Source organism: Artemia sp. Qi Xiang Cuo, chromosome 7 (assembly GCF_049724085.1).
Source record: "Artemia sp. Qi Xiang Cuo chromosome 7, ASM4972408v1, whole genome shotgun sequence".
In the NCBI taxonomy this organism is placed as follows: Eukaryota; Metazoa; Arthropoda; class Branchiopoda; order Anostraca; family Artemiidae; genus Artemia; species Artemia sp. Qi Xiang Cuo.
The window spans coordinates 15,672,988-15,745,076 of NC_142800.1; the positions used below are offsets into that span (position 1 = coordinate 15,672,988).

At 33.5% G+C, this 72,089-nt stretch overlaps 1 protein-coding gene and 1 pseudogene across 1 annotated transcript; both read right to left on the reverse strand.

The window, feature by feature from the left end:
- Positions 1 to 22,997: 22,997 nt before the first annotated feature.
- Positions 22,998 to 23,918, reverse strand: LOC148949997 (small glutamine-rich tetratricopeptide repeat-containing protein alpha-like). Its single transcript, XM_089091760.1, has one exon. It carries the CDS (start codon positions 23,916 to 23,918, stop codon positions 22,998 to 23,000), a length of 921 nt encoding a protein of 306 aa, XP_088947886.1.
- A 693-nt stretch (positions 23,919 to 24,611) lies between these two features.
- Positions 24,612 to 24,992, reverse strand: LOC148949998 (profilin pseudogene; annotated as a pseudogene).
- Between the last annotated feature and the right edge of the window lie 47,097 nt (positions 24,993 to 72,089).

A 72,089-nucleotide genomic window follows, 5' to 3' on the forward strand; every position in this document is an offset into this window, starting at 1 on the left:
CCGAAACCCCTGTATAGGAAACTTTCTGTCATTTGGCTTGAACAGCAAGGGAAACATATTGGCTTGAAAATCAAGAAAATTGACTTTAACCACGATATTCTCCGCAAACGGCATATTTTTTTATTTTTTTAATGAGAAAACCCATAGTTCCTAAAAAAAGGAGTCAGATCAAAACAAAAAGTACACCATTAGAACCGCCTTGTCCGAAACCCCTGTATAGGAAACTTTCTTACCATTGGCTTGAACAGCAAGGGAAATATATTGGCTTTAAAATCAAGAAAATTGACTTTAACCACGTTATTCTCCCCAAACGGGATATTTTTTTCTTTCTTTCTTTTGTTTCCAGAGATAGCTTGGCACTGGAACATCGTAGAGGGTTGTTCAATTGCTCATCCTAAAGGAAATTTATTTGGTTAAAAACCTTTTTTAACTAAAATAAATTATTTCTAAAAGAGAATAATTTTACATTAAAGAGTCAGATCAAAACAAAAAGTACACCATTAGAACTGCCTTTTCCGAAACCCCTGTATAGTAAACTTTCTGTTATTTGGTTTGAAGATGACGCTCCCTCCACAGTCAATGCAAGGGTTTTAAGTGATTGTAGTTTTTATTATGGGGACGCGATCGTCCCTTACTATATTACTACCACCAAAACTGAGGTTTCTCATTTAAAATCCTTGCAACTTCCATTTCAAACAGTTTCATGCTGTTTCATTTTCCTTTCAGATTTCTATGCTTAAATTGCTTTTTCAATACCCACTTTTAGATAAATAATTACCATAATTTTCCACTGTAATTGCAGCTTCAGTTGGTGGGCAGTTTATCACATCATACAGAGCTATAATATACAATTGTTTCAGCTTCATTGCATGAAAGCCATTTTGTCCCTTTTTTGCCCGTACAACACCATGATCCCTTGAAAGGTAAAAATACTTCATTCCTCCCATCATAAAACCGTTTTCGGAAAATTCATCTGAATCATATTTTCATACAATCGCTTTCAATTCAGCTGCTGTGGCAGAAAATTCCCTAGACTTTGCCCAAACTGACCCATCAACACCAATAATAGCAGCTTCCGAAATACCTTTTGATAGCAATTGACTTTTAATATGATCAATCCAAGAATTCATCTTAATAATTATAAAATTCAATTATATTTTCACCCCATAAACTGACGTAACGAGTCACTTGAAGCAAAACGAAAAGTATACTAATTTAAAAAATTTTAGGTATTTTTCTGGTTTGAATTAGAAAATTAAAATTATTCCTCAGACACCATAAAAATTTTTGCAGTTTGCAGTTAAATAAAATCATTTTGTTTAAAATTTTTAGATATTATTTTAGTTTCAAATGACGAATTAGATTTTGTTTATGTTAAGTAGTTAGAAACTAACAAAAAACAAAATTAATTTTAATTTTTTAATTTTTTTGTTTGAATTAAAAAATAAAAACTATTCCTCAGACATCATAAATAATTTTGTAGTTAGCAGCTAAATAAAATTATTTTATTTAAAATTTTCAGGAATTAATAAAATTTCAGTTGGCGAATCGGATTTTTTGTTAAAACCCTAAAACAAGCAGGTTTTTTTCAAACCCTAAAAGAATTGTATTTTTTTTACAACCCTAAAAGAAATACTGCATTTTACATAAAGATATCTACATACGTTTTATAATGTTAAAAATAATATTTTTATTTTCGCATGCAATAGGATGTTAATAACAATAGCTACTATAGCTATATCTGATGACTCGATGAATAAGATGATTCCTGATGTTATTTTAATTACAAAAGACACTAATACCGTTTAAAATTAACCATTATTCAGCTCTCTATAATTTTCCAGTGACCAGCTAGCTGAGGAGAAAAAAAAACGGAAAGAAATTACATTCCTCTTGTGGAGAATATTGTGGTTACAGTAAAGAACAATCTCTGGCCCATAGTAACTGATATATGGTGGTTGCAGGGGTAGCTGCAAGCTATCCGGATTGGAGCGATACCTGGGTTTTAGCGGTAGCTGCAAACAAAATTCAAAGAAAATATGTCGGCTTCTAATTAATTAAAAATCATCCCTGGTAATTACAAAAGCTGGACCTATCCGGGACTTGAAGGTGGGACCTCTTTCACCCAAAGTTTACATTAAATTACATAAAATATCGATATAGTTCATCATAAATGGAATTATCCAGGTAGTTACTAATAAAAATTTTGTTTAGACTTTAACTTGACAATTTTGTAAACATTGTCTGTGGCATAAATTGAACCTGTGACCTTTGGAGTTGAACCCATACCTCCCATGTTGCACGCAGGTATTCTTACCATTGTACCACCAGAAAATTACAAGATATAAATTTTATACAAAATTATAAGAAGGAACTTATGTTCCCGACGCCAGATTTAATCTGTATTTCCATACAAAACAAATTGAATTTTTCACTTTTATAGTAAAGAGCGATAACTAGCCTTTGGTTACGTAAAGGAATATAAATGGGGACAGCAGTGTTAAGGATATTACAATAAAGAACGAACTCTAGCCCATATGTACTGAAATGTCACTATATGACATATTGTGGTTGCAGCAGTATCCGGATTGCAGCAGTATCCAGGTTGTAGCGGTAGCTATCAACCTAGTAAAAAACAATTACGTCCACTACTAAGAAATATAATAGCCCGTAACTCCTTAAAATAGAGTCAGATCAAACCAATATCCGGGTTGCAGCCGTAGCTAGCAACCTAGTATGAGACGATCACTTCCAATGTTAAGAAATATAAAAACCCATAGCTCCTAAAAGAAATAGTTATATAAAAAAAAAGTACACCATTAGAATCGCCGTGTCCGAAACCCCCATATAGAAAACTTTCTGTTCCTTTGCTTGAGCAGCATGGGAGATATATTGGCTTAAAAATTAAGAAAAGTGGTAGCTACTGCAACATTCTGCCTAAAAGGGATATTTTTTTCTTGTTTTCTTTTCCACAGATAGCTTGGCACTGGACAATCGTAGAGAATTGTTCAGTGGCTCAGTTCAAAGGTAATTAATTGGTTTAAAAATATTACGTAACTAAAATAAATTATTTCTAAAAGAGAATAAATTGTTCCACTAAAAAGTGAGTTTTTGATGTCTTTTCATACTGCAGTCTTTTCGAAGATATCTGGGTTGCAGCGGTAGCTAGCAACCTAGTAAGAGACGATCACGTTCAATGTTAAGAAATATAAAAACCCATAACTCCTAAAAAAAAGAATCTGATCAAAACAAAACGTACACCATTAGAACCGCTTTGTCCGAAACCTCTACAAAGGAAACTTACCGCCCTTTGGCTTGAAAAACAAAGAAAATATATTGGCTTGAAGATCAAGAAAATTGACTTTAACCACGTTATTCTCCACAAATGGGATATTTTTTCTTTCTTCTTCTCTTCCACAGAAAGCTTGGCACTGGAACATCGTAGAGAGTTGTTCAATGGCTCATTTAAAAGGACATCTCTAGATCTAGTGCCATTTGTACTTAATTTTTTTTAAATTAATTATTTTTACGAAAAGCTTAATTTTTTATATACAATATTGATCAATAACGTCATAGTCGTTGGATGTAGTTAGTACATAAAGGCTCGATCATCGAATTTAAGCTGAAACTAAGTAAAGGACAATTATGCCTCCATATATTTACAGTGATGTATAAGATTTCCCATTACATCTGTCAACTGTTCCAGAGTTGCCGGTCCATACCTTGGAAGCTTTTCACTAAACATGCAATATTCTTTTGGATATTACTATGAAGTTTTGCGATATCATCTCTAGCTGACTTTTCAAAAAAATCCATTCTTTCAGAGATAATTTTAATCTTTAATTTTGAATATTTTTTGTAATCCCGGTACAAAATTCGTAAAATTTTTCTCAATTTACAAAGATCAGCCTGCATTGTTGCCATCTTTTTGGACTTCTGAATATAATTTTTAATTTTGTCTATATGCGTTCTTTGCAGCTTGTGTAAACTGCCAAAATATCCATGGTATCCGAGCAATAGTTTGAATATTTCAATTCAAGCTAGTAAAATACCTTAAAATGTTAAAATTAGTTTTATTTTTGGTTAGGTTCTAACTACCCGATGTGGGATTTAATATGTATTTTCAGACTAAAAAATTCAATTTTTTAATATATTTTATTTTTCAGTTTAGAATCGCTAAAGTTATTATGTAAAGTGCAAAAATATTTTTGATATCTGAGCAATAATTTTAATCTTTTCTTTCAAACTAACAAAATACCTGAAAATTTAAAATTTAGTTTTATTTTTTGTTAGGTTATGGGTACTCGATACGAGTCTTAAGAAGTGTTAATTAGATAAGAATATTATTTCTTGTTTTGTAAGAAGATGCCTTCTAAGCGAGTTATACGTAATTTAAAAAAACAGTACTATACAAAAAACAGAGATAGCATCTTGGAAAAAAAAGCAAAGGTATTCAACCGACCAGGCGTATCGAGATGCAAAAATTGATGGGCACAAACAGCGTTATTATAATGATGAAGTTCATAGACATGCAAAAATTGATAGTGACAAACAGCGTTATTATAATGATGAAGTTTATAGACATGCAAAAATTGAGACAGCCAAACAAAAGCGCAAGGAACGGTATGATAATGATAAAGATTACCGAAACAAACATAAGAAAAAAATTGCTACCAGAATAATGGGTAGATACTGGGGTGACAAAAGTTATAATGAAAAAATTAAATTCTCTGTGAGGTTGTACCATAAGGACAAAGGGAAAAATTACATTCAGAAATACAAGAAGATGGCAAAAATGAAAGCTAATCTTCGTAAATTGAGAAACATTTTACGCATTTTTAACCAGGATCATAAGAAGCATTCAAAATTACAAATTAAAATTCTCTTTGAAAGAGCGGATGCTGTTGAAAAGTCGGCTAGAAATGCTCTGGCAAAACTTCATAGTAATATCCAAAAAGAAATGTTGTCATTTTATAATAAAGAAAGACCTCTTGCCTATATTAAATTTTATACGCCAATTAATTATAGTATAGGTTAGTAATTCAACAGATAGCATGACACTGGAACATCGTAGAGAGTTGTTCAATGGCTCATTTTAATCCGGGTTGCAGCGGTAGTTACAATAAAGAATGACACCTAGCCCTTGTTAACTGAAACATAAATAGGGATTATGTAATTTCCATCAGTATCATGGCTGTAGAGATGGCTGAAACCTAGTAAATAACAATCCGGGTTGCAGCCGTAGCAAGCAACCTATTAAGAGACGATCACGTCCAATGTTAAGAATTAGAAAAACTTATAACTCCTAAAAAGGTCAGATCAAAACAAAAAGTATCCGTGATGTAGCGGTAGCTAGCAACCTAATAAGGGACGACCAATAGACACATCAAAGCAAACAATTCGTGATAACGAACTGTATGTTGTATAGTAAGAGCTACTCGTCTGAATAGTAACTTGCTGCATCTAGTTTCCTCTGTAATTAAAGATATAATATTTTTTAATAGTTCCAAATTGCAGTGGTAGCTAGCAACCTAATTAAATGACGATCATTCGAAGAATATACCATTGCATATATTGGACTTAGTTAGCTGCTCTATTCATTGAAAAAAAATCGTAATTGTCAACTGAAACTAGAGTAATTCCTGAAAATTTTAAATAAAATAATTCTATTTAGCTGCAAAGTGCAAAAATATTTATTTCGTCTGAACAATAATTTCCATTTTTTAATTCAAACCAGAAGAAAACCTGAAAATTTTAAAATTCGTTTGGTTTTACTTTTGCTTCAATTGACTCGCTAGTATAAGTAAGCTTCAAGCTATAGTAAGGTTCTACCAAAACTTGAACTTGGATCTTAGGATTTGAAGTCCTGAGTGCTAAACATCACACCAAGGAACCTCAATGTAGCAAATTATTCTAACAATAGGTGATATTTTAAAAAGACATTGCTTATACTCATAACTTATGAAATTTGGTAAAAATGTTTCTCTAACAATGATTTCGAATAAGCTTCAAACTTTTGGTTTTCTTTTTTGGTCTATTGCATTGTTACGATCCCTTTTTAAAATATATGCATATGTTTTTGTAGATATTACTTAAGGGATCAATACTGTAAACGGGAATTTTTTAAATATCATCGATATAATGGTTTTATTGATATCTGAATTTCAAACAGAAATTACTAAAAGAAATCAACCCTTGGTTATATAATAAAAACATCCATGCGTCGAGTAGATAGAACATAACAAAAAAAACTAATTAAAAAATTTTCAGGTATCTCTCTGGTTTGAATTAAAAAATAAAAATTATTGTTCAGGTATCTCTCTGGTCTGAATTAAAAAATTAAAATTTTTGCTGAGACACCAAAAATAATTTTACAGTTTGCTTACATTAAGGAAAGACCTGTAGCCCACACTAACTGAAGTAATAATAGGCATCATTATATAGATGATTATTTTAATTATATCCCTTAATTATCTTCCTTAAGAAGTCATTATAAGTGAAATTTTTCCCTACCGCGAATCGAACTCGATCCAACTGGGTGAGAGCCAGCTATCCTAACAAATAGACCATGTGGAATATATCAAAATATCTGATTAATGAAGTTTATGTTAAAGAAAAAACTACAGACTTAGTTAGCCACCTGAGTCCTTGAGGATTGTCTCTTACTATTCCAAAGAAGGAAATACCGTAGGCTTTTTCCTGTTTATAATAAGGTTTCTGTATCAGTGATACATGGTTGTCTTTTTTTTTTATTTACAAACGGGTTACAATAAATAAATAAACAAACTTCACCTTTAAAAAAAACAATCCAATGCATTACTGCATACCGGAGAAAAACCCGAAAAAAAAGAAAAGCACTTTAAAAAAAATATAATATTTTATTTTATTATCTTTTATTTCTTCAGACTCTAATATAACCCAACCCAATAACAAATAAATATCTTCTCTTGCCTCACTCTCCCACCCCTCCAACAAAAAAGTGGGAACTTGAGAATCATCCACGCAAACAACCCAACACAACTCAAAACATTCACAAAAAGAGAAGAGAAAAAAAAAGGAAATAAATCACTCATCCATTCAAAACCCAAACAATCCTCTCACCAACAACATTCAACCAATCCTTCTCTCTACACACAACCACTAAAATCTTAAATATTGAGAAAAACAGCTTACTCTGAGGGAATTTCGAAATTCATCCAGATCTGTCTTGTTTTTTACCACCTCGGGAAGTTTATTCCAGATAGCCGGCCCAAAACACAGATAGAAAATGTAGACCTTGTTGTTACAGGGAACGGGGTCGTATTGAATGGGCATTTCTTGTCTCTTACCTGTGTTGAGCTTCAGTAAATCCAATCGAGAAACATGCAGGTAGCAGGTTATTAAAACTTTTAAACAGGAATATTGCCGTGTAAAACTTAACTAGGCCGAACACTGGCAGAATCATGATACCGTCGTATTGCCTTCGAACCGAGTCAGAGCCTCGCATTCCAGATAAAACACGAACAGCTTTCTTTTGTAGAACCCTCAGTGGCAGTAGATAAGCATTAAATGTCGCTGACCTTACACTTACACAATATAACAAATACGGATGAACTAGCGAGAAATACAGCATTCTTAAAATTTTAGGAGGGAAAAAATGTCTCAGTTCCCACAGCATTCCGACATTCCTGGGGATTTTTGTACACGATGATTCAATATAAGGTTTAAACATAAGATACTCGTCAACTTTTACACCAAGATATTGGACTATGTCTCTGGAGATATCCACTTTCTAGTTGAATACCATGGTTCTAAGGATAATAATTAGCACTTCTTCCATATAGAATAGATTTACTTTTACTATGATTCAAACATAATTTATTTACACGCATCCATCTTTCAATACAACTCATTCCTGCATTTAATAGCAGAAATAAAGCTGCCTCAGTCACAGCTGCCACTGAATACTGTTTGTCATCAGCGAAGCTAGGAAATATTAACTTTGACGGTCTAGCTGCAGGTCCCATGTGACTCAATATCCTTTTAAGACAGGCATTCAAATCATTAATATAGATTAAAAACAACGAGGGTACAAGCACAGAACCCTATGGTACTCCACATCTCACATTCATATAATCAGAATGAACACTCCCAACCCCAAGACACTGTTTCATTCCACTCAAAAAAGACAAAAACAAACTTTGAAAATTTCCACGAATACCGGCATGGTCTAGTTTTTAAAATAATATACTATGGTCAACAGAGTCTAATGCTTTCATAATATTCTGAATTATAGACGCAACTCAAATAGCGAAGAAGACCACACTGCCTTTCCATCATAAACAAATAAGTAGAACAACAGGGAGATTTTTATACAAGACAGTGAAACGCAACTTTAAATGAATATTTCGACCCTATATCCAAGGGCCGTCCTCAGCAAAACAGACGAAGAGAATAAAAAAACTATAAAAGAAACTTATATTAAAATTCAATCATTAAAACTCTTTAAAAAAAATTTAAAACAGCCCTAATATCATTAATATCATTATAATAACTAAAGCAGACAAGGGAAATTCACTTGTAGTCATGGATACCTTAGATTACGACAATAAAATTTATTCACACTTAAATGACACAAATACATATACTTCCATGACTCACGACCATACTGATATTTTTACGAATAAAAATCTAGTCGAATCATTGAATCTAAAACAAAACAGCAAAATCACCCCACAACTTTACAATAAAATTTTTCCCTGAGGTAACTTTTGCCAAAAGTTTTATAGTTTTCCAAAACTGAATAAACAATGTAGTTCCCTAATGAAAATTGTAGCGAGTACGAAAGCCCCTGCTTCCAATATTGGAAAGTGGTTATGTACAGCCTTCAAACCGTTACTTTATTCCCAAAAATCGTACATATGTAATTCGATAGATTTAGTAGAAAAACTTAAAAGTGCAAGCATTTCAGAAAGTACAATAGTAAGTAGTTTCGACATAGTTTCTATGTACACAAATATTGATGTAGCAATTTCTGAGCAGTTACTAAAAAATAAAATACAAAAAAAACTATCATTTAATTGAAGATTCAACAACAGGAATAGATTGCGAGGTTTTAATGTCCCTAGTCTAAATTTTTACTAAGTATTCAATGTATTTTCAGTTCCGTAATTCTTTTTATCAACAAAAAAATGGTCTCCCTATGGGGGCGCCGCTATCCGGGCTATTAGCGAACATTTATGTAGAACACCTCGAAAATTTGGCCTTAAATTCATATTTTATAAGACATGTATATTGGGGGGCGTTATATGGATGATGTAATATCGCTCTGGAACTATGGGGAAAATGAACTTAGGGGCTCTCTAGATCACCTTAATACATATGACCGAAATTTACAATTTACCTTGGAAATTGAAAATGCAAATAAATTACCGTTTCTGGATGTTTTAATTATTTGTGACATTTATAAACTGGATTTTACAACTTACAGAAAACCCAAACAAAATAACAGATATCTACATTTTATATCCAATCTCCCCCCACAAGTTAAAAGAGGTGTTGCTACATCTCTTGTTGACCGTGCCCTAAACATTAGCTCAGAATCTCACATCACAGATGAACTAAATTTTATTAGAGACATACTTTTTGGTAACGGTTATCCTATTGTCTTTATTAACAATACAATTAGCCAAAGATTGGCAAGACACTCCCGTAAAATTAAGGGTCTTTTGTAATGTGAAGTTCCCGTCAATCCCTCAAATATAATTTACCTTCCATATATTCCAAAAGTCACTACAAGTTTAAAAAAAGCTTGCACACAAAATAATTTTTATGTCGTATTTACAAATAATTTTAAAATCATGAATTTCTTAAATTCTGGTAAAGATATAACCCCAGTTACTCGCCAGAGAGGGTTTTATCAAATACCATGTGACTTTGGCCATTTTTATTTTGGTAGAACCAATCAAAATTTATAAACACGCCTGCAACAACACAAAGATGACATAACTAAAGCTTTAAATTCTAATAATCCGAATATTTCTTTTGATTCTGCTTTAAGCTGTCGCATATATGATAACCCTAGTCATAAAATGCTTTTGGAAGAAACTTCACTTAGTAGCAATGATTTAGGTATAAAACACGTTGTTCGAGAGGCAATTGAAATTAAAATCAAAATAAATAGTAATATTTCTTTAAATAGAGATTTTGGGGAATATTCGCTTAATGCCCTATACACAAATTTAATTAAAAATTATTTGACTAATTATATTAAAAAACCAGTAAATAACTCCACTCAACTTATTACGAATAGACCTTCTAGGCTGGCTGCCAAGAACGCGAGACTAGCTTTAAAAGCTTGTCTGTAAATATTTTAATTCCATCTGAATGAATTGTTCTCTGTCCATTTCGTTTGGAGTACCAGTCCTGGTTGAACTTCCTTGAAGTAATGATATTAGGGCTGTTTTAAAATTATTTTAAACAGTTTTAATGATTGAATTTTAATGTAAGTTTCTTTTATAGTGTTTTTATTCTTTTCGTTTGTTTTGCTGAGGACGGCCCTTGGATATAGGGTCGAAATATTCATTTAAAGTTGGCATTCCACTGTCCTTATAGAAAACAATTCCTTATTGTTCTACATTGTATTTTTTTGCTTATGATGGAAAGGCAGTGTGGTCTTTGTCGCTATTTGCGTCTATCTTACGGGGAGCAGTTGACGTATGATATCTTTTATTTTATTAGTTTAGGAAAAAAACATAAATATATTATTCATAAGTCTTTAAGATATAAATTGAATTTAAATACCCGGAAAGACGTAAAATGCGCCCAAAAATTAAATTAAAAAACTATAGACAAAATAATAAAGGAAAAAAAAAAAACGCGAAATATTATTTCCTCAGAAAGAAAATCTCTTGAAAAATTTTTGTGTGAAAATCTGTCCACGGTTGATTATTCTCAGGTTGTACGATTGGAAAAGAATTTATTTAGTCACGATTTTCTTTTGTCTAAAGAACGTCCTTATAAGAAATTGGATTGTCTGAATTATGAATCTTCGACGAATCATAGTGTTTATACCCCGAGGTTTACTCCAGGACCCGCTATTGTTAATCTCTCCTCTAGAGCTCTTGAACCTAAGGAAATCCAAACTCTTGAAGAAGGTCCAAAATTTTCGTTTCCACCAAAACAAGTTCCTGTGGCAGATATTGTTTCCTCCTTAGAATCTTCTTTGCACAAACACTACACATCCATTTCTAACCCAGATGAAGTAAGGTCTTGTTTTTTTAATACACTTTACGGAAGCCAAAAAAATGTTACATCTCATACTAATTTGACACCAGAAATTTCGCACGACATGAAAATCTTGTCTAGTCTTCGCAAAGACCCTTCAATTATAATAACTAAAGCAGACAAGGGAAATTCACCTGTAGTCATGGATACCTTAGATTACGACAATAAAATTTATTCACACTTAAATGACACAAATACATATACTTCCATGACTCACGACCATACTGATAAGTTTGCGAATAGAATTATATCCGAATTAAAGAATTTAAAACAACATTGCAAAATCACCCCACAATTGTGTAATAAATTTCTCACTCGGGATAGCTTTTGCCCAAAGTTTTACGTTTTACCAAAAATTCATAAACAAGGTATTCCATTAAGGCCAATTGTAGCCTCTACGAAAGCCCCATGCTTCCAATATTGGACGGGGGTTATGTATACCCTTCGAACCGTTACTTTATTCGCAAAAATCGTACATATGTAATTCGGTCGATTTAGTTCAAAAACATAAAAGTGCAAGCATCTTAGAAAATACAATAGTAAGTAGTTTCACCATAGTTTCTATGTACACAAATATTGATGTAGCAATATCTGAGCAGTTACTTAAAAATAAAATATAAGAAAACTATCATTTAATTGAAGATTCAATAACAGGAACGGATTACGAGGTTTTAATGTTCCTATTCCAAACTTGTATTTATTATTCAATGTATTTTCAATTCCGTAATTCTTTTTATCAACAAAAAAATGGTGTCCCTATGGGGGTGCCACTATCCGGGTTATTAGCGAACATTTACGTAGAACACCTCGAAAATTGGGCCTTAAATTCATATTTTTTAAAACATGTATACTGGGGGCATTATATGGATGATGTAATATCGCTCTGGAGTTATGGGGAAAATGAACTTAGGGGCTTTCTAGATCACCTTAATACATATGACTAAAATTTACAATTTACCTTAGAAATTGAAAATGCAAATAAATTACCGTTTCTGGACGTTTTAATTATTCGTAATATGATAAACTGGATTTTACAATTTACAGAGAACCCACACAAAATAACAGATATTTACATTTTAAATCCAATCATCACCCCCCACAAGTTAAAAGAGGTGTTGTTATATCTCTTGTCGATCGTGCCCTAAACATTTGCTCTGAATCTTACATCACAGATGAACTAAATTTTATTAGAGACATACTTTTTGGAAACAGTTATCCTATTGTCTTTATTAACAATACTATTAGCCGAAGATTGGCAAGACACTCCCGTAAAATTAATGGTCTTTTGCAATGTGAAGTTCCCGTCAAGCCCTCAAATATAATTTACCTTCCATATATTCCAAAATTCACAACCAGTTTAATAAAAGTTTGCACACAAAATAATTTTTATGTCGTATTTACAAATGATTTTAAAATCATGAATTTCTTAAATTCTGGTAAAGATATAACCCCAGTTACTCGCCAGAGAGGGGTTTATCAAATACCATTTTACTGTGGCCATTTTATGTTGTTAGAACCAATCGAAATTTATAAAAACGCCTGCAACACGACAAAGATGACATAACTAAAGCTTCAAATTCTAATAATACAAATATGTCCTTTGTTTCTGCTTTAAGCAGCCACATATATGATAACCCTAGTAATAAAATGCTTATTGAAGAAACTTGTCTTATTAGCAATGATTTAGGCATAAATTAGGTTATTTGAGATGTAATTGAAATTAAAATCAAAATAAATAGTAATATTTCTTTAAATAGAGATTTGGGGGAATATTCGCTTAATGCCCTATACACAAATTTAATTAAAAAGGATTTGACTAATTATATTAAAAAACCAGTCAATAACTCCACTCAACCTATTACGAATAGACCTTCTAGGCTGGCAGCCAAGAAGGCGAGACTAGCTTTAAAAGCTTGTCTGTAAATATTTTAATTCCATCTGAATGAATTGTTCTCTGTCCATTTCGTTTGGAGTACCAGTCCTGGTTGAACTTCATTGAATTAATGATATTATGGCTGTTTTAATAAATATTTAAACAGTTTTAATGGTTGAATTTTAATGTAATTTTATTTTATAGTGTTTTTATTCTCTTCGTCTGTTTTGCTGAGGACGGCCCTTGGATATAGGGTCAAAATATTCATTTAAAGTGGCGTTCCACTGTCTTGTATAAAAATTTCCCTGTTGTTCTACTTATTTGTTTATAGACGCAACTTTCAACCCAGCATTCAACGAATCATTGACAAATAGTTTTAAAAAAGCAAAGCTTGCTCTGTTGACATCCCATGACAAAATCCAAACTAGGTAGGTTGAAAATAGGAATTTCTATTTAAAAAGTCCACCATTCATACATAAATCAGTTTTTCAAACAGGCACGATATTATTGGGAGCATTCACGACGGACCGCCGATTTACGACGGACCGCCGATTGCAGTTGGTAAGTGATGACTCTTTTTTCAGCTTCATCCTCGAGAGGTATCAGAGATTTTTATATAGATAGAATAAAGAATTTAGAAGAGTCTTATTTAAATCTCAAGCTTATTTTTGATCAAGAAATTGGTCAAGAAAATTTATTTCCATTTGTTTGATGATAATAATTTCCCTAGAAGTAATTATGTAATTTCTAATTTAATTACTGGGAGGTCTTCCGATTCTCGGCTTTCGGTATTTCATTTGAATTGCCAAGGACTGTATTCCTCATTTTCTGATCTAGAGTCGACATGTCGGGAGCTTAGACCAGATTGTATTGGTCTATGTGAAATATTTATTATGGAATTGTCGAGTCGTTGTTCCTAGAAGTATGGCTGTCCCCAAATAAAAAGTTATTGTGGGTGAAATTTATAGTTATACGTCAGGGTAAACGTCTTAGTTTATAGAGCATATTGCTCAAGTTCTGAAGATAGCACAGTATCAAAAAAATTAGCTTATTCTCATGGGAGATTTTAATATTAACCTCAGTATTCCGCTAACGGCCGAAGCAGCAGATTTGTTAAATAATACGGCAGTTTCAGGCCTATTTCCTGTTGTTACGATTCCGACACGGGTTACTGAGAGTATGCATTCACTTATTGACAACTTATTCAGCTACGTGCTCCCAGAGCCGGTGGCAGTCCTCGTCAGTGACACATCAGACCACTTTCCCATTCATGCAACACTCGCCCTTTCAGAAACAGCTAAGATAAGGTCAAAAATCAACCCTATGTTACTGATTATATGTTTAACAGATGAAAACTGGAAAAATTTAAAACAGAATCTAGAGCAGTTAAACTGGGACAACGTAATGGAGATTCAAGATGAAAGCGAAGTATTTGGGTCATTTCACTCAACGTTCTTGGATGTATACAATAGGTGTTGCGTGAGAAACCCGAGAACTAATAAACGAAAAAAAGACCAGCAAATTGGCCCCTGGATGACGGATGGTCTTCTGGCCTGTGTGAATAATAAAAACCACCTTTGGGGAGAGTATAGACGATTTCCGTGCTTAGCACGGCTAGAGGAGTATAAGCAATACGGGAAAGTCCTTCGGACTGTGTTACGAAGAGCAAAGCGTGGCTAACAGCAGCAAAAGCTGATGAAAAGCGGGAAGGATGGTCGAAAAGTTTGGCAAATTATCAACTCGGTACTACGGCCAACCCCTAAGTCTTCCACATTACCAGCGAAATTGGTCGGGAATGATGAAGAAATTACCGAACCTACACAGGTTGCTGCATTGCTGAGTACATTTTTCGCAAATATCGGCGATACCACAGCAAATTCCTTACTTCACTAAGTTTATTCGTAAACAGAATCCTAGATTCGGGTGCTTTACCGGCAGCAGTGCTTCTAGATATTAAGAAAGCGTTTGATAGCATGCACCACGAAATATTACTAAGAAGGCTGGATCGTATTGGAGTTCGTGGCCAAGTCCTAGATTGGTTTAAGTCTTACCTGGAAAATCGTCGAATGTACACAGGAAATGACCATACAAATGATGTCGTAGTTATCTGCGGGGTGCCACAGGGCTCTAAGTTTGGACCGGTATTGTTTCTTGTTCACGTAAATGATCTTCAGCAAGTACTGACTCCTGCAAGTCGTAGTCCTTGAACTAAGGGCATTTGCGGATGATTCCCTTATGGCAAGCTCAGAATGGAACATCTATTCTCTGAAAACGAAGCTACAAGACATTCTTGAAGAAACGTACCTGTGGATGGATGCAAATCGTCTAGTCATCAACATTGACAAATTGAGTGTTTTATTTTTTTTTCACGTATAGATTCGCTGGCTCCTAATGTGATTGGTATTGAAACCTCTCGTGGACTTATCAAGAGACCAGAAAAAGGACACGTTCGTTACCTAGGGGTTTTAATCGACGTAAACCTCTTGTTCAGACACCACATAGCAAGTGTCGAGAGGAAGCTTTCAAGGAACCTTGGAATCTTGAGAAAACTTAGTCACCATTAAAAATACCGATCCTGATTTACAATGCAGTTATCAAACCTCACATTCAATATTGTTCTACAGTTTGGCAATCTAATTTCAAGACACATTTACAGAGACTAAACTCACTTCACAACAAAGCACTTCAAATTTTAGGCCCAGCACTGAACTGACTATCAATGGCATCACTTTACAGACTATCTTGCACCGTTTTTTTGTTTTAAATATTTTTCAGGAACACTCCCATCACCATTTAAAGGCTTATTCACACTAGCATCACAAATCCATAGTTTAAATACACGACCTTCATCAGACCTTTATATAACCCCGACACCGACAGCTAGGTCGGAATTTTCTCCTAGAATTACGTGTGCTAAAGAGTGGAATGCACTTCCGCAAGAGCTGAAGTCATAAAGGTCTCTCGGCTCCTTTAAAGAGAATGTGAAAAAATATCTAAAAGATTAAAAATTTATTTACTAGATTTATTTTATTATTATTATGTTTAGAATTTTTTGATATTATTATTATTTATTCTATTTTAGTTTGATACTCCAAGGGGTGTGAGTGGAGGAGAAGTTGTGTTAAATTTATTGTTATTTGATGGCGGTTCAGGGTCGAAATTGGAGAGGACAGGAGGTCAGCTGTGTTTAGAGTGTGCAATTATTACGGGCCCAAACGTGCATCAATGCACAAGGAACTGAGTTAAGTGTATTTTTATATTTTTTTTTTAATTAAAACCTATATTGAACTTGAAATTGAACTTGTAATTATTCATATCATTCTTATCACCACTCTTAAACAGGGGTACCACATGAGCACTTTTCAAACAATCTGGGTAAACTCCACTCTTAAAACATGAATTAACAAATACAACAGATGACCTAAAATAGTAGAGAAAACTGAACGAAGAATTCTAACACTGAAAAAATCAGACCCAGCTGCCGAATTCTTCATTGACTTCACTTTCTTCTCAAGCTCTGCAAGAGTCACTGGTCTTAGAAATATAGAGAATTCAGCTGCCTCATCGAGAAAATCATTATAAGAGCCATTACTGGGTGACTGCACAACACTATCAGACACACTCTTACCAATATCTGTAAAATGCGCACACATTTTATTAGCAACTTGATTATCCGAGTGAGCATCTAGAATGTCAAGCTTAGTCGGGGCAGCACGAGAGTTCACTACCAACTTGATGATTCTCCACGTTTTCGCAGGGTTGCCCTCTACTTCTTTAAATTTATTTTCAAAGTAAAGCTTTTTAGCCTGTCTTAAAAGGGTGTTAAGATTTCTATTATAACTTTTATAAATATCTTTATCTGATTGAGATCAAGTTTAAGTAGACTTTTCATAGAGCTCTTGTCTTTCATCCATAGATTTAAGTATCGCTTTAGATATCCATAGTTTCTTTGTAGCATCATAAAGTGTTTTGTTTGAACTCTAGAGTTTCATATAACATCTGAATCAGTTTTTAATACCATTTACCAAATTTATCATTAACACAATCAGTACCATCAAGGCATTCAAATGACTCATTCGTAAGTTGAGTCCTATATTTATATATAGCTTTCTTATCAATTATAGGCTGTTTAACTCCAGTCATACCATCTCCTTGATAACAACAACTAATAGCTGCACGGATCACAATAGCACAGTGATCCGGGTTGCAGCGGTAGCTAGCAACCTAGTAAGAGACGATCACCTCCAATGTCAAGAAATATAAAACCCCCCAACTCCTAAAAACAGAGTCAGATCAAAACAAAAAGTACACCATTAGAACCGCCTTGTCCGAATCCTCTATAAAGGAAACTTACCGCCCTTTGGCTTGAATAACAAAGAAAATATATTGGCTTGAAAATCAAGAAAATTGACTTTTACCACGTTATTCTCCACAAACGGGATATTTTCTTCTTTCCGCTTTTTCTTTCTGCTCAGCTAGCTGGGCACTGGAAAATCATAGAGAGCTGTATAATAGCTCATTTTAAAGGAAATTGCAACATCTAGTCACTTTTGTATTTAAAAATAAAATACTTTTTAAAGTAGAATCAATTTTGTCAAAAAAATTGCATTTTTGATGTATTTTCATACTGCAGTCTTTTCAAAGATATTTGAATTTTGAAGCAATAAAACAGTCCATGTAATGAACTCTATAGTAATAATAGCTACTTGTCTCAATAGTAACCGAAACTCCTGGAACCAAAATTTTCTTTTTTGGCTTAATCGCTAAAATTATTATGTAAACTGCAAAAATATTTATGATGCCTAATCAGTAATAGTAATTTTTTAATTTAAACAACAAAAATACATGAAAATTCTAAAATTAGTTTTGCTTTTTGTCTCCTGGAAGAAATTTTTTTTTCATCTCAGTTCAAATTTATTATTGTATCCTGGAACCAAACTTTTTTTGGTTTGTAACTCGTAAAGTACATTCCATATTATTGTCTCATAATTGCAATTATTTTAGTTTTCAGTCCAGAATCACTAAACTTATTATGTAAACTGCAAAAATATTTATGGTGTCTAACCAATAATACTAATTTTGTAATTCAAACAAGATAAATACCTGAAAATTTTAAAATTAGTTTTGTTTTATGCTAGGTTTTAGATACTCGACACGGGATTTTGTGTGCTTAATAATTTTAAACCTTGAAAAAATATGGTCTCACGCGAGTGGAAAAAAAGAAAGAATAACCAAAAACAATATCAAAATAGAACAATCCAAATTTCTACTAATAGAAAACTTTACTACACAAAAAATAAAGCTAACATCCTGAAATATCAGAAAAGTTTATTTAAAAGAGATAAAAATGCCACCGAACGCAATAAAGCTCGAGCACGCGTAAGGATTGCTACTAAGATGTCTTGTGATCCAGGATTTAAGAAAATGATCCGGGTTGCAGCGGTAGCTAGCAACCTAGTAAGAGACGATCACCTCCAATGTCAAGAAATATAAAACCCCCCAACTCCTAAAAAAAGAGTCAGATCAAAACAAAAAGTACACCATTAGAACCGCCTTGTCCGAATCCTCTATAAAGGAAATTATAATAAAGATCGAACTCTTCCCTATACTAACTTGCATACGCAACTTCACTATAGTTAATATAGTTAAGATTACAGTATTTATATTATACATCATTATAAATTATAAAAGGTTCAAATATTCGAAGATTATAGAGTTAAAAATTTTCCCACACCGGGAATCGAACCCGAGCCTGTTTTATAGTAAAGAACGAACTCTTGCCCTTAGTTACCTATGTCTTGTCAAATTAGCTAATTAATTTCACCTGATTTTGTTTTAAAAATAATTCCCACACCGGGATTCGAACCCAAGCCAATTGGTTGAAAGCCAACTATCCTAAACCACTAGACCATATGAGATATGTGTAAAAAGCTAATTAATTGTTTTATGATATCCGGGTTGTTATCCGGGTTGCAGCGGTAGCTAGCAACCTAGTAAGAGACGATCACGTCCAATGTTAAGAAATATAAAAACCCATAGTTCCTAACAAAGGAGTCAGATCAAAACAAAAAGTACACCATTAGAACCGCCTTGTCCGAAACCCCTGTATAGGAAACTTTCTGTCCCTTGGCTTGAACAGCAAGGGAAATATATTGGCTTGAAAATCAAGAAAATTGACTTTAACCACGTTATTCTCCCCAAACGGGATATTTTTTTCTCTTTTCTTTTTTTTTCTTTTCCACGAATAGCTTGGCACTGGAACATCGTAGAGGGTTGTTCAATAGCTCATTTTAAAGGAAATTAATTGGGTTAAAAAACTTTTGTAACTAAAATAAATTATTTATAAAAGAGAATAAATTTTTCCACCAAAAACTGCATTTTCGATGTCTTTTCACACTGCAGTCTTTCAAACATAATCGTATACCAGCGGTAAGATTTGAACCTACGCCTCTGAAGAGACTGGTAGCTAACACCAGTGCCTTGGATCACTCGGCCAGGTTGCCTCTCATAAATAACTATATATGTGAATCTGGGTTGCAGCAGTAGCTAGCAATCTAGTAATCCGGGTTGCAGCGGTAGCTAGCAACCTAGTAAGAGACGATCACGTCCAATGTTAAGAAATATAAAAACCCATAGTTCCTAAAAAAGGAGTCAGATCAAAACAAAAAGTACACCATTAGAACCGCCTTGTCCGAAACCCCTGTATAGGAAACTTTCTGTCCCTTGGCTTGAACAGAAAGGGAAATATATTGGCTTGAAAATCAAGAAAAGTGGCAGCTACTACAACATTCTTCCTAAACGGGATATTTTTTTCTTTTTTTTTTCTTTGTTTCCAGAGATAGCTTGGCACTGGAACATCGTAGAGGGTTGTTCAATAGCTCATTTTAAAGGAAATTAATTGGGTTAAAAACCTTTTGTAACTAAAATAAATTATTTCTAAAAGAGAATAAATTTTTCCACCAAAAACTGCATTTTCGATGTCTTTTCACACTGCAGTCTTTCAAACATAATCGTTTACCAGCGGTAAAATTTGAACCCACGCCTCCAAAGAGACTGGTGGCTAACACCAGTGCCTTGGACCACTCGGCCAGGTTGCCTCTCATAAATAATATATATGTGAATCCGGGTTGCAGCAGTAGCTAGCAATCTAGTAAGAGACGATCAGTCCAATGCTAAGAAATATAACAAAACTCCTAAAAATAGAGTCAGATCAAAACAAAAGTACATCATTAGAATTACCTTGTCTGAAACCCTACTAGATAAATATTGAATGTCGTCATAGTTTTTATATAATAAAGAACGACCTCTAGCCTATACTAAATTTTATACGCCACTTAATTATAGTATAGTTTAGTAATTCAACAGATAGCATGGCACTGGAACATCGTAGAGAGTTGTTCAATGGCTCATTTTAAAGGAAATTAATGGGGTTAAAAACCTTTTTTAATTAAAACAAATTACAGTAAAGACCGATCTGTAGCCCGTAGTAACTGAAGATCCGGGTTGCACCGTATTATAATAGAAAAGAGGAACTCTCACTTAAATCCGTGTTGCAGCGGTAGCTAGCAACCTAGTAAGAGACGATCGCGTCCAATGTTAAGAAATATAAAAACCCACAGCTCCTATAAATCCAGGTTGCAGCGGTAGCTAGCAACCTAGTAAGAGACGATCACGTCCAATGTTAAGATATATAAAAACCCATAGCTCCATAAGATATATAAAAACCCATCTGACTCCAAAAAAGGAGTCAGATCAAAACAAAAAGTAAACCCTAAGAACTGCCTTGTCTGAAATCCCTGCATAGTTACATTAAAAGACGATCATTGGAATAAAAAACAATTGCATACATTGCAATTAGTTAGCTACTTGATTGTTTGAGGTTCGTCTCTTACTATTTCAAAGAAGAAAAAGCCGTAGGCTTTTTCCTGTTTGTAATCAGTTTATTATCCGGGTTGTTATAATAATCTTAATAAACATGAAATATTTTAATTTACAGTAAAGAACGATCGCTCATGCATAGTAACTGATATATGGTGGTTTCAGGGGTAGTTACTTGTGGTTCGTCTCTTACTATTTCAAAAAAGAAAAAGCCGTAGGCTTTTTCCTGTTTGTAATGATATAGCATAAAACGAATTCCAAGTTGCAACTGACGTCATCCTGGTTGTTATATCCGGGTTGCAGCGGTAGCTAGCAACCTAGTAAGAGACGATCACGTCCAATGTTAAGAAATATAAAAACCCATAGTTCTTAAAAAAAGAGTCAGATCAAAACAAAAAGTACACCATTAGAACCGCCTTGTCCGAAACCCCTGCATAGTAAAATTTCTGTCCCTTGGCTTGAACAGCAGGGGAAATATATTGGCTTGAAAATCAAGAAAAGTGGCAGCTACTACAACATTCTGCCTAAACGGGATATTTTTTTCTTTTTTTTTTCTTTTTTTTTATTTTTTCTTTTCCACAGATAGCTTGGCACTGGAACATCGTAAAGGGTTGTTCAATAGCGAATTTTCAAGGAAATTAATTGGGTTAAAAATCTATAGTAACTAAAATAAATTATTTCTAAAAGAGAATAAATTTTTCCACCAAAAACTGCATTTTTGATGTCTTTTCACACTGCAGTCTTTCAAACATAATCGTATACCAGCGGTAAGAATTGAACCCACGCCTCTGAAGAGACTGGTGGCTAACACCAGTGCCTTGGACCACTCGGCCAGGCTGCCTCTCATAAATAAATATATATGTGAATTTGGGTTGCAGCAGTAGCTAGCAACCTAGTAAAAGACGATCAGTCCAATGCTAAGTTACAGTAAAGACCGATCTCTCGCCCATATTAACTGAGATATGGTGGTTCCAGGGGTAGCTGCAAGATATCTAGATTGTAGCGGTATCCGGGTTGCAGCGGTAGCTAGCAACCTAGTAAGAGACGATCAGTCCAATGCTAATTATGATAAAGAACAAATTATAAACTTAGTTAGCTGTTTGATTCTTTGAGGATCGTTTCTTACTATTCCAAAGAAGAAAAAACCGTAGGCTTTTTCTTGTTTGTAATCCGTGTTGCTGAACAAACTCTTGCCTATTCTATCTTGTATAGGTAACTTAACTACAGAATATGCTTGCATATCCGGGTTGCAGCGGTAGCTAGCAACCTAGTAAGAGACGATCACGTCCAATGTTATATTTCTTAATCTAATTATTATAGCTTAGTTATAATCTAAGCTATAAGACTCTAAGCTATAGCTTAGAGTCTAATAGCTTAGATTCTTATAGCTAGCTTAGAGTCTTATAGGGCCCCTATGGGGGTCCCCAAATAAGACTCTAGGCTATAAGACTCCTCCCAAAGGGAGGAGTCTCAGCTATAAGCTCCTCTGCTTATAAGATATAGGGCTAAGCTATCTAATATATCTAATAGGCTATCTAATATATCTAAGCTATTAGACTATTAAGCCATTATAGCTATAGCTTAGCTATAAGACTCTAGCTTAGAGTCTTATAGGGCCCCTATGAACTTATAGCTCTTATAGACGAACTTATTGCTTATAGACGAACTTATAAGACTCTTATAGAGTCTTATTACTGTTCAAATGGAGCTAATAGGTCTTAGATCTATAGAGTCTTATATATAGTTCAAGTTTTATGCTATAGCTTATAATAACTCTGTATAACTCTGTATATAACATAGATGGCATTCCGTTTGGTTTCTCTTTTTTTTTTCTTTTTTTTGGGGGGGGGGGGGGAACAATAATCATTTTATTGTAATGTTAAATCAAATGTCTCAAAGTAAATCCAAAGAGGGTATTAATCAAAGGAGTAGAAAAAAACAACCATCAGCCACCTTTGCCCACTAGTCGTATTTTCAGGATTTATTGTCTATTTCCTCCTGAAGGATCATTTCCTCCTCCTTCTCCTCCACCCATCTGTATTCTGAGTATTTCAAATAGATCTGGATTCGTATTCTGCATCTGAGCTGCAAGTTGCTGACCCGCCCTTAAAATTAAATCCAAACCAGCTCCTCCTTCATTTGGAGCTCCTGTGCTTGAGCTCATGCCTCCGACCAAATTATTCATGTAAGATTGCACAGCAGGATTGGCCTCCAATTCTGACGCCATATTCACTAAATTTGAATTACTCAAAATGGCTCCGAAACCAATGGCCTCCATCCTACCATAGGCTTTGGCATATTTGGGGTCAATTTCAATTGCCCTTTTGCAGTCCTCAACAGCAGCTTTGTGATTCTCAGCTTTACTATGAGCAGCAGCACGATTGCAAAAATATACAACATTTTGTCCATCAAGCTTAATAGCCATTGTATAACAATTGATTGCATCAAGGAATCGTCCAGCCCTCATCAGATCATTTCCTTCTGTCTTTAATCTTTCTGCTTCTGTGTTTTTACCGTCATTTGCAGTAGACTGGCTCACGTCACTGCGTCCTTTGTCAACATTCTCAAAATTTTGCATGTTAGGTACTGCTATTTGTTCACCAAGAGTGTTTATATCCTGTTCAGTGACACTTTTTGTTTCTTCTATATCTACTGTTTCTATACAAAGAGCAGTGGTTCTTTCTGTGTTATCGCCATCTTTTGCTGCAGACTGGTTTAAGTCATGGCGTTGTTTGTCAACATTCTCAGAAGTTTGCATTTTAGCTACTGCTATTTGTTCGCCAAGAGTATTTGTATCCTGTTCAGTGACACTTCGTGCTCCTGCCTCATCTACTTTTTCTTTACAAAGAACAGTGGCATCACTAATTTCCTCTTTCAAAATACAAGGTGCTTCAAATTCCATATTTTAACGCTATAAATGATAAGCTTTGAGTCTTATACATAGCAATTGTTGAGTGACGGACAAATAGTAAAGATTTTTAAATATATTTGTTTATTATTCCACTTTTTGTTTCTTCCGTATCTTTACAAAGTTTGTTTCTTTACAAAGAGCAGTAGTTCTTTCTGTGTTATCGCCATCTTTTGCTGCAGACTGGTTTAAGTCATGGCGTTGTTTGTCAACATTCTCAGAAGTTTGCATTTTAGCTACTGCTATTTGTTTACATTAAAGAACGAACTTTTGTCCATAGTAACTGAAGTATTATAAGTTATCTGAGTTGTAGCGGTAGCTATCCGGGTTGCAGCGGTAGCTAGCAACCTAGTAAGAGACGATCACGTCCAATGTTAAGAAATATAAAAACCCCTAACTCCTAAAAAAAAGAGTCAGATCAAAACAAAAAGTACACCATTAGAACCGCCTTTTCCGAAACCCCTGTATAGTAAACTTTCTGTTATTCGGTTTGAGGATGACGCTCCCTCCACAGTCAATGCAAGGGTTGTAAGTGATTGTAGTTTTTGTTATAGGGACGCGATCGTCCCTCACTATATTACTACCACCAAAACTCAGGTTTCTCATTTAAAATCCTTGCAACTTCCATTTCAAACAGTTTCATGCTGTTTCATTTTCCTTTCAGATTTCTATGCTTAAATTGCTTTTTCAATACCCACTTTTAGATAAATAATTACCATAATTTTCCACTGTAATTGCAGCTTCAGGTGGTGGGCAGTTTATCACATCATACAGAGCTATAATATACAATTGTTTCAGCTTCATTGCATGAAAGCCATTTTGCCCCTTTTTTGCCCGTACAACACCATGATCCCTTGAAAGGTAGAAATACTTCATTCCTCCCATCGTAATACCGTTCTCAGAAAACTCATCTGAATCATATTTTGATACAAACGCTTTCAATTCAGCTGCTGTGGCAAAAAATTCCCTAGACTTTGCCCAAACTGACCCATCAACACCAATAATAGCAGCTTCCGAAATACCTTTTGATAGCAATTGACTTTTAATATGATCAATCCAAGAATTCATCTTAATAATTATTCAATTCAATAATATATTTTCACCCCATAAACTGACGTAACGAGTCACTTGAAGCAAAGCGAAAAGTATACTAATTTAAAAAATTTTAGGTATTTTTCTGGTTTGAATTAGAAAATTAAAATTATTCCTCAGACACCATAAAAATTTTTGCAGTTTGCAGTTAAATAAAATCATTTTGTTTAAAATTTTTAGATATTATTTTAGTTTCAAATGACGAATTAGATTTTGTTTATGTTAAGTAGTTAGAAACTAACAAAAAACAAAACTAATTTTTTTTTAATTTTTTTGTTTGAATTAAAAAATAAAAACTATTTCTCAGACATCATAAATAATTTTGCAGTTAGCAGCTAAATAAAATTATTTTATTTAAAATTTTCAGGAATTTTTACAGTAAAGAACGATCGCTCAAGCATAGTAACTGATATATGGTGGTTCAAGGGGTAGTTACTTGTGGTTCGTCTCTTACTATTTCAAAGAAGAAAAAGCCGTAGGCTTTTTCCTGTTTGTAATGATATAGCATAAAACGAATTCCAAGTTGTAACTGACGTCATCCTGGTTGTTATATAGTAAAGAACGAACTCTTGCCCTTAGTTACCTACTATGTCTTGTCAAATTAGCTAATTAATTTCATCTAATTTTGTTTAAAAATAATTCCCACACCGGGATTCGAACCCAAGACAATTAATTGAAAGTCAACTACCCTAAACCACTAAACCATATAAGATATATATAGAAAGCTAATTAATTGTTTTATGATCTCTTATAGCATAAATTTCATCGGTTATAGCTGATCCGGGTTGCAGCGGTAGCTAGCAACCTAGTAAGAGACGATCACTTCCAATGTTAAAAAATATAAAACCCCCCAACTCCTAAAAAAAGAGTCAGATCAAAACAGAAAGTACACCATTAGAACCGCCTTATCCGAATCCTCTATAAAGGAAACTTACCGCCCTTTGGCTTGAATGACAAAGAAAATATATTGGCTTGAAAATCAAGAAAATTGACTTTTACCACGTTATTCTCCACAAACGGGATATTTTTTTCTTTCCGCTTGATTTTTCTCCTCAGCTAGCTGGGCACTGGAAAATCATAGAGAGCTGTATAATAGCTCATTTTAAAGGAAATTGTAACATCTAGTCACTTTTGTAATTAAAAATAAAATACTCTTTAAAGTAGAATCAATTTTGTCAAAAAAATTGCATTTTTGATGTATTTTCATACTGCTTTCGTTTCAAAGATATTTGAATTTTGAAGCAATCAAACAGTTCATGGTAATGAAACCTAGTTTTGACTTCAGAATCTCTTAAGTTATTATGTAAACTGCAAAATATTTATTATGTCTAACCAATAATACTAATTTTTTAATTCAAACTAGAACAATACCGGACAATTTTTGAATTAGTTTTGTTTTTTGTCTCCTGGAACCAAAATTTTCTTTTTTGGCTTAATCGCTAAAGTCATTATGTAAACTGCAAAAATATTTATGATGTCTAACCAATAATAGTAATTTCTTAATTTAAACAACAAAAATACATGAAAATTTTATAATTAGTTTTACTTTTTGTCTCCTGGAAGAAAAATCTTTTTCATCTAAGTTCAAAGTTATTATTGTATCCTGGAACCAAATTTTTTTTGGTTTGTAACCCGTAAAGTACGTATCTCCATATTATTGTCTTATAATTGCAATTATTTTAGTTTTCAGTCTATAATCGCTAAACTTATTATGTAAATTGCAAAAATATTTATGGTGTCTAACCAATAATACTAATTTTGTAATTCAAACAAGATAAATACCTGGAAATTTTTAAATTAGTTTTGTTTTATGCCAGGTTTTAGATACTCGACACGGGGTATTGTGTACTTAATAATTTTAAACCTTAAAAAAATATGGTCTCACGCGAGTGGAAAAAAAGAAAGAATAACCAAAAAAAATATCAAAATAGAGCAATCCAAATTTCTACTAATAGAAATATCCTGAAATATCAGAAAAGTTTATTTAAAAGAAATAAAAATGCCACCGAACGCAATAAAGCTAGAGAACGCGTAAGGATTGCTACTAAGATGTCTTGTGATCCAGGATTTAATCCGGGTTGCAGCGGTAGCTAGCAACCTAGTAAGAGACGATCACGTCCAATGTTAAGAAATATAAAATCCCATAGCTCCTAAAAAAGAAGTCAGATCAAAACAAAAGGTACACCATTAGAACTGCCTTGTCCGAAACCCCTGTATAGGAAACTCTCTTTCATTTGGCTTGAACAGAAAGGGAAATATATTGGCTTGAAAAATAAGAAAATTGAATTTAACCACGTTATTCTTCACAAACGGGATATTTTTTTCTTTCCGCTTTTTTTCCTCCTCAGCTAGCTTGGCACTGGAAAATCATAGAGTGCTGTATAATAGCTCATTTTATAGGAAATTGCTACATCTAGTCACTTTTGTAATTAAAAATAAAATACTTTTTGAATTATAATCAATTTTGTCCAAAAAATTGCATTTTGATGTATTTTCATGCTGCAGTATTTTCAAAGATATTTGAATTTTGAAGCAATCAAACAGTTCATGGTAATGAACTCTATAGTAATAATAGCTACTTGTCTCAATAGTAACCAAAACTCTAAAGAACGAAACTTTGATACCAATAGATACATAAAAGCAAACAGTTCATGATAACGAACTGTATGTTTTTTGTATAGTAAGAGCGACTCGTCTCAATAGTAAAACTTGCTACATATAGTTCCTTCTGTAATTAAAGATAAAATATTTTTTAATAGTTTCGGTTTGCAGCGGTATCTAGGAACCTAATTAAAAGAGATCATTCGAAGAATATACGAATATACCATTGTATATATTGGACTTAGTTAGCTGCTCGATTCCTTGAAAAAAAAAATCTTATTTTTCAACTGAATCCGGGTTGCAGCGGTAGCTAGCAACCTAGTAAGAGACTATCACGTCCAATGTTAAGAAATAAAATCCGGGTTGCAGCTGTAGCTAGCAACCTAGTAAGAGACGATCACGTCAAATGTTAAGAAATATAAAAACCCATAGTTCTTAAAAAAAGAGTCAGATCAAAACAAAAAGTACACCATTAGAACCGCCTTGTCCGAAACCCGTGCATAGTAACATTTCTGTCCCTTGGATTGAACAGCAAGGGAAATATATTGGCTTGAAAATCAAGAAAAGTGGCAGCTACTACAACATTCTGCCTAAACGGGATATTTTTTTCTTTTTTTTTCTTTTTTTTTTCTTTTTTTGTATCCAGAGATAGCTTGGCACTGGAACATCGTAGAGGGTTGTTCAATAGCTCATTTTAAAAGAAATTAATTGGGTTAAAAATCTATAGTAACTAAAATAAATTATTTTTAAAAGAGAATAAATTTTTCCAACAAAAACTGCATTTTGATGTCTTTTCACACTGCAGTATTTCAAACATAATCGTATACCAGCGGTAAGAATTTTACAATAAGGAACGAACTGAACCCATAGTAACTTAAGTAAAATAAAGAGCTCTGTAATGGCTCACTTTAAAGGAAACTGCTGTATATAGAAACCTTTTGTAATTAACATCCGGGTTGCAGCGGTAGCTAGCAACCTAGTAAGAGACTAAGAAATATAAAAACCCATAGTTCCTAACAAAGGAGTCAGATCAAAACAAAAAGTACACCATTAGAACCACCGTGTCCGAAACCCCTGTATAGGAAACTTTCAGTCCCTTGGATTGAACAGCAAGGGATATATATTGGCTTAAAAATCAAGAACAGTGGTAGCTACTACAACATTCTGCCTAAACCGGATATTTGTTTTCTCTTTTCTTTTGTATCCAGAGATAGCTTGGCACTGGAACATCGTAGAGGGTTGTTCAATAGCTCATTTTAAAGGAAATTATTTGGGTTAAAAATCTATAGTAACTAAAATAAATTATTTCTAAAAGAGAATAAATTTTTCCACCAAAAACTGCATTTTTGATGTCTTTTCACACTGCAGTCTTTTAAACATAATCGTATACCAGCGGTAAGATTTGAACCCACGCCTCCGAAGAGACTGGTGGCTAACACCAGTGCCTTGGACCACTCGGCCAGGCGGCCTCTCATAAATAATATATATGTGAATTTGGGTTGCAGCATTACAATGAAGAACGACACCTAGCCCTTGTTAACTGAAACATAAATAGGGATTATGTAATTTCCATAAGTATCATGGCTGTAGAGATGGCTGAAACCTAGTAAAGAACAAATCATTATAGTAAAGAACATTTCATGTTAAATGTTGATCAATGATGCCATAATCGTAGATTTTAGCCAGGTCGTCTCTTACTATTCCAATTAAGAAAAAGCCAAAGGCTCTTTCCTGTTTGTAATTTCACAACAAAAATTATAAACATTCAAACCATTGCAGACATTGGACTCATTTAGCTACTTGATTGTTTGAGTTTTGTCTCTTACTATCCGGGTTGCAGCGGTAGCTAGCAACCTAGTAAGAGACGATCACGTCCAATGTTAAGAAATATAAAAACCCATAACTCCTAAAAGAAGAGTCAGATCAAAACCAAAAAGTACACCATTAGCATCGCCTTGTCCGAAATTCCTATAAGGGAAACTTACCCCCCCTTTGGCTTGAATAACAAAGAAAATATATTGGCTTGAAAATCAAGAAAATTGACTTTAAACACGTTATTCTCCACAAAGGGGATATTTTTTTCTTTCTTTTTCTTTTCCACAGATAGTATAATAAAGATCAAACTCTTCCCTATACTAACTTGCATACGCAACTTCACTATAGTTAAGATTACAGTATTTATATTTTTACATTAAAAGACGATCACTGAAATAACAAACCATTCCATACATTCGACTTAGTTAGCTACTTGATTGTTTGAGTTTCGTCTCTTACTATTCAAAAGAAGAAAAAGCCGTAGGCTTTTTCCTGTTTGTATTTATAGTTAAAAAACGAACTCAAGTCCAAAGGAACCGAACCCTGTGGTTCATTCATATTATCTTCATTATTTTAGCTAGAATTTACATTAAAGAACGAACTTTAGTCCATAGTTTATATTAAAGGACGATCATTAGAAAAGCACACCATTGCATATATTGGACTGAGTTAGTTTTTCAGTTTAGAATCGCTAAAGTTTTACAGTAAGGACCGAAGTCTATCTCATAGTAACTAATGCAACGGGAAAACTATAATAAAGAACGACCTCTTACCTATACTAAATTTTATACGCCACTTAATTATAGTAAAGGTTAGTAATTCAACAGATACCATGGCACTGGAACATTGTAGAGAGTTGTTCAATGGCTCATTTTGAAGGAAATTAATGGGGTTAAAAACTTTTTGTAATTAAAACAATTATTTTTATTACATTAAGAAATTTTATATGTTCCTTAATCCGGGTTGCAGCGGTAGCTAGCAACCTAGTAAGAGACGATCACGTCCAATGTTAAGAAATATAAAAACCCATAACTCCTGAGAAAAGAGTCAGTTCAAAACAAAAATTACACCATTAGAACCACCTTGTTTAGAGTAAAGAACGAATCATGAAGTACATAAAGGCTCGATCATCGAATTTAAGCTGAAACTAAGTAAAGGACAATTATGCCTCCATATATTCACAGATTTCCTACGGATTTCACTAAACATGCAACATTTCTTTTGGATATTACTATGAAGTTTGCGAAAGCATCTCTAGCTGACTTTTCAACAAAATCTATTCTTTCAGAGATAATTTTAATCTTTAATTTTGAATATTTTTTGTAATCCCGGTAAAACATTCGTAAAATTTTTCTCAATTTACAAAGATCAGCCTGTGCGTTCTTTGCAGCTTGTGTAAACTGCAAAAATATCCATGGTATCCGAGCAATAGTTCGAATATTTCAATTCAAGCTAGAAAAATACCTTAAAATGTTAAAATTAGTTTTATTTTTGGTTAGGTTCTAACTACCCGATGTGGGATTGACTATGTAGTTTCAATCCAAAAAATTCCATTTTTAATATATATTTTATTTTTCAGTTTAGAATCGCTAAAGTTATTATGTAAACTGCAAAAATATTTATGATATCTGAGCAATAATTTTGATCTTTTCATTCAAACTAACAAAATACCTGAAAATTTAAAAATTAGTTTTACTTTTTGTTAGGCTATGGATACTCGATACGAGTCATAAGAAGTGTTAATTAGATGAAAATATTATTTCTTGTTTTGTAATAGGATGCCTTCTAAGCGAGTTATTATACGTAATTTAAAAAAACAGTACTATATAAAAAACAGAGAAAACATCTTGAAAAGAAAAAAGCAAAGATATTCAACCGACCAGGCGTATTGAGAAGTAATAATTGAGAGAGCAAAACAAAATTATTATATTAAAGAACGAACAAGTTTATAGTAATACAATAAAAAAAAACTCTAACCTATATTAATAAAGTTATAATATTTAGCTTGGAGGTAGGGAAACTGAGTTTCTTTTTTAAATTTTGAATTTAAGAGATACTATTTTAAATTCAATATATTAAAAATCTACTCTGACGGGGAATTGAACCCAAGTCTTCAATATGACAAACAGGGATAGTATTTTACAGTAAAGAACGATCTCTCTCCCATAGTAACTGATATGTTACATTAAAAGACGATCATTGGAATAAAAAGTTATTGCATGCATTGGACTTTGTTAGCTACTTGATTGTTTGAGGTTCGTCTCTTACTATTTCAAAGAAGAAAAAGCCCTAGGCTTTTTCCTGTTTGTTATCATCTGGGTTGCAGCGGTAGCTAGCAACCTAGTAAGAGACGATCACGTCAAATGTTAAGAAATTAGTTCCTAAAATTTACAGTAAAGAACGATCGCTCATGCATAGTAACTGATATATGGTGGTTCAAGGGGTAGTTACTTCTGGTTCGTCTCTTACTATTTCAAAGAAGAAAAAGCCGTAGGCTTTTTCCTGTTTGTAATGATATAGCATAAAACGAATTCCAAGTTGTAACTGACGTCATCCAGGTTGTTATAGTAAAGAACGAACTCTTGCCCTTAGTTACCTACTATGTCATGTCAAATTAGCTAATTAATTTCATCTAATTTTGTTTAAAAATAATTCCCACACCGGGATTCAAACCCAAGACAATTAATTGAAAGCCAACTACCCTAAACAACTAAACCATATGAGATATATATAGAAAGCTAATTAATTGTTATAATAAAGAACGAATATTTTACCGATTATCTACTAATAACCATATATGACGTAATAAGTGACATGAAGTAATATCTAAAACCTATTGTGTACTAATAACCATATATGACTTAATTAGCGACGTGACGTAAAAATTGAAAAAATTAATTTTTATTTTATTTTCGGTTTTAGTTCAGAATCGCTAAAGTTATAAACTGCAAAAATATTTATGGTGTCTGAACAATAGTTTTAATCTTTTAATTTAGACTAGAAAAATACATGAAAATTTAAAAATTAGTTTAATTTTTTGTTTGGTTCTTGATACTTGATACGTGACATAAAAACATTCAACTAATGGTTACATAATGGTTTCAATCAAGCAGGCTACACGCAAGTTAAAAAAACAGTACTACCAAAAAAACAGAGATAGCATCTTGAAAAGAAAAAAGCAAAGGTATTTAACCGACCAGGCGTATCGAGAAGTAATAATTGATAGTGACAAACAGCGTTATTATAATGATGTAGTTTATAGACTTGCGAAAATTGAGACAGCCAAACAAAAGAGTAAGGAACGGTATGATAACGATATAGATTACCGAAACAAACATAAGAAAAAAGTTGCTACCAGAATAATGGGTAGATACTGGGGTGACAAAAGCTATAATGAAAAAATTAAATTCCCTGTGAGGTTGTACCGAAGAACGCATAAGGACAAAGGGAAAAATTACATTCAGAAATACAAGAAGATGGCAAAAATGCAGGCTGATCTTTGTAAATTGAGAAACATATTACGCATGTTTTATCGGGATCAATTTATAACTATAACTGGGATTTATTTTACTATATACATAAAAAACAAACAAACAAAATACCCCCAGAAGCAAGCTTGTGCGGGGGTGCGGGGATCACGAAAAGTATTCAAAATTACAGATTAAAATTCTCTTTGAAAGAGCGGATGCTGTTGAAAAGTCGGCTAGAAATGCTTTGGCAAAGCTTCATAGTAATATCCAAAAGAAATTTTGTTAGTTTAATTAAAAGCTTCCAAGGTATGGACTGGCAACTGCGGAATAGTTTATAGATACAATGGAAAATGTTCGACAACACAGTGAATATACAGAGGCGTACTTCTTAGAAAATTCGTATATTAATTTTGGAAGGAGCAATTGCAGTTTATGTAGCAGCAATAAAAATATATTTACAAGCATACCTATCAGCAGCGAAGGAAAAGCAATGTTTTTCAATTATTGTGAAACCGAGCCTGTTAGGGTTATTAGTATATGTGTTTGTAAGACTAATGATTTAGAACAAATTCCTGGAACACCGACTCAAGAAAAAAGTATTTCTAACTGTGTTTTAAACAGTTCTTTTAGTTCTACTGAATATTTGGTAAAAAATTCTCTGTGTAGTAGAACAAACTGTCCTGAAAAGTAAGAGACAACTATTGAAAAATGCTCTGAATCTAGATCTGACAAGGAAATAATGATGGCTGAAGTCACCTATAACAATTTGAGTAAACATTCAAAACCAAAAATTGGGCAGCAGGTTACTTGGCAATGTCACCCTGATATCTGCAAGCTCTATCCGACGGATATTGAATTATGTCAAATTCTTTTTGATATCCTTGAAAATATTATAGCATTAAAATTCTCAACTGACAAGGTGGTTAATTTCTACCTTGGCGGCTTGGATTATTGTGAAATCAAATACAGGGACACAAGAAAGCATGGGCATTCGTTACACTGTAGCCCAAATGAGGGATGTCAGAGCTATTTGCGTTCTCTAAGGGCAATAGCTCCACATGTTCCTGTCTTGACCTGTTTCATTAATAGCGTATATAAGGCAGTATCAAAATCTAAGATTATACAACATATTAATCTACTAAAAGTCGAGGGCTCGTACAAGTAACTAAGTCATTATATAGAAGAAGTGTCAAGTAGACTCTGTCGTAATAATAGTCAAGACTTCATCTACGGTGATAGCAATATTACAGTTTCTGTGGATGAAATACAATAATCAAATTATTTGTTGAGAGCCTTGATAAGGTAGCTAACATCAGGGATGTATACCCCACAATGCATTGTGACAGTTGCGAGCAGATAAAGACAAAATACCAATTGAAGAGTCTAAGATCCCTTTCAAATAAGAAAGGTTTTGATATAATGATGGCCACGATTTTAGAACACCTACAATAGGACATACCCAAAGATGACAGTGAACAGCTAATTCATTGTACAGGTTGGAAAGAGGATGTCATAGATTCATTCTCTGTCTGTGATTACTGTGCTGGGAAAATGTTGAAAAGTCAGAAGAATGTCCGATCAGTATTAAATAAGCTTCATATAGACTGTACACCGGAATGTATAAAGTGTTTAAATAATTTTGAAATGGCAATAATTCGATTTGTAATGCCTTGTCTTACGATCGTCAGATTAGGGCAAGTAACTGCATTGTAGAGACCTAGAACAGAACTTGTTGACGCTCTTAAGGGGAGAATAGTATATCTACCTGTTGATGTGCAAGCAAATGCAGATATTCAGCCTGAAAAACTTCTTAACATTGATAGTTTTGTAGTCATTGTCAATGGTCAGCCTACTTACAACAAGAATGTTTGGACTGCACTAATAGATCTGAGAAAAGTCCATAAAGCACTGTTGTGGTTAAGAGAGAACAACAGTCTCTATAAAACAATACATGCATACACCCTAGAAGATTTAAATAAAATACTTGAAGCAGGTCTTGCTGAAAAAGCGGTTGGTGTTGATAATTTACCTGAAATACCGGAAGCTGCAATCCTTCAGAAACTGACAGAAAGCGCAAAATCTACATTGGTTGATTATTTTTCTATCCAGCCTCTCAATTCAGCGGTTCCAAAAGACTTCATAGAAGACTTTAAGCAAATGAAAGATCTTGGTACTGACCAATTTCAAATCAAGAAACTAAAAAGTGAAAGCGAAGACTAATTTCAGGAAGATCTTGATCTAAAAGTGTTTCCAAATCTTTTCCCGAAAGGCAAATATGGCTTGCATGACAAGGCAAGACTATTTCGGATTAGGAATGCAGAATATTTTAAATCAAGGCTTCTTAGCAGACATACTAAGTTTCGTCTTGACAAACATCCGGGTTGCTGCGGTAGCTAGCAACCTAGTAAGAGACGATCACGTCCAATGTTAAGAAATATAAAAACCCATGGTTCCTAAAAAAGGAGTCAGATCAAAACAAAAAGTACACCATTAGAACCGCCTTGTCCGAAACCCCTGTATAGAAAACTTTCTGTCCCTTGGCTTGAACAGAAAGGGAAATATATTGGCTTGAAAATCAAGAAAAGTGGCAGCTACTACAACATTCTTCCTAAACGGGATATTTTTTTCTTTTTTTTTTCTTTGTTTCCAGAGATAGCTTGGCACTGGAACATCGTAGAGGGTTGTTCAATAGCTCATTTTAAAGGAAATTAATTGGGTTAAAAACCTTTTGTAACTAAAATAAATTATTTCTAAAAGAGAATAAATTTTTCCACCAATTACATTAAGGGACGATCATTGCAATAACAAACCATTGCAGACTTTGGACTTAGTTAGCTACTTGATTGTTTGAGGTTCGTATCTTACTATTTCAAAGAAGAAAAAGCCGTAGGCTTTTTCCTGTTTGTAATCATACAGCATAGAATCTGGGTTGCAGCGGTAGCTAGCAACCTAGTAAGAGACGATCAGTCCAATGTTAAGAAATCCAGGTTGCAGCGGTAGCTAGCATCCGAGTTGCAGCGGTAGCTAGCAACCTAGTAAGAGACGATGACGTCCAATGTTAAGAAATACAAAAACCCATAGCTCCTAAAAAAGGAGTCAGATCATCCAGGTTGCAGCGGTAGCTATCAACCTAGTAAAAGATCCGGGTTGCAGCGGTAGCTAGCAACCTAGTAAGAGACGATCACGTCCAATGTTAAGAAATATAAAAACCCATAGTTCCTAAAAAAGGAGTCAGATCAAATTCAAAAGTACACCATTAGAGCCGCCTTGTCCGAAACCCCTGTATAGTAAACTTTCTGTCCCTTGGCTTGAACAGCAAGGGAAATATATTGGCTTGAATCCGGGTTGCAGCGGTAGCTAGCAACCTAGTAAGAGACGATCACCTCCAATGTTAAGAAATATAAAATTACATTAAGGGACGATCATTGCAATAACAAACCATTGCAGACTTTGGACTTAGTAAGCTACTTGATTGTTTGAGGTTCGTCTCTTACTATTTCAAAGAAGAAAAAGCCGTAGGCTTTTTCCTGTTTGTAATCATATAGCATAGAATCTGGGTTGCAGCGGTAGCTAGCAACCTAGTAAGAGACGATCAGTCCAATGTTAAGAAATCCGGGTTGCAGCGGTAGCTAGCATCCGGGTTGCAGCGGTAGCTAGCAACCTAGTAAGGGACGATCACGTCCAATGTTAAGAAATACAAAAACCCATAGCTCCTAAAAAAGGAGTCAGATCATCCGGGTTGCAGCGGTAGCTAGCAACCTAGTAAGAGATCCGGGTTGCAGCGGTAGCTAGCAACCCGGTAGCAAGTACACCATTAGAACCGCCTTGTCCAAAACCCCTGTATAGTAAACTTTCTGTCCCTTGGCTTGAACAGCAAGGGAAATATATTGGCTTGAAAATCAAGAAAAGTGGCAGCTACTACAACATTCTGCCTAAACGGGGTATTTTTTTTTCTTTTTTTATTTTTTCTTTGTTTCCAGAGATAGCTTGGCACTGGAACATCGGAGAGAGTTGTTCAATGGCTCATTTTAAAGGAAATTAATTGGGTTAAAAATCAATAGTTACTAAAATAAATTATTTCTAAAAGAGAATAAATTTTTCCACCAAAAACTGCATTTTTGATGTCTTTTCACACTGCAGTCTTTCAAACATAATCGTATACCAGCGGTAAGATTTGAACCCACGCCTCCGAAGAGACTGGTGGCTAAGACCAGTGCCTTGGACCAGTCGGCCAGGCTGCCCCTCATAAATAATATATATGTGAATCTGGGTTGCAGCAGTAGCTAGCAACCTAGCAAGAGACGATCAGTCCAATGCTAAGAAATATAAAAATCCAAAACTCCTAAAAATAGAGTCAGATCAAAACAAAAGTACATTATTAGAACTACCTTGTCTGAAACCCTACTAGATAAATAATGAATGTCATCATAGTTTTATATTAGAGCTATGAGACTTGAATAGAAAAACACGAAATTATATTGTCCGGGTTGCAGCGGTAGCTAGCAACCTAGTAAGAGACGATCACCTCCAATGTCAAGAAATATAAAACCCCCCAACTCCTAAAAAAAGAGTCAGATCAAAACAAAAAGTACACCATTAGAACCGCCTTGTCCGAATCCTCTATAAAGGAAACTTACCTCCCTTTGGCTTGAATAACAAAGAAAATATATTGGCTTGAAAATCAAGAAAATTGACTTTTACCACGTTATTCTCCACAAACGGGATATTTTTTTCTTTCCGCTTTTTCTTTCTGCTCAGCTAGCTGGGCACTGGAAAATCATAGAGAGCTGTATAATAGCTCATTTTAAAGGAAATTGCAACATCTAGTCACTTTTGTATTTAAAAATAAAATACTTTTTAAAGTAGAATCAATTTTGTCAAAAAAATTGCATTTTTGATGTATTTTCATACTGCAGTCTTTTCAAAGATATTTGAATTTTGAAGCAATAAAACAGTCCATGTAATGAACTCTATAGTAATAATAGCTACTTGTCTCAATAGTAACCGAAACTCCTGGAACCAAAATTTTCTTTTTTGGCTTAATCGCTAAAATTATTATGTAAACTGCAAAAATATTTATGATGCCTAATCAGTAATAGTAATTTTTTAATTTAAACAACAAAAATACATGAAAATTCTAAAATTAGTTTTGCTTTTTGTCTCCTGGAAGAAATTTTTTTTTCATCTCAGTTCAAATTTATTATTGTATCCTGTAACCCGTAAAGTACATATCTCCATATTATTGTCTCATAATTGCAATTATTTTAGTTTTCAGTCCAGAATCACTAAACTTATTATTTAAACTGCAAAAATATTTATGGTGTCTAACCAATAATACTAATTTTGTAATTCAAACAAGATAAATACCTGAAAATTTTAAAATTAGTTTTGTTTTATGCTAGGTTTTAGATACTCGACACGGGATTTTGTGTGCTTAATAATTTTAAATCTTGAAAAAATATGGTCTCACGCGAGTGGTTTATAATAAAGAACGAACTCTTTCCTATACTAAATAAGCCACTATTTTTATTAAGGTTATATGACTTTTAGGGGTTGTTTCCCCCTTTTTTCAGTGATGGTATAATAAAGAACGACCTCTTGTCTACACTAAATTTATAGACCACTGAACTATAGTATAGGTTAGTAAGGTTTACATAAAGGACTGATCCGGGTTGCAGCCGTAGCTAGCAACCTAGTAAGAGATATAAAAACCCATAACTCCTAAAAAAGGAGTCAGATCAAAACAAAATGTACACCATTAGAACTGCCTTGTCCGAAATCCCTACAAAGAAAACTTACCGCCCTTTGGCTTGAAAACAAAGAAAATATATTGGCTTGAAAATCAAGTTATAATAAAGAATGGACTCTTGTGTACGTATAATAAAGATCGAACTCTTCCCTATACTAACTTGCATACGCAACTTCACTATAGTTAAGATTACAGGATTTATAATTTTACATTAAAAGACGATCACTGAAATAACAAACCATTCCATACATTGGACTTAGTTAGCTACTTGATTGTTTGAGTTTCGTCTCTTACTATTTAAAAGAAGAAAAAGCCGTAGGCTTTTTCCTGTTTGTATTTATAGTTAAAAAACGATTATTTACATTAAGTAATAATAAAGAACGACCTCTCCCCTATACTAAATTTTATACGCCACTTAATTATAGTATAGGTTAGTAATTTTATTATCCGGGTTGCAGCGGTAGCTAGCAACCTAGAAAGAGACGATCACCTCCAATGTTAAGAAATATAAAACCCCCAACTTAAAAAAAAAAACAACAGAAAATTGACAAAATATAAGTATCAGAGTGAATAAATGCCTCATCTTATTTCAAGAAACGAATTTGAAATAAAATGAAGAAATATGCATTTGGTGTTACTGAAATTGTATTGTTTCTTTAAATAAAACTTGCTGAAAATTTTTCTCCAGCATACATCTCGAAGGGAAAAAAACTCAAAAAGAAAAAATACAGTAAAGAACGATCTCTCTCCCATACTAACTGATATATGGTGGTTCCAGGTGTATCCGGGTTGCAGCGGTAGCTAGCAACCTAGTAAGAGACGATCACGTCCAATGTTAAGTTATAATAAAGAACGAATATTTTACCGATTATCTACTAATAACCATATATGACGTAATACGTGACATGACGTAATATCTAAAACCTATTTTGTACTAATAACCATATATGACTTAATGAGCGACGTGACGTAAAAATTGAAAAAATTAATTTTTATTTTATTTTCGTTTTTAGTTCAGAATCAATAAAGTTATAAACTGCAAAAATATTTATGGTATCTGAACAATAGTTTTAATCTTTTAATTTAGACTAGAAAAATATCTGAAAATTTAAAAATTAGTTTAAGTTTTTGTTAGGTTCTTACAGTAAAGAACAAACTTCGAGCCCATAGTAACTAAAATAAGATTATAATCCGGGTTGCAGCGGTAGCTAGCAACCTAGTAAGAGACGATCACCTCCAATGTTAAGAAATATAAAAACCCATAGTTCCTAACAAAGGAGTCAGATCAAAACAAAAAGTACACCATTAGAACTGCATTGTCCGAAACCCATGTATAGTAAACTTTCTGTCCCTTGGCTTGAACAGCAAGGGAAATATATTGGCTTGAAAATCAAGAAAAGTGGCAGCTACTACAATATTCTGCCTAAACGGGATATTTTTTTTCTTTTTATCCAGAGATAGCTTGGCACTGGAACATCGTAAAGAGTTGTTCAATGGCTCATTTTAAAGGAAATCTCTAGATTTAGCGCCTTTTGCACTTGATTTTTTTTTTTAAATTAATTGTTTTTTACGAAAAACTTAATTTTTTATATACAATATTGATCAATGACGTCATAGTCGTTGGATGTAGTTAGTATTACATAAATCCGGGTTGCAGCGGTAGCTAGCAACCTAGTAAGAGACGATCAAGTCCAATGTTAAGAAATAAAAAAACCCTAACTCCTAAAAAAAGAGTCAGATCAATCCGGGTTGCAGCGGTAGCTAGCAACCTAGTAAGAGACGATCACGTCCAATGTTAAGAAATATAAAAACCCCTAACTCCCAAGAAAAGAGTCAGCTCAAAACAAAAATTACACAAATAGAACCGCCTTGTCCAAAACCCTTATAAAGGATACTTATCACTCTTTGGCTTGAATAACAAAGAAAATATATTGGCTTGAAAATCAAGAAAATTGACTTTAACCACGTTATTCTCCACAAACGGGATATTTTTTTCTTTCCACTTTTTTTTCCTCCTCAACTAGCTGGGCACTGGAAAATCATAGAGAGCTGTATAATAGCTCATTTTAAAGGAAATTACAACATCTAGTCACTTTTGTAATTAAAAATAAAATTCTTTTTAAAGTAGAATCAATTTTGCCAAAATAATTGCATTTTTGATGTATTTTCATGCTGCAGTCTTTTCAAAGATATTTGAATTTTGAAGCAATCAAACAGTTCATGATAATGAAATCTATAGTAATAATAGCTACTCGTCTCAATAGTAACCGAAACTCTAAAGAACAAAATTTTGATACCAATAGATACACTTGTCTCAATAGTAACCGAAACTCTAAAGAACGAAATTTTGGTACCAATAGATACATCAAAGCAAACAGTTTATGGTAACGAACTGTATGTTGTATATTAAGAGCGACTCGTCTCAATAGTAAAAATTGCTACATCTAGTTCCTTCTGTAATTAAAGATAAAGTATTTTTTTAATAGTTCCGGTTTGCAGCGGTATCTAAGAACCTAATTAAAAGAGACCATTCGAAGAACATACCATTGTATATATTGGACTTAGTTAGCTGCTCAATTCCTTGAAAAAAAAAAATCTAATTTGTCAACTGAAACTAGAATAATTCCTGAAAATAAAAAAAAATAATTTTATTTAGTTGCAAAGTACAAAAATATTTACGGTGCCTGAACAACAATTTCCATTTTTTAATTCAAACCAGAAAAAAACCTGAAAATTTAAAAATTAGTTTTTTTTTTTTTTTTTTTTTTTTTTTGAAGAGGAAGATTTTATTTGAATAAATCAACATAACAAAAAAATATATACCCCCAACAGAGAGCAAAGCTCGTAAAATTGGGTATTAATAATAATAATAATAAAAAACACACACACACAAAAAAACAAACACACAAAAAAAAAAAAAAAAACATTTCCTCATCATAAAAAAAGAGAGAAAGAAAAAAAACCTGGTTAAAGAAAAAAACAAAAACATAACAAACATAAAGAAAACAAACGCTGGACAAGTGGGGCATGGAAGGCTATCCCAACATGGGTAACAAATATAAACAAAAAAAAAATAATAATAATAAAAAAATTTCTATTCCACCATCACAGGTCAATACATAATTTTAATATTTTCTTCCTTAGAACTGATATTTGCCGAAATGACTCAATTTGAATTCTATCTTTCAGCCTATATTTATTTGAAATAAATGGTATTTGGTATCTAATTGAAAATCTAGATCTTTCACAATTAACAAAGGGAATTCGATATGTTCCAGAACACCTAAGAGCCGAAGGAGGGGGCAGAATCAACAGAGATTTTTCGTAAAAATAACTACTAGGATCTTGTATTTTAAAATGCCATATTGATATATTAAGTTCTCTTATATGTTTCAGATCTAATAAATTCAAGAAAAGAAATAATGTTTCAGTTTCCGATGCATCTCTAAGTTTTGATGGACGATGTAAAAAATTTCCAAGTATTCTCACTGCTTTATTTTGAAGGATCTGTAGGGGTTTTATATGAGTCCATATAAAAAGTATTTAAAAAGTTTCTATTAAAAGTATTTAAATAAATAATTGTGCAATAATTTAAATAAGGAGCAATCAAAGAATGATAAATTATTTTTAAAATTGAAAATGGAAAAACATGTTGCAAACGATACATAGACCCAATATTTTGCGAAAGTTTCACCCTTAAATGATCAATATGAGTTTGAAATGACAAAAGGGGATCAATAAAAAATCCTAAATAACGATATGATTGAACTCTACGTATTTTATGGTCACCAACTTGAAGCTCCTGACATGAAATTTTTTTATTATCACGTTTTGAATGACCAAAAACCATAAATTCAGTCTTCTTAAAATTCGGTAATAAATAATTAGAAACAAACCATCGATTAACTGAACTAACAGTGTTAAACAGATTTTGAATCAATGTAGATGAATCCTTCGCTTTAACAGAAGCAGCTGTGTCATCTGCAAATAAAATTGCAAGACCATTATTTCCCTGCAAACATCGTGGGAGATCATTAATATACATCAAAAATAAAAGCGGACCTAATACCGATCCTTGTGGGACACCAATATCTTCAAGATCATTTAAACTAGACAAATGTCCATTAACATCTACCAGAATTTTACGTCCATAAAGGTATGATCTTATTATATCTAGTCCTTTCCCTCTTATACCGGAATTTTCCATTTTATCAAAAAGAATTTCATGGTTTAAAGTGTCAAATGCTTTTTTAACATCATAAAAAACAGTAGATACATGATAATTACTATCTAAGCAGTCATTTATTTCTAATACAAGAGCTGCAACTGCTTGTTCCGTCGAATGGCCTGCCCTAAATCCAAACTGATGTTTGGTAAAAAAATTTATTTTATCTAGATAATTAGTAATCCTTCCTTTTAAAATTTTTTCCAATACTTTAGACAATGGTGATAAAATTGCAATAGGACGATAATTATTTGTATCAGATTTATCTCCTTTTTTATGCAATGGTATTACACGTGCAATTTTCCATCTTTTAGGAAATGTACCTGAGAAAATACATAAATTTAAAATATGAAGCAATGGTTCAAATATTTCACCTGCAATATTTTTTAACAAATTAGTTGAAAGTTCATCATATCCCAATGAATTACCATTTTTTAAATTCTTAATGACCTTTTGAAATTCTGCAAAAGTAACCGAGGCCATAAATATGCTCGTATCTTCAGTGGGCGGTAGATATTTTTTATGCGACCTTGGGGAAGAAAGGTCAATTTCTCCTGAAACAACAGATGATCCAATACTAGCAAAATATTCACTAAACTTCTTAGCAACAGCTTGTGGTCCTCTAAATTCTTTAAACCATTAATATCAAATAACACTTCAGGGTGTAACAACTTTTTATTTCTTCCAATTTTATCTTTAATCAAACTCCAAGTTTTTCTAGGGGAATCTGAATTTCGAAAAGAATTTTCATAATGAAGTCTTTCACTTACTCTAAGGATCCTTACCAGCATATTCTTATAATTTTTAAAACGCGTTATATTTATTTCCGTGGGATATTTTATTCTAATTTTATATAAACGATTTTTCTCATTAATAGATCTCAAAAGTGATTCATTTATCCAAGGTTTTTTTGGGGTAAGTTTCTTTCCTCTCGGGCTTTTATATGGGCAAAAAAGATCAAGCTTTTCATTCATAATATAATAAAATTTATCTAATGATTGGTTCGGATCCTTCTCATCAATTAAAGGACTCCAATCAACATCACCAAGCCCTTCTTTTAACCTTAACACATTTTTATGTGAAAAATCTCTACGCTTGGTTTGATTTTTTTTATTATGCAGAAAATTTATAAGAAAATCAGACATAATTATACAGTGGTCAGATGAATCATTAGGAATGATAAATGTATTAACAGCACTATAAGGTGAAAAAATATTATCAATAAGTGAAAATGATGTATCAGCTATTCTAGAGGGCACAAAACATACGGGGTTTAGTCCATAAGATAGTGGGCCCTCCAAAAACTGCAAAATATTTCTATCTATTCTATTCTGATCTGAAGATAGGAGTTTCATTAAATCAATATTAAAATCGCCCATAACAAAATAAGGAGTATTAAGACTAGCTAATTTATCCAACATACTTTCAAAATGATTTTTAAATTCTATCAGGCTGGATGACGGAGTACGGTAAATAACTGCAATTAAAAGCTTCCGATTATTTGGAAAAGAGCATTCAACTACACAAGATTCAAAAATCATTTCAATATTCATTGGCAAAAAATCAATCCTTATACGTGCTGGTATGCAATTTTTAATCAAAACACCTAGACCCCCTTGTTTTTGTCTTTTCCGACCGATGTGAAAAAATTGGTAATCTTTTACATGTATATTTTCAATTGAAAAATCATCTAAAAAAGTTTCACATAGGCCTAATATATCTGTATCTGAATCCGACAAAAAAGTTTCAATCACATCCTGCGCAGTCCTCCAACCCCGGCAATTCTAAAACGACATCCTACTTGTATTTACATTTTTTCTTACCAGCTCATTCATAAATATATATTGATTTTTTGGGATATCAAAATTACTAGAAGTATCTTCATCATCACCAGCTACAATAGTTTGAAAAATTGACTGAAATGAAAGAGAATTCCGCTCAAATTCCTTTAACCTTGATGATGGAATTTCACGATTATCTCTATCCATTATCAAATATTAACCCCACGTTAAGAGAAACCACACCATGCCCCAAATGACCAGCAAACCATAATAAAAAATAACAATTAAAAAAACAAAACAAAAAAAAAGTAATCTCCATTCCAAGTCGTTTTACCTCAGTACGACTAATCTGCGTAACTTTTAAATTAGAAACATAAAGATATTAATAAAAACCAAAAAACACTACAACTGTTTCCAGGCCTAGTATCACTGAAAGCCAAGACCAATCCAAAAGACCACCAATCACAACCCGGAACGCACCACATCGCGCTTTACACTATACACCATTAATACTTTTTCTAATTTTTTTTTTTTTTTTTACATTATTCCATCCACAACATCTTTTTTAAAAAAATAAGATAAAAAAAACACGATACAACATTACTTCATACCAATATGCTATCACAAAAAAAAAACAAAGAAGTAAAAGCACAACAAAATAATAACTAAAAACCATATTAAACTAAAATAATTAATATAAATATAAATATGACAATCCGCCTAGCATTGCATAGGCCCACCTCGAGGATTTATCGGCACTGACAATTCAGGAATCACGTCATTCACGGAGAAAGAAACACGCAGGCCATTTGGCCGATCAAAAGAAAAGAGAGGTGGAACCGATTTTGTTACCCATGCTTGAATACCACAATCAGCAAGCTTTGATCTTTTTTCAATCAGCCGTTTTCTAATATCTCTCACTGCCGTCGGAGGATCATCACTAAGATAAATATCTTTATGACCGCAAACAGTCTTTCCTTTAAGTTTTTTACTCTGTTTCAGAATCGTTATTTTTTCTTCTTTAGACCGAACAGTAACTTTAAAATATCTACGCTCTTTTTTCACTTCTGTAACAGCAAATTCTGGGGTCTCGTTTACACATAGTCCTTCTTCACAAACAGTTTTGAAAATCGCTTTAGCTTCCTCTTTATCATCGCAAGGTACATTCCAAACCACTATATTTTTCTCATTCATTCTATACTCGCAATGCATTAACCGATTTTTCAACTGATTATTTTCTTCACGGAGAAACACTGACTCAGCTGTAACAACATTAATCTGTGATTTTACATTTATTATTTCATTCTCATTAGCGGCCACATGGGTCTGGATCGTCGAAAATTGCTGCGATTGGCCAGATAGCGCTTCCTCAAGCGATTTGACCCGGGTTTCCAGAGATTTGAACTGGTCCGTGATACCGTCAAGCTTTTTTCCATTGTCTTTCACTATAGTTAGAATTTCAGAAAAGCTCCGAGCCAGCGTCGAAATTGACAAAGTTTCTCCCTCCTTAGGTGAAGATGACGAATAATCATTTTGATCCTCTTCGAATGAGACTTCTTTACGGTTTCTTTTATTTCGCCCCATGAATAAGCAGCAATTAAAAAAATGGACAAATAGTCTTACCTCAGCCGGCAACGATTGTTTATCCACGTTGTTGCTAGCGTGCAGTGCTTTTAGCCGTTTGGCACGGCAAACACCTTTTCCAACGTCGGTAATCAAAGGCTCTGTTTATAATGACTCAAATCCAATCCTCTTTTACTCCATGCAATTCTTCAGTTCAAAGCAATAATCACACACCAAAAAATTTTCTTTCATCAATTCAAAACATTAATCTCACAAGCTATTTCACTCCTCAGCCAAAACTACCGCAGGCACGGAGCGCCTAAGGTGTTACTCGTTCGGGGAATGAATCATGACTGGTTTTCCTTTTGCTTCATATGACTCGCTACACCATTTTATACGCCATTAATTTTATATCATCTTAGTTAAAATTTTTTGGCTTAACCCGTAAATTACTATCTCTATATTGTTGTCCTATATTTCCAATGAGAAATATTCAAATTTATTTTTATTTTAGTTTTGAGTTCAGAATCTCTTAAGTTATTATGTAAACTGCAAAAATATTTATTTTGTCTAACCAATAATACTAATTTTTAATTCATCCGGGTTGCAGCGGTAGCTAGCAACCTAGTAAGAGACGATCACCTCCAATGTTAAGAAATATAAAACCCCCCAACTCCTAAAAAAAGAGTCAGATCAAAACAAAAAGTACACCCTTAGAACCGCCTTGTCCGAATCCTCTATTAAGGAAACTTACCGCCCTTTGGCTTGAATAACAAAGAAAATATATTGGCTTGAAAATCAAGAAAATTGACTTTTACCACGTTATTCTCCACAAACGGGATATTTTTTTCTTTCCGCTTGATTTTTCTCCTCAGCTAGCTGGGCACTGGAAAATCATAGAGAGCTGTATAATAGCTCATTTTAAAGGAAATTGCAACATCTAGTCACTTTTGTAATTAAAAATAAAATACTTTTTAAAGTAGAATCAATTTTCTAAAAAAAATTGCATTTTTGATGTATTTTCATACTGCAGTCTTTTCAAAGATATTTGAATTTTGAAGCAATAAAACAGTTCATGGTAATGAACTCTATAGTAATAATAGCTACTTGTCTCAATAGTAACCGAAACTCCTGGAACCAAAATTTTCTTTTTTGGCTTAATCGCTAAAATTATTATGTAAACTGCAAAAATATTTATGATGCCTAATCAGTAATAGTAATTTTTTAATTTAAACAACAAAAATACATGAAAATTCTAAAATTAGTTTTGCTTTTTGTCTCCTGGAAGAAAAATTTCTTTCATCTCAGTTCAAATTTATTATTGTATCCTGGAACCAAAATTTTTTTGGTTTGTAACCCGTAAAGTACATATCTCCATATTATTGTCTCATAATTGCAATTATTTTAGTTTTCAGTCCAGAATCGCTAAACTTATTATGTAAACTGCAAAAATATTTATGGTGTCTAAACAATAATAATAATTTTATAATTCAAACAAGATAAATACCTGAAAATTTTAAAATTAGTTTTGTTTTATGCTAGGTTTTAGATACTCGATCCGGGTTGCAGCGGTAGCTAGCAACCTAGTAAGAGACGATCACGTCCAATGTTGAGAAATATAAAAACCCATAGTTCCTAAAAAAGGAGTCAAATTCAAAAGTACACCATTAGAACCGCCTTGTCTGAAACCCCTGTACAGGAAACTTTCAGTCCCTTGGCTTGAACAGCAAGGGAAATATATTGGCTTGAAAATCAAGAAAAGTGGCAGCTACTACAACATTCTGCCTAAACGGGATATTTTTTTTTCTTTTTTTCTGTTTTTCTTTTCCACAGATAGCTTGGCACTGGAACATCGTAGAGAGTTGTTCAATGGCTCATTTTAAAGGAAATTAATTGGGTTAAAAATCTAAAGTATCTAAAATAAATTATTTGTAAAAGAGAATAAATTTTTCCACCAAAAACTGCATTTTTGATGTCTTTTCACACTGCAGTCTTTCAAACATAATCGTATACCAGCGGTAAGATTTGAACCCACGCCTCTGAAGAGACTGGTGGCTAACACCAGATCCTTGGACCACTTGGCCAGGCTGCCTCTCATAAATAATATATATGTGAATCAGGGTTGCAGCAGTAGCTAGCAACCTAGCAAGAGACGATCAGTCCAATGCTAAGAAATATAAAAACCCAAAACTCCTAAAAATAGAGTCAGATCAAAACAAAAGTACATCATTTGAAACTACCTTGTCTGAAACCTTACTAGATAAATAATGAATTTCGTCATAGTTTTATATTAGAGCTATGACGTGAATAGAATCCGGGTTGCAGCGGTAGCTAGCAACCTAGTAAGAGACGATCACCTCCAATGTTAAGAAATATAAAACCCCCCAGCTCCTAAAAAAAGAGCCAGATCAAAACAAAAAGTACACCATTAGAACCGCCTTGTCCGAAACCTCTATAAAGGAAACTTACCGCCCTTTGGCTTGAATAACAAAGAAAATATATTGGCTTGAAAATCAAGAAAATTGACTTTTACCACGTTATTCTCCACAAACCGGATATTTTTTTCTTTCCGCTTGATTTTCCTCCTCAGCTAGCTGGGCACTGGAAAATCATAGAGAGCTGTATAATAGCTCATTTTAAAGGAAATTGCAATCCGGGTTGCAGCGGTAGCTAGCAACCTAGTAAGAGACGATCACGTCCAATGTTAAGAAATATAAAAACCCCTAACTCCTAAAAACAGAGTCAGATCAAAACAAAAAGTACACCATTAGAACCGCCTTGTCCGAAACCCCTATAAAGAAAACTTACCGCCCTGCGGCTTGAATAACAAAGAAAATATATTGGCTTGATAATCAAGAAAATTGACTTTAACCATGTTATTCTCCACAAACGGGATATTTTTTTCTTTCTTTCTTTTCCACAGATAGCTTGGCACTGGAACATCGTAGAGAGTTGTTCAATGACTCATTTTAAAGGAAATCTCTAGATCTAGCGCTATTTGTACTTAATTTTTTTTTTCATTAATTTTTTTTTACGAAAAAATTAATTTTTTATATACAATATTAATCAATGACGTCATAGTCTTTGTATGTAGTTAGTACATAAAGTCTGGATCATCGAATTAAAGCTGAAACTAAGTAAAGAACAATTATGCCTCCATATATTCACAGTGATCTATAAAATTTCCCATTACATCTATAAACTGTTACACAGTTGCCGGTTCATACCTTGGAAGCTTTTCACTAAACATGCAATATTTCTTTTGGATATTACTATGAAGTTTTGCGAAAGCATCTCTAGCTGACTTTTCAACAAAATTCATTCTTTCAGAGATAATTTTAATCTTTAATTTTGAATATTTTTCGTAATCCCGGTAAAAAATTCGTAAAATTTTTCTAAATTTACTAAGATCAGCCAGCATTGTTGCCAAGTTTTTGGACTTCTGAATATAATTTTTAGTTTTGCCCTTATGCGTTCTTTGCAGCTTGTGTAAACTGCAAAATATCCATGGTATCCGAGCAATAGTTTGAATATTTCAATTCAAGCTAGAAAAATACCTGAAAATGTTAAAATTAGTTTTATTTTTAGTTAGGTTCTAACTACCCGATGTGGAATTTACTATGTATTTTCAGACCGAAAAATTCAATTTTTTAATATATTTCATTTTTCAGTTTAGAATCGCTAAAGTTATTATGTAAACTGCAAAAATATTTATGATATATGAGCAATTATTTTAATCTTTTAATTCAAACTAACAAAATACCTGAAAATTTAAAAATTAGTTTTATTTTTTGTTATGTTATGGGTACATGATACGAGTCTTAAAAAGTTTCAATTAGATAATAATATTATTTCTTGTTTTGTAATAAGATGCGTTCTAATAGAGTTATACGTAATTTAAAAAAACATTACTATACAAAAAACAGAGACAACATCTTGAAAAGAGAAAAGCAAAGGTATTCAACCGACAAGGCGTATCGAGATGCAAAAATTGAGAGAGCCAAACAAAACAGCAAGGAGTGTTATGTTAATGATGAGGATTATAGACATGCAAAAATTGAGACAGCCAAACAAAAGAGCAAGGAACGGTATGATAACGATAAAGATTACCGAAACAAACATAAGAAAAAAGTTGCTACCAGAATAATGGGTAGATACTGGGGTGACAAAAGCTATAATGAAAAAATTAAATTCTCTGCGAGGTTGTACCGAAGAACGCATAAGGACAAAGGGAAAAATTACATTCAGAAATACAAGAAGATGGCAAAAATGAAGGCTGATCTTTGTAAATTGAGAAATATTTTACGCATGTTTTATCGGGATCATGAAAAGTATTCAAAATTACAGATTAAAATTCTCTTTGAAAGAGCGGATGCTGTTGAAAGGTCGGCTAGAAATTCTTTGGCAAAGCTTCATAGTAATATCCAAAAGAAATGTTGTCAGTTTAACGAAAAGCTTCCAAGGTATGGATTGGCAACTGCGGAACAGTTTAAAGATGCAATGGAAAATGTTCGACAACACAGTGAATATACGGAGGCGTACTTCTTAGAAAATTCGTATATTAATTTTGGAAGGAGCAATTGCAGTTTATGTAGCAGCAATAAAAATATATATACAAGCATACCTATCAACAGCGAAGGAAAAGCAATGTTTTTCAATTATGGCGAAAACGAGCCTGTTAGGGTTATTAGTAAATGTGTTTGTAAGACTAATGATTTAGAACAAATTCCTGGAACACCGACTCAAGAAAAAAGCATTTCTAACTGTGTTTTAAACAGTTCGTTTAGTTCTACTGAATATTTGGCAAGAAATTCTCTGTGTAGTAGAACAAACTGTCCTGAAAAGTACGAGACAACTATTGAAAAATGCTCTAGAACTAGATCTGACAAGGAAATTATGATGGCTGAAGTCACCTATAACAATCTGAGTAAACATTCAAAACCAAAAATTGGGCAGCAGGTTACTTGGCAATGTCACCCTGATATCTGCAAGCTGTATCCGACCGATATTGAATTATGTCAAATTCTTTTTGATATCCTTGAAAATAATATAGCATTAAAATTTTCAACTGACAAAGCGGTTAATTTCTACCTTGGCGGCTTGGATTAGTGTGAAATCAATTACAGGGACACAAGAAAGCATGGGCATTCGTTATACTGTAACCCAAATGAGGGATGTCAGAGCTATTTGCGTTCTCTAAGGGCGCTAGCTCCACATTTTCCTGTCTTGAACTGTTTCATTAATAGCGTATATAAGGCAGTATCAAAATGTAAGATTATACAACATATTAATCTACTAAAAGTCGGGGGTTCGTACAAGGAACTAAGTCATTACATAGAAGAAGTGTCAAGTAGACTCTGTCGTAATAATAGTCAAGACTTCATTTACGGTGATAGCAATATTAGAGTTTCTGTGGATGAAAATACAATAATAAAATTATTTGGTGAGAGCCTTGATAAGGTAGCTAACATCAGGGATGTATACCCCACAATGCATTGTGACAGTTGTGAGCAGATAAAGACAAAATACCAATTGAAGAGTCTAAGATCCCTTTCAAATAGGAAAGGTTTTGATGTAATGATGGCCACGATTTTAGAACACCTACAACAGGACATACCCAAAGATGACAGAGAACAACTAATTCAATGTACAGGTTTGAAAGAGGATGTCATAGATTCATTCTTTGTCTGTGATTACTGTGCTGGGAAAATTTTGAAAAGTCAGGAGAATGTCCGATCAGTATTAAATAACCTTCATATAGACTGTACACCGGAATGTATAAAGTGTTTAAATAATTTTGAAATGGCAATGATTCGATTTGTAATGCCTTGTCTTACGATCGTCAGATTAGGGCAAGTAACTGCATTGCAGAGACCTAGAACAGAACTTGTTGACACTCTTAAGGGGAGAATAGTATATCTACCTGTTGATGTGCAAGCAAATGCAGATATTCAGCCTGAAAAACTTCTTAACATTGATAGTTTTGTAGTCATTGTCAATGGTCAGCCTACTTACAACAAGAATGTTTGGACTGCACTAATAGATCTGAGAAAAGTCCATGAAGCACTGTTGTGGTTAAGAGAGAACAACAGTCTCTATAAAACAATACATGCATACACCCTAGAAGATTTAAATAAAATACTTGAAGCCCGTCTTGCTGAAAAAGCGGTTGGTGTTGATAATTTACCTGAAATACCGGAAGCTGCAATCCTTCAGAAACTGACAGAAAGCGCAAAATCTACATTGGTTGAACATTTTTCTCTCCAGCCTCTCAATTCAGCGGTTCCAAAAGACTTCATTGAAGATTTTAAGCAGATGAAAGATCTTGGTACTGACCAATTTCAAATCAAGAAACTAAAAGGTGAGAGCGAAGACTTATTTCAGGAAGAACTTGATCTAAAAGTGTTTCCAAATCTTTTCCCGAAAGGCAAATATGGCTTGCGTGACAAGGCAAGACCATTTCGGATTAGGAATGCAGAATATTTTAAATCAAGGCTTCTTAGCAGACATACTAAGTTTCGTCTTGACAAACAGTTTCTTTTTCACAGCATCCAATTGCAAGAATTCTCTTACATGTGTAATAGCCTCGGTCATATGTTGTGGACTGTGAAACCAAATCAAAATGCTCGCCAATTTATAGACAGGCTTCAATCCCGTGATGGAGAGATGGAAGCGACTTTGTTTTCTGTTCAATCAAAAATCAGAGGATCTCAGCAGTATTTTCAATCTCTTTCCTATAAAGTAAAGTCAATGATTGAGCAATTGGGTCCAACGACTTTGTTTCTGACAGTTTCATGTGCTGAGTGGTACTCTCCTTAATTTATTGACTATTTACGGACTGTCCATAAGAACTTACCTGGTGTGGCAAAAATGACCCCAGCAGAGTTGACGTGTCTAGATCCAATTGCAGTTTCCATGCACTTTGACAAAAAATGGACACCTATATTTAATGAGCTAATTTGTTCAAAGACAAATCCTTTGTTTGGTAAAATTAAGGATCATTTCTGGCGTATCGAGTATCAGAAAGGAGGTGCGCCTCATGTACACTGTGTGTTGTGGATTGAAGATGCTCCTATTATTGGGAAATCAACAGCGCCTGAAGTGATTAAGTATATCAATAGTATTATAACTTGTGAAATACCAAATAGATTGACTAGTCCAACTCTTCACAAACTGGTCAAAGACCATCAAGTGCACCGCTGTAATAAATACTGTCAAAGAAAGTATAAGAGAAAAAGAGGAAGGTGGGTTACGTATTGTAAGTTTGGCTTTCCTCGTCCTACAAAGGAACGAACAGAATTATATGACATCCTTGACTGCTTGGCTCATGGTACAAACCGTAAAAAGCCAAGAAAAAGAATATATCATCTGCTTCGAAGAGATGACGTGCGTTATATAAATGACTATTCTCCTGCGTTACTTATTGCTAATCAAGCAAACATTGATGTTCAATATATTGGCCATTTGGGCTCTAAATTACCGTATTACATTACCGATTACATGACAAAAGCAGAGAGTGTCGAAATAGAAGCAATGTGGGAGGAAGTAAATAATGCATGCAAAATTCTTGGTCAACGAACTATGTCCTACTTGTTGAAGTCCATAAAAACCCGTCAAGTTGGAGCAGTTGAAGCTGCTGATAGGCTTCTTGGTACTAAATTGTATAGTATTTCTAGGCAATTTAGATATATTGACCTTGCGAAAAAGAGCGAGGCGAAGAGGACACTGAGAAGGTATTATAATAAAGATCAAACTCTTCCCTATACTAACTTGCCTACGCAACTTCACTATAGTTAAGATTACAGTATTTATATGAAATAACAAACCATTCCATACATTGGACTTAGTTAACTACTTGATTGTTTGAGTTTCTTCTCTTACTATTTAAAAGAAGAAAAAGCCGTAGGCTTTTTCCTGTTTGTATTTATAGTTAAAAAACAAACTCAAGTCCAAAGAAACTGAACACTGTGGTTCATTCATATTATCTTCATTATTTTAGCTAGAATGTAAATAAACAAGTTTCTTTTTTAAAATTTAAATTTAAAATTTAATACAAAACCAGCTGCTAACCTCATTTCCGGACCGCAGCAGTGTTATTCTCGTACATATCACTAATCACTTCAATGTATTTGTCTGGTATACCATACCAGGATAAAATCTAGCACCCAGTCCATAAGAACCATATATGCCCCAGGAAATAACTTAAAACACCTACCAAGGGCTTTCGAGGGTTGTTTCGACCTCAAATTTCTTAGTATTGGATTTTTGAATTATTCTTACCAAAATGGCTATCTCAAAAGGTTTATCGGTTATGTTTGGGGAAAAAAAGGTACGTGGGGGGGGGGGGGCTAGTTGCCCTCCGATATCTCTTGACTCTTAAAAACTGAACTAGAACTTTTAATTTCCTATGAAATGAGCCACTCTGAAGTTCATACGAGCAATACCCCCAGGGCATAACTTACAACGCCTGCCCCGGATTCTGGAAGGTTTTGTCGACCTCAGGGTTTTTGTTATCTTACCTTTGTACTATATTTGACAAAATAACAGTGTCAAAATTTATATCGGATGAGTATGGGAAAAAGGGCAAGGGGGGCTAGTTGCCCTCCGATATCTTTTGACTCTTAAAAAGTGACCTCGAACCTTCATTGTTTTTAAATTAGCCCCCTCTGAAGTTTATACCAGCACCCCTTCCTTAAGAAATAAATATGCACCAGGGAAAAACTTATAAAACCAACCCCCGGGCTCGGGGTGGGGGGTGGCTGTGCAGATCTCAGAGTTTTTGTTATCTGATCTTTGGAGTATTTTAAACCAAATGGTTATCTCAAAACTTTTAGCAGTATAGCGTTGCCTCTGACCAAAACAAAATATGAACATGTAAATTGTCAAAAGTGTGACACAGCAATCCCACAAGGACGGTAAGTTGTGGCTAATTTTGAACTAACCAGATGGCGCTACGTGTATACTTTTTAAACTAATTCTACAATTGCTGTAAATAATGACGCTAAGGCTATTGAGATGAAACTTTAAGGGAACTTTTAGGGGGAGTTACAAATAAACGAAACAAAAAAACTATATACATATAAGTTTTCAATAGAACATGTTAGCAATACTAGTGGCTGTGTAGCGCTATCATAGAATAGCAATAATATTGAAACTTTTAAAGGAGCTAATTCGATTGGAAACCAAAAGTTTTAGTGCCCTTTATAAGATTCAAGAAATATTGGAGGGCGATCAGCCCTCCTCCCAAGCCCTTTAATTTTCGAAAACATCTAATCAAAAGTTTGAGATAGCCATTTTGTTCAGCATATTTGAACGATCCATTCACTATGTCAGTAGTATTGGGTTAATCTATTTGTCAGGTACCCTGTCCCACCATTCCGGTGGGGCCCTGTCCCACCATTCCGGCGGGTGCTCTGTCCCACCTTGTCGATGGGTGCCCTATCATACCATACAAGCGGGTCAAAATTGGAGTTACTAGTCCCTCATGTTTTCTTTTTGTACTTAAAAAGAGCAGTAATATATTAAGATGGACATTCTTATGTCAAATTTTGTGATTAAGATTTCTGGGAGTTTTTCTCTAAGAATGCCAACAGTTAGAGCGGGCCTCCCTTTTTCTCAAGCGAATGTTTAGAAGTGAATTTGAAGTGATATTAGGTCTTATAAACGACGTTTTTTTATGGATTATAATAAACAATTGGATGAGAATCTTTTTGTACTCTAATGGTCACTAACCGATTATTGATTATTGACTATTGATTATTGATTATGACTACAACTGGGTAGGTATCATTACTGTAATGTAATGGTACTTTTCTTCCATTGGATGAAGAAAGCACTACTCTTTTCTTCCTTAGTGGTTTAAGATCATGAAGGAGGTTTAACAGGAATTCCCCCAATGCGGTCGACTACATAACCAAAGGTATAGATGTCGTTATTATTAACTATAGTTATAGATGGTGATATGTTTTCTTTTCGTACGACACGTTTTTTAGCTTTTAAGCTGTTTTCCATTGATTTTATGAAATTTGTCTCTGATGTCAGAATCCAACGTAAGACCCAATATTTCCTGGGGTAAAAGAACGACACTATACTCGACTGAGCCAACTAGCCACTGACAATATTATGATTTTAGAAATATATTCTAATGCATTCAATGTATTGTTTCCGGGACGTTGGGCAACTGATGTTCAGTGTCACAATATCGTAACAGGTTAATTGCACCATCGATTTATCAATTGGATTTTTTGTAAGTGGTAACAGTGATATGTTTCTGGGTATCATTTTTGTTATCCTCCTGAGAATTTGCATACCACGATGATTTGAGATGCATTACAGTAAAGAACGATCTCTCGCTCATAGTAACTGATTTGTCAATTAGGTCTTTTTATACATAATTATCCATTACAATATAAAACACAGTAATTTTTGGGGGGATTTTATAATAAAGAACGAACTCTTGCCTATATTAACAAGTATAGGCAACTTAACTATACTTAATAATTAGACTTATTTAGTCCGGGTTGCAGCGGTAGCTAACAACCTAGTAAGAGACGATCACGTCCAATGTTAAGAAATATAAAAACCCCTAACTCCTAAAAATATATAATAAAGATCAAACTCTTCCCTATACTAACTTGCATACGCAATTTCACTATAGTTAAGATTACAGTATTTATATTTTCCGGGTTGTTACATTAAAAGACGATCACTGAAATAACAAACCATTCCATACATTGGACTTAGTTAGCTACTTGATTGTTTGAGTTTCGTCTCTTACTATTTAAAAGAAGAAAAAGCCGTAGGCTTTTTCCTGTTTTCCTAACAAAGGAGTCAGATCAAATTTAAAAGTACACCATTAGAACCGCCTTGTCCGAAACCCCTGTATAGGAAACTTTCTGTCCCTTGGCTTGAACAGCAAGGGAAACATATTGGCTTGAAAATCAAGAAAAGTGGCAGCTACTAAAACATTCTGCCTAAACGGGATATTTTTTTTTTCTTTTTTTCTTTTTTCTTTTACACAGATAGCTTGGCACTGGAACATCGTAGAGGGTTGTTCAATATTATAATAAAGAACGACCTCTTGCCTATACTAAATTTTATACACCACTTAATTATAGTATAGGTTAGTAATTCCACAGATAACTTGGCACTGGAACATCGTAGAGAGTTGTTTAATCCGGGTTGCAGCGGTAGCTAGCAATTCGGGTTGCAGCGGTAGCTAGCAACCTAGTAAGAGACGATCACGTCCAATGTTAAGAAATATAAAAACCCCTAACTCCTAAAAACAGAGTCAGATCAAAACAAAAAGTACACCATTAGAACCGCCTTGTCCGAAACCCCTATAAAGGAAACTTACCGCCCTGCGGCTTGAATAACAAAGAAAATATATTGGCTTGATAATCAAGAAAATTGACTTTAACCACGTTATTCTCCACAAACGGGATATTTTTTTCTTTCTTTCTTTTCCACAGATAGCTTGGCACTGGAACATCGTAGAGAGTTGTTCAATGACTCATTTTGAAGGAAATTTCTAGATCTAGCGCTATTTGTACTTGATTTTTTTTTAAAATAATTTTTTTAACGAAAAACTTCATTTTTTATATACACTATTAATCAATGACGTCATAGTCTTTGGATGTAGTTAGTACATAAAGTCTGGATCATCGAATTAAAGCTGAAACTAAGTAAAGAACAATTATGCCTCCATATATTCACAGTGATGTATAAAATTTCCCATTACATCTGTAAACTGTTCCACAGTTGCCGGTTCATACCTTGGAAGCTTTTCACTAAACATGCAACATTTCTTTTGGATATTACTATGAGGTTTTGCGAAAGCATCTCTAGCTGACTTTTCAACAAAATCCATTCTTTCAGAGATAACTTTAGTCTTTAATTTTGAATATTTTTCGTTAGCCCGGTAAACCATTCGTAAAATTTTTCTAAATTTACTAAGATCAGCCAGCATTGTTGCCATGTTTTTGGACTTCTGAATATAATTTTTAATTTTGCCCTTATGCGTTCTTTGCAGCTTGTGTAAACTGCAAAATATCCATGGTATCCGAGCAATAGTTTGAATATTTCAATTCAAGCTATAAAAATACCTTAAAATGTTAAAATTAGTTTTATTTTTGGTTAGTTTAATAAACATCGAACTCTTCCCTATACTAACTTGCATAGGCAACTTCACTATAGTTAAGATTACAGTATTTATATTATACATCATTATAAATTATAAAAGGTTCAAATGTTCGAAGATTTTATAATAAAGAACGACCTCATGCCAATACTAAATTTTATACGCCACTGAATAATAGTATAGGTTAGTAATTCCACAGATAGCTTGGCACTGGAACATCGTAGAAAGTTGTTCAATGGCTCACTTTAAAGGAAATTAATGGGGTTAATTATATTATATTAAAAGACGATCATTAGAAGAGCATTATGATAAAGAACGACCTCATGCCTACACTAAATTTTATACGCCACTGAATTATAGTATATGTTTGTAATTCCACAGATAGCTTGGCACTGGAACATCGTAGAGAGTTGTTCAATGGCTCATTTTAAAGGAAATTTATGGGGTTAAAAATATTATATTAAAAGACGATCATTCGAAAAACAAACCATTGCATATATTGGAATTAGTTAGCTCCTTTATTCTTTGAGAGTCGTCTCTTACTACTCCAAAGAAGAAAAAGCCGTAGGCTTTTTCCTGTTTGTAATCAGGGTTTACATAATCTGGGTTGTCAATCCGGGTTGCATTACTTACATTAAAGACGAATTACATTAAATCTGGGTTGCAGTGGTATCCAGGTTGCAGCGGTAGCTAGCAACCTAGTAAGAGACGATCACGTCCAATGTTAAGAAATATAAAAACTCATAGTTCCTAAAAAAGGAGTCAGATCAAAACAAAAAGCACACCATTAGAACCGCCTTGTCCGAAACCCCTGTATAGGAAACTTTCTGTCCCTTGGCTTGAACAGCAAGGGAAATATATTGGCTTGAAAATCAAGAAAATTGACCTTAACCACGTTATTCTCCCCAAACGGGATATTTTTTTCTCTTTTCTTTTTTTTGTATCCAGAGATAGCTTGGCACTGGAACATCGTAGAGGGTTGTTCAATAGCTCATTTTAAAGGAAATTAATTGGGTTAAAAACCTTTTGTTACTAAAATAAATTATTTCTAAAAGAGAATAAATTTTTCCCCCAAAAACTGCATTTTCAATGTCTTTTCACACTGCAGTCTTTCAAACATAATCGTATACCAGCGGTAAGAATTGAACCCACGCCTCTGAAGAGACTGGTGGCTAACACCAGTGCCTTGGACCACTCGGCCAGGCTGCCTCTCATAAATAAATATATATGTGAATTTGGGTTGCAGCAGTAGCTAGCAACCTAGTAAGAGACGATCAGTCCAATGCTAAGAAATATAAAAACCCAAAACTCCTAAAAATAGAGTCAGATCAAAACAAAAGTACATCATTAGAAATACCTTGTCTGAAACCCTACTAGATAAATAATGAACGTCATCATAGTTTTATATTAGAGCTATAACGTGAATAGAGTGACGTCATAATTAGTATATAATCCGGGTTGCAGCGGTAGCTAGCAACCTAGTAAGAGACGATCACGTCCAATGTTAAGAAATATAAAAACCCCTAACTCCTAAAAACAGAGTCAGATCAAAACAAAAAGTACACCATTAGAACCGCCTTGTCCGAAAACCCTATAAAGAAAACTTACCGCCCTGCGGCTTGAATAACAAAGAAAATATATTGGCTTGATAATCAAGAAAATTAACTTTAACCACGTTATTCTCCACAAACGGGAAATTTTTTTCTTTCTTTCTTTTCCACAGATAGCTTGGCACTGGAACATCGTAGAGAGTTGTTCAATGGCTCATTTTAAAGGAAATCTCTAGATCTAGCGCTATTTGTCCTTAATTTTTTTTTTAATTAATTTTTTTTTTACGAAAAACTTAATTTTTTATATACAATATTAATCAATGACGTCATAGTCTTTTTTCCGGGTTGCAGCGGTAGCTAGCAACCTAGTAAGAGACGATCACGTCCAATGTTAAGAAATATAAAAACCCATAGTTCTTAAAAAAAGAGTCAGATCAAAACAAAAAGTACACCATTAGAACCGCCTTGTCCGAAACCCCTGCATAGTAAAATTTCTTTCCCTTGGCTTGAACAGCAAGGGAAATATATTGGCTTGAAAATCAAGAATAGTGGCAGCTAATACAACATTCTGCCTAAACGGGATATTTTTTTATTTTTTTTTTTTTTTCTTTTTTTTTATACAGAGATAGCTTGGCACTGGAACATCGTAGAGGGTTGTTAAATAGCTCATTTTAAAGGAAATTAATTGGGTTAAAAATCTATAGTGACTAAAATAAATTTTTTCTAAAAGAGAATAAATTTTTCCACCAAAAACTGCATTTTGATGTCTTTTCACACTGCAGTCTTTCAAACATAATAGTATACCAGCGGTAAGAATTGAACCCATGCCTCTGAAGAGACTGGTGGCTAACACCAGTGCCTTGGACCACTCGGCCAGGCTGCCTCTCATAAATAAATATATATGTGAATTTGGGTTGCAGCAGTAGCTAGCAACCTAGTAATAGACGATCAGTCCAATGCTAAGAAATATAAAAACCCAAAACTCCTAAAAATAGAGTCAGATCAAAACAAAAGTACATCATTAGAAATACCTTGTCTGAAACCCTACTAGATAAATAATGAACGTCATCATAGTTTTATATTAGAGCTATGACGTGAATAGAGTGATGTCATAATTAGTATATAAGGAAAGTCAAAACTGAAAATTCTCTCATTCTTGATTAGAAAAATGGTTAGATCAAAGCAGGCTATACGCAAGTTGAAGAAAGAGTACTACACAAACAACAGAGATAGTAACTTGAAAAGAAAAAAGCAAAGGTATTCAACCGACCAGGTGTATCGAGAAGTAATAATTGAGAGAGCAAAACAAAGGTATTCAACCGACCAGGCGTATCGAGAAGTAATAATTGAGAGAGCAAAAGAAAACAGCAAGATGTGTTATCACAATGATGAAGATTATAGACATGCAAAAATTGAGACAGCCAAACAAAAGATCAAGGAACGGTATGGTAATGATGAACATTACAGAGAAGCAAGAATTGAGCAGGCTAAACAAAAGATCAAGGAGCGTTATCACAATGATAAACTTTATAGAGAAGCAACAATTGAGCAGGCTAGACAAAAGAGCAGGGAACGTTATCACAATGATGAAGATTATAGACATGCAAAAATTGAGACAGCCAAACAAAAGATCAAGGAACGGTATGGTAATATTATAATAAAGAACGACCTCTTGCCTATACTAAATTTTATAGGCCACTTAACTATAGTATAGGCTAGTACAGTTATTATATTTAAGGTCAATATATTAAAATTTTCCACTAAAAGACGGTCATTGGAATAAAAACCCAAAACATACATTTGATTTAGTCAGCTACTTGATTGTTTGAGGCTAGTCTCTTACTATTTCAAAGAAGAAATTATAATAAAGATCGAACTCTTCCCTATACTAACTTGCATACGCAACTTCACTATAGTTAAGATTACAGTATTTATATTTTTACATTAAAAGACAATCACTGAAATAACAAACCATTCCTTACATTGGACTTAGTTAGCTACTTGATTGATTGAGTTTCGTCTCTTACTATTTAAAAGAAGAAAAAGCCGTAGGCTTTTTCCTGTTTGTATTTATAGTTAAAAAACGAGCTCAAGTCCAAAGAAACTGAACACTGTGGTTCATTCATATTATCTTCATTATTTTAACTAGAATGTAAATAAACAAGTTTCTTTTTTAAATTTTAAATTGAAAAGATAGTGCATTTAATTCAACATATTAAAAGTTCTCCCCAACGGGAAATCGACCCCCCTTCTCCCAGGTAACAAGTGGGAATACTTACCATTAGACTATCGAGGACTTATAAAATAAAAGTTACATATAAGATATGATAATAATTTTTTAATCTGGGTTACATAAAGGCTCGATCATCGAATTTATAATAAAGATCGAACTCTTCCCTATGCTAACTTGCATACGCAACTTCACTATAGTTAAGATTACAGTATTTATATTATGCATCATTATAAATTATAAAACGTTCAAATGTTCGAAGATTATAGAGTTAAAAATTTTCCCACCCCGGGAATCGAACCCAAGCCTGTTAAGTGAAAGTTAAGTATCCTAGCCACTAGACCATATTGAGCCATAAAGAAGTATGATTTAAGAGCCATATGCGTATTATTATTTCACCATACCAATTATAATAAGGCCAAAACAAAATCGTCGACTTGCAACCTTACTTTTGACACATTAGTTAAATCTTCATCAGGCTTAAAAAATGTTTTGCTAGTTTTACATGAAAGAATGAACCTTAGTCCATATACAATAAAGAACGACACCTTGCCCATGTTATTTTTTACTTTTTTTTAAAAATTTTTTACAATAATTAGTTTTACTTTTTGTCTCCTGGAACCAAAATTCTTTTCATCTAAGTTCAAAGTTATTATTGTATCCTGGAACCAAATTTTTTTTGTTTTGTAACCTATAATAAAGAACGAACTCTTGCCAATAATAAGTTATGTAGGCAACTTGATCTGGGTTGCAGCGGTAGCTTGCAACCTAGTAACAGACGATCATGTCCAACCCTAAGAAATACATCTCTCTAAGGATACAACACTGTACAACACTGTAATAGCAAATGGTATTAACATCACCTTACATACGAAGATCAAAATAGTATTTTTAACGTAATGAAAAGCATGTAGATATAGTTATTTAAATATAGTACGTCCTTTAGACTTTTAACAAAAAATCTGATTGTTGAATTGAAACTAGAGTAATTCCTGAAAATTTCAAATAAAATAATTTTACTTTTTTGGAAAACTAAAGTTATTATGTAAATACATTAAAGAATGAACTTTAGTCCATAGTAACTGAAGTTATATTAAAAGACGATCATTAGGAGATCACACATAAGGGATCGATACTGTATTATAATAAAGAACGAACTCTTCCCTATACTAACTTGCATACGCAACTTCACTATACTTAAGATTACAGTTTTTATATTATACATCATTATAAATTATAAAAGGTTCAAATGTTCGAAGATTATAGAGTTAAAAATTTTCCCACACCGGGAATCGAACCCGAGCCTGTTAAGTGAAAGTTAACTATCCTAGCCACTAGACCATATGGAACCATAAAGAAGTATGATTTAAGAGCCATATGTATATTATTATTTCACCATACCAATTATAATCCGGGTTGCAGTGGTAGCTAGCAACCTAGTAAGAGACGATTACGTCCATTGTTAAGAAATATAAAAACCCATAGTTCCTAATCCGGGTTGCAGCGGTAGCTAGCAACCTAGTAAGAGACGATCACCTCCAATGTTAAGAAATATAAAACCCCCCAACTCCTAAAAAAAGAGTCAGATCAAAACAAAAAGTACACCATTAGAACCACCTTGTCCGAATGCTCTATAAAGGAAACTTACCGCCCTTTGGCTTGAATAACAAAGAAAATATATTGGCTTGAAAATCAAGAAAATTGACTTTTACCACGTTATTCTCCACAAACAGGATATTTTTTTCTTTCCGCTTTTTTTTCCTGCTCAGCTAGCTGGGCACTGGAAAATCATAGAGAGCTGTATAATAGCTCATTTTAAAGGAAATTGCAACATCTAGTCACTTTTGTATTTAAAAATAAAATACTTTTTAAAGTAGAATAAATTTTGTCAAAAAAAATTTATTTTTGATGTATTTTCATACTGCAGTCTTTTCAAAGATATTTGAATTTTGATTATAATAAAGATCCAACTCTTGCCTATACTAACTGGTATGGGTCGCTTAAGTATAGTGTAGGATTGTAAAGTTATATTTAAAGTCAACAAATTAAAAATTCTCTACAACGGGGAATCGAACCCTGATGGCCCTCGTGACAAGCGGTTATGTTTACCATTGTAATATTGGATACTCATGATGAATATGTTACATATAAGACATGATAAAAATGGTTAACTTACTAAGAAAATTAAATAAGGAATCGGTCTGGTTAATTATTAATGGGGATTATGTAAGTTTCATCGATAGCATGGCTGTAGAGATGGCCAAAACCTAGTAAAGAATAAATCGTGGCACATCCGGGTTGCAGTGGTAGCTAGCAACCTAGTAAGAGACGATCACGTCCAATGTTAAGAAATATAAAAACCCATAGCTCCTAAAAAAGGAGTCAGATCAAAACAAAAAGTACACCATTAGAACCGCCTTGTCCGAAACCCCTGTATAGGAAACTTTCTGCCCCTTGGCTTGAACAGCAAGGGAAATATATTGGCTTGAAAATCAAGAAAATTGACTTTAACCATGTTATTCTCCCCAAACGGGATATTTTTTTTTTTTTTTTTTCTTTTTTTTTTTTTTGTATCCAGAGATAGCTTGGCACTGGAAAATCGTTGAGGGTTTTTCAATAGCTCATTTTAAAGGAAATTAATTGGGTTAAAAATCTATAGTAACTAAAATAAATTATTTCTAAAAGAGAATAAATTTTTCCAATAAAAACTGTATTTTTGTACAATAAAGAACGACACCTAGCCCATGTTAACTGAAACATAAATAGGGATTATGTAATTACATAAAGGATCGATAACATTTATGGTAAATGGGGCCTAAGCTACTTTCAGTGGATATAGTTGAAGCCGAGTAAAGAGCAAACCATGGCACATAGTAACTAAACGTTAAGATAATAAATTCAACTTTTAAATGGAAGTTTGGTACGTGACTCTTTCAAGGTCGTCTCTTACTATTCCAAATAAGAAAAAGCCATGGGTTTTTTCCTGTTTGTCACAGTCAGAACCGAAGTCTATCTCATAGTAAGTGATCCAACAGGGAAAAGAAAAAGATCAATCGTTACCACAGAGTGTGTTGAACTCAAATATAATAAAGAACGACCTCTTACCTATATTAATTTATATTCTTTATAAATTATATAAATGAATATTCTTATTAGCTTGTGTAAACTGCAAAAATATCCATGGTATCTGAGCAATAGTTTGAATATTTCAATACAAGCTAGAAAAATACCTTAAAATGTTAAAATTAGTTTTATTTTTGGTTAGGTTCTAACTACCCGATGTGGGATTGACTAAGTAGTTTAAGACCAAAAAATTCCATTTTTTAATATATCTTATTTTTCAGTTTATAATCGCTAAAGTTATTATGTAAACTGCAAAAATATTTGCAGTAAATCCGGGTTGCAGCGGTAGCTAGCAACCTAGTAAGAGACGATCACGTCCAATGTTAAGAAATATAAAAACCCATAGTTCCTAAAAAAGGAGTCATATCAAAAAAAAAAGTACACCATTAGAACCGCCTTGTCCGAAATCCCTGTATAGAAAACTTTCTGTACCTTGGCTTGAACAGCAAGGGAAATATATTGGCTTGAAAATCAAGAAAAGTGGCAGCTACTACAACATTCTTCCTAAACGGGATATTTTTTTCTTTTTTTTTTTCTTTGTTTCCAGAGATAGCTTGGCACTGAAACATCGTAGAGGGTTGTTCAATAGCTCATTTTAAAGGAAATTAATTGGGTTAAAAACCTTTTGTAACTAAAATAAATTATTTCTAAAAGAGAATAAATTTTTCCACCAAAAACTGCATTTTCGATGTCTTTTCACACTGCAGTCTTTCAAACATAATCGTATACCAGCGGTAAGATTTGAACCCACGCCTCCATAGAGACTGGTGGCTAACACCAGTGCCTTGGACCACTCGGCCAGGTTGCCTCTCATAAATAATATATATGTGAATCCGGGTTGCAGCAGTAGCTAGCAATCTAGTAAGAGACGATCAGTCCAATGCTAAGAAATATAACAAAACTCCTAAAAATAGAGTCAGATCAAAACAAAAGTACATCATTAATATACAAGAAGCGTCAGAACTGTAAATGTTCTCATTCATAATTTTACAATAAAGAACGACACCTAGCCCATGTTAACTGAGACATAAATAGGGATTATGTAATTTCCATCAGTATCATGGCTGCAGAGGTGTCTGAAACCTAGTAAAGAAGAAACCATTACAATAAAGAACATTTCATGTTGAAGATTGATCATTGATGCCATAATCAAAGTCTGTATCCAGGTCGTCTCTTACTATTCCAAAGAAGAAAAAGCCGTAGGCTTTTTCATGTTTGAAATCATATAGTGAAGAATGATAAGATGCCTATGGTTTAATAAACTTACAATAAAGAACGACACCTAGCCCATATTAACTGAAACATAAATAGGGATTATGTAATTTCCATCAGTATCATGGCTGTAGAGATGGCTGAAACCTAGTCCGGGTTGCAGCGGTAGCTAGCAACCTAGTAAGATACATTGAACTTAGTTAGCTACTGGATGTGTTAAGATTCGTCTCTTACTATATCAAAGAAGAAAAAGCCGTAGGCTTTTTCCTGTTTGTAATATGGTTTATTTTGTTAATTATAGCAAATCCTATGTAGGGGTATCGGACAAGGCGGTTCTAAAAGTAAACTTTTTGTACCCTGGTACGGGATTATGTAATTTCCAATAGTATCATGGCTGTAGAGATGGCTGAAACCTAGTTGCAATAAAAAACGATCATTGGAATAACAAAAATTGCATACCTTTGGAATTAGCTGACTACTTGATTATTTGAGACTCGTCTCTTACTATTTAAAAGAAGAAAAAGCCGTAGGCTTTTTCCTGTGTGTAATCAGTTGATTATCATAGGCAGCGCGCTAGCACTGCCTGAGTAAAGAACGATGTGGGCACAATGTGTTTTTTTCCGGGTTGCAGCGATAGCTAGCAACCTAGTAAGAGACGATCACGTCCAATTTAAGAAATATAAAAACCCCTAACTCCTAAAAAAGGAGTCAGATCAAAACAAAAAGTACACCATTAGAACCGCCTTGTCCGAAACCCCTGTATAGGAAACTTTCTGTCCCTTGGCTTGAACAGCAAGGGAAATATATCCGGGTTGCAGCGGTAGCTAGCAACCTAGTAAGAGACGATCACCTCCAATGTCAAGAAATATAAAACCCCCCAACTCCTAAAAAAAGAGTCAGATCAAAACAAAAAGTACACCATTAGAACCGCCTTGTCCGAATCCTCTATAAAGGAAACTTACCGCCCTTTGGCTTGAATAACAAAGAAAATATATTGGCTTGAAAATCAAGAAAATTGACTTTTACCACGTTATTCTCCACAAACGGGATATTTTTTCTTTCCGCTTTTTTTTTCTGCTCAGCTAGCTGGGCACTGGAAAATCATAGAGAGCTGTATAATAGCTCATTTTAAAGGAAATTGCAACATCTAGTCACTTTTGTATTTAAAAATAAAATACTTTTTAAAGTAGAATCAATTTTGTCAAAAAAATTGCATTTTTGATGTATTTTCATACTGCAGTCTTTTCAAAGATATTTGAATTTTGAAGCAATAAAACAGTCCATGTAATGTAATAGCTACTTGTCTCAATAGTAACCGAAACTCCTGGAACCAAAATTTTCTTTTTTGGCTTAATCGCTAAAATTATTATGTAAACTGCAAAAATATTTATGATACCTAATCAGTAATAGTAATTTTTTAATTTAAACAACAAAAATACATGAAAATTCTAAAATTAGTTTTGCTTTTTGTCTCCTGGAAGAAATTTTTTTTTCATCTCAGTTCAAATTTATTATTGTATCCTGGAACCAAGCTTTTTTTGGTTTGTAACCCGTAAAGTACATATCTCCATATTATTGTCTCATAATTGCAATTATTTTAGTTTTCAGTCCAGAATCACTAAACTTATTATGTAAACTGCAAAAATATTTATGGTGTCTAACCAATAATACTAATTTTGTAATTCAAACAAGATAAATACCTGAAAATTTTAAAATTAGTTTTGTTTTATGCTAGGTTTTAGATACTCGACACGGGATTTTGTGTGCTTAATAATTTTAAACCTTGAAAAAATATGGTCTCACGCGAGTGGAAAAAAAGAAAGAATAACCAAAAACAATATCAAAATAGAACAATCCAAATTTCTACTAATAGAAAACTTTACTACACAAAAAATAAAGCTAACATCCTGAAATATCAGAAAAGTTTATTTAAAAGAGATAAAAATGCCACCAAACGCAATAAAGCTCGAGCACGCGTAAGGATTGCTACTAAGATGTCTTGTGATCCAGGATTTAAGAAAATGAAATATGACAGAGCAAAACAGAGGTATCTTACGGATCAGGGGTATCGAGAAGGGAAAATTGAGACAGCGAAACAAAAGAGCAAGGAAAGGTATGATAACGATATAGATTACCGAAACAAACATAAGAAAAAAGTTGCTACCAGAATAATGGGTAGATACTGGGGTGACAAAAGCTATAATGAAAAAATTAAATTCTCTGCGAGGTTGTACCGAAGAACGCATAAGGACAAAGGGAAAAATTACATTCAGAAATACAAGAAGATGGCAAAAATGCAGGCTGATCTTTGTAAATTGAGAAACATTTTACGCATGTTTTATCGGGATCACGAAAAGTATTCGAAATTACAGATTAAAATTCTCTTTGAAAGAGCGGATGCTGTTGAAAAGTCGGCTAGAAATGCTTTGGCAAAGCTTCATAGCAATATCCAAAAGAAATGTTGTCAGTTTAACGAAAAGCTTCCAAGGTATGGATTGGCAACTGCGGAACAGTTTATAGATGCAATGGAAAATGTTCGACAACACAGTGAATATACGGAGGCGTACTTCTTAGAAAATTCGTATATTAATTTTGGAAGGAGCAATTGCAGTTTATGTAGCAGCAATAAAAATATTTACAGTAAAGAACGATCTCTCTCCCATAGTAACTGATATGTTATATTAAAAGACGATCATTGGAATTCTTATATATTATAGACAATCATTAGAACAACAAACCATTGCATATATTGGACTCAGTTAGCTGGGTGATTCTTTGAGGTGTAAAACTAGACCAATAAGGGTAGCTAAAGTAAAGGGCATAGGCAAATTTTGTGAAATAATGAAAATTCAAAATAAAAAAGATTATAATAAAAGACGATCATTGGAATTGCATACATTGAAATTAGCTAGCTACTTGATTGTTTGAAACTCGTCTCTTACTATTTCAAAAAAGAAAAAGCCGTAGGCTTTTTCCTGTGTGTAATCAGTTTTACAATAAAGAACGAACTCTTGCCTATACAAACTTGTATAGTGGGACATAAGGATTGATCATAAATGGTGTTAGTCAAGAGGATCTCATCGGGGTTGCAGCGGTAGCTATCAACCTATTATTACAGTAAAGAACGATCTCTCTCCCATAGTAACTGATATGTTACATTAAAAGACGATCATTGGAATTCTTATATATTAAAGACAATCATTAGAACAACAAACCATTGCATATATTGGACTAAGTTAGTTGGGTGATTCTTTGAGGTGTAAAACTAGACCAATAAGGGTAGCTAAAGTAAAGGGCATAGGCAAATTTTGTGAAATAATGAAAATTCAAAATAAAAAAGATTATAATAAAAGACGATCATTGGAATTGCATACATTGAAATTAGCTAGCTACTTGATTGTTTGAGACTCGTCTCTTACTATTTCAAAGAATTTATAATAAAGATCGAACTCTTCCCTATACTAACTTGCATAAGCAACTTCACTATAGTTATCCGGGTTGCAGCGGTAGCTAGCAACCTAGTAAGAGACGATCACGTCCAATGTTAAGAAATATAAAAACCCTTAGTTCTTAAAAAAAGAGTCAGATCAAAATTACATAAAGGACCGATATAGTTCATCATAAATGGTATTTGTCAATTACGTTTTTTTATATGATTATCCGTTATTATGTAAAACTTAGTAATTTTTGAGGGGTTTTAACAAATCCGGGTTGCAGCGGCAGCTAGCAACATAGTAAAAGACGATCACGTCCAATCTTAAGAAATATAATAACCCATTACTTCTAAAAAAAAGTCAGATCAAAACAAAAAGTACACCATTAGAACCGCCATGTCTGAAACCCTTATATAGGAAACTCTCTGTACCTTGTTAACTATAGTTTGTCCTTTAATGTATTAATGTAATTACACCCGATAAAATGGCGTAGCTAGCACTTTAAGCGCAAGAAAAACCAAACTTAATTTATAAATTTCATGTATTTTTCTGGTTTGAACTCAAAAATTAAAATTATTGCTCAGACATCATAAATATTTTTGCAGTTTGCAGTTTAATAAGGTTATTTTATTTAAAATTTTCAGGGATTATTCTAGTTTCAATTAACAAATAAATTTTTGTGAACCCCCCCCCCCAAAAAAAAAAATTACTGCATTTTACATAATAATAGACAATTATATAAAAAAAACGGTATTTAAAAACACTATTTATGATGAACTATATTGGGCCTTTACGTAATTATGTAAACTGCGAAAACATTTACGGTGTCGGAGCAATAGCTTTAGTGTTTTATTGCAAACTATAAAATCACCTAATAAATTTTAAATTAGTTTTATTTCTGTTTTGTTAAAAGTGAATTTATACAAAAATAATTTTATAAAACATTAAACGAATCATAAGATGAAAACGATTCTCTGTTATAAATTCGACTCGTACAATCTAGAGAGAGAGAGAGAAAGAGAGAGAGGGACAGAAAGAGATAAAGAAAGAAAGAGAGAGAGTGAGAGAGAGAGAGTGAGATGGATCTTAACAGTATTTTTAACTTGCATGTAGCTTGCTTTGATCTAACCATTATGTATTCATGAATGAGACCATTTACAGTTTTGACGTTTCTTAAATAGTAATTATGACGTCACTGCATCAAAAATACAGTTTTTAGTGGAATAATTGATTCTCTTTTAGAAATAATTTATTTTAGTTACAAAAGGTTCTTAACCCAATTAATTTCCTTTAGGATGATCCATTGAACAACCCTCTACGATGTTCCAGTGCCAAGCTATCTCTGGAAACAAAAGAAAGAAAGAAAAAATATCCCGTTTGGGGAGAATAACGTGGTTAAAGTCAATTTTCTTCATTTTAAAGCCAATATATTTCCCTTGCTGTTCAAGGCAAGGGACAGAAAGTTTCCTATACAGGGGTTTCGGACATTCAGTTCTAAAGGTGTACTTTTTGTTTTGATCTAACTCCTTTTTTCGGAACTATGGTTTTTTTATTTCTTAACATTGGACGTGATCGTCTCTTACTAGGTTACTAGCTACTGCTGCAACCCGGATAGTAAAAAATGTTGTTATGAAAGTAATATGATTTTATAAAAACTACAGGTAACTCAGTAAAGAAGGTACAATTTTCTGCAAAACTAATTACTATTGTAATTAAAAATAAAATACTTTAAAAAGTATTTTATTTTTAATTACAAAAGTGACTAGATGTTGCAATTTCCTTTAAAATGAGCTGTTATACAGCTCTCTATGATTTTCCAGTGCCCAGCTAGGTGAGGAGAAAAAAAAGCGGAAAGAAAAAAATATCCTGTTTGTGGAGAATAACGTGGTTAAAGTCAATTTTCTTGATTTTCAAGACAATATATTTTCTTTGTTATTCAAGCCAAAGAGCGGTAAGTTTCCTTTATAGGGGTTTTGGACAAGGTGGTTCTAATGGTGTAATTTTTGTTTTGATCTGACTCTTTTTTTAGGAGTTAGGGGTTTTTATATTTCTTAACATTGGACGTGATCGTCTCTTACTAGGTTGCTAAGTAACCGCTGCAACCCGGAAATAGTTACTATGTGCCGTGGTTTGTTCTTTACTAGGTTTCAGCTATATCCGATGAAATTTATGCTATAAGAG

Coding starts and splice junctions, on each gene's coding strand:
- LOC148949997 (XM_089091760.1), bottom strand. CDS start 23,918: ATGGAATTTGAAGCACCTTGTATTTTGAAAGAGGAAATTAGTGATGCC.